Source organism: Neopsephotus bourkii, unplaced genomic scaffold (assembly GCF_033783945.1).
Source record: "Neopsephotus bourkii isolate Nb327-2 ecotype Australia unplaced genomic scaffold, CSIRO-AGI_Nbou_v1 NB_1624, whole genome shotgun sequence".
Lineage (NCBI taxonomy): Eukaryota > Metazoa > Chordata > Aves > Psittaciformes > Psittacidae > Neopsephotus > Neopsephotus bourkii.
Genome location: NW_026902099.1, coordinates 5039098 through 5111186, shown reverse-complemented (window position 1 = coordinate 5111186; position 72089 = coordinate 5039098). Strand labels below are relative to the sequence as shown.

Here is a 72089-nt window from a genome sequence, read left to right as displayed (position 1 = left end):
GGTCAAAGGGAGAGCTCTTAGAAAGGGAGTAGGTGGAGCAAAGTTCACTATATTCCTGAAGATAGTGTAATATTTATGTATTTTATAACAATGTGAAATTTAAAACTCTCCCAAATTTGGCAATGTAGGATATATCAAGTAAGTAAAGAAGTCATAATTGGAAAATGCTTAGACTCTGGGTCAGAGTGTTTTTTGTTTTCCTGAAATGGGAAAATTATCTGCACCCCCTAAAAAAAAATCTACCATTATTTAATAGTGAGGATATAGTATAGTAATCTCCACTTCCTATTAATAAAACTTACAGAAAAGAGAGGGAGGTGTTTGTAGACTTACTTTGGTTTTAGTCCCCGTCTGCAGCAGCACTTCCAAAGAGTCACATGTAGCCATCTGGTTACCATCTGGGTCTTATCAAACAGTGTGGGACATTTCCAAGTAGTTATGCAGCCAAAAACTGAGCATCCACAGCTTGTGTGTAAGAGTACCTGAAAGAAATATTCATACTCTATCATCATGGGGACCATGCATACTGAGCATACGATTCTCTCCGGCCCTTCATCTAATACTTTCTTTGAATATCTAAGGCCACATTCATTTTGATGACAGTAACTACTCTGACTTACCGCAGACTGAGTCTGGCCTTTTCTTTCTGAGCTCCAACCGTGCTAGCTGAAATTCTGCCTTCTGGTATCAGTGAGAGAAAACTGTACTTCTGTGACACTTAATAATCACAGAGAACTTACACATCAGTTGAAGGCAGCTGTAGAGACTGAGCATGGCTTCATGGATCTTCTGCTGAAGGAACTTTGCTACTCTGACATGTTTTTAGTCTGCTTCACTGGAGCTGTAGGTTACCTGGAGCAATGGGGTACTTCTAAAATTAATTTCCTAGCCATATGCCAAATTTCAACATATAAATATAACAGGAGTGCAGTAAGCCCAGCATGAACATTTGAGCTTAGAGCCAAATGAATAATTGCATCCCTTTGCTGCTGCCATGCTTGGACAATGGGCCATCTCTTCAGATGAAAAGGAAAATAGAAATCTACAGCACCTTTTTGTAACATGCCTTGGTTGCGGTTGGTGGTCATTCTGCCCTTCCATTCTTAATCTCTTGTTGGAAGTACAGTTAAAGGGCCCTGAAGATAGAAATATAACACTAATTCTCTAATCCCCTAACTGGTTCTGCTGAGACTGAAAATAAAACCCAAATCAAACTGAAACAATAGAGAACAAACAAACAAACGAACTAATCAAAAGATCTATTAATGAAATAGATCAGATGCTGTGGCTTTGGTAACTTCTGTCCTTTCTCCACGTATTTTGGGAATTGCTTGAAAGGCACTCCAGCGCTATTAAGCTACTATTTGAGAGAATATAATGGACTGCTTCTTCCAGTTTCATAAGCTGGTGTAGTTTCATTTAAGTTAATGATTCTGCAAGTTGCATCCAGTTGAGTCTCTAGCTCAAGGCCTACTATGACTTCCAGAAGTTTTCCTGACAGAACAGTATGGTAGCATCCCTTCCTGAGACCAAGCTGAAAGTGCCTGTAGAAATGGCCCTGTTCATCAATTTGGTTTGGCTGTTCATCTTCCTTCATGACATTTGTTGCAGTTATATTACTCCCTTGAGGGATTTCACAATCCTATGTTTGTATTTGTCTTGAGCTCCAGGAACCATAACTCTTGGGAGGAAGTTGAAAGAAATATTTCTATCCTTACAAGCAAAACATCAACGAGTTGTCTGGGCTAGGCTTAGACAAGCTGATACTTATGGAAAAAACCAAGCTACCAATATCATTTTATGTTTAGCTGAAGATAAAAAGTTGAATATATGCCAGAACATTTCAGGATGGTTCTGAAAGGAACAGAGAATTTCTCTGTCCTCCTAATTATCAGTTTGGATTAAATACAAAAATTCCCCTGTTTCAAGGAAGGATATCCATCCACATATGATAATTAAGGTCCAAACTGAAGATAATTAATGCCTTCCCATATAAGAGGAAAATAGGAGACAAGCTGATGGAACAGCCCTCAAAAAAGCAGAGAAGAGTTCTGCTCTGGAAAAAATATCTAATCTGAAGTAAGTGTGTGGGGATTTGTTTCCTCTTCCCTTGATAAACGAAACACAGGTTGTGGGGACATTATAAATGAGGGGATTAGGGAATTGGGGCATAAGAGGAAATAGTATAATGGAACTGGTCCAAGTAATTGCTCTGCAAGAGAACACCCAATGCTCTTCTGATATCCATCATGACCGAAAAATGGTAAAGTAATGAGATCTCTGGAATTTGGCAATAGGATAGGTGACACTGGCCAATAGGGTAGGTGACACTGGCACGCAAAGTAGTTCTGCCTTTACAGAAAAGTAATTGCATGTTTGTTTAAGACAAACAATAATCATTACAATCTAACCAAAGCTTCAGTTTCCAACTAAAAAGCCATCAAACTACCATGAAAAAAAAATTGTGTGGAAACTGGGACTTTACATTTACTAGCTTAAAGAAAAGAAAAAAATCTTTATACAAACCAACCTTGTGCCAAAAAAGCATAGTCAAACACACTCAAGTTGTCTCATTGATTTATGAAAGATTATTCAATTTCAGTAAATCCCTCTTCCCGGTTTTAGAAATGTTATGTTTGAGTCAGTAGAACATTCTAGAGTATTTTGCTTTGTATTCACTCACTGGCTTTTGTCCCTTTCGGGTAACATGCTTAAAGCTCGCAGTTCTGTTTTCTTGGAATGTTCCCAGCTTCTCAAATCACAACTTTTTCTTTCATGAATAGGATTGAGGCATTGCAGCTAATGGTGTTAAAAGAGCTTCCTGCTTTTGACTGATCACAGCTGAAAAAGAGCTAACTGCGAAGTCTCGCTGAACTGACAGCATCGACCCAGACAAAAGCTCATAAATATATACAGTCAGAACTATGGAGGCTAACCCAGGAGAATTTTCTGTACTTCTTTAAATCTGGGAACTTGTAAAGAAAGACAGAAATGGTGGCTAAGCCTTCAGTGAGTAAAGTCTTAAGATTTGCTGAGACCATCAGGATTACTGGATGCAGAAGTTTCAGGGTCTTCCTTGTCCTTGAGTGGAAACTTCACAGAATCTATTCATGAATGAAGTATCAATAGAAAATACTCATGAGATAAGACCTGAGTGGTAAAAACACAGGCAGTGATCAACACAGAATGTGGGAGCTTGAGTATTTGTGGGAAAAATGACAGAAGCATGAACAACTCTAGATTTTCAAACACACATTGGGCAGAACCTGAAGAACAGACATAAATGTAGGGGGTAACGTAAAGACAGAGGGACATGAGGCCAGGGCAAGAGAGACTGGGGCACTGACTTGCCACATTAGAAAATTAATAAGAAAAATAAAACGGCAGTAAAGAAATTAGAAACTGTTTTCACTAAAGGATCATAAAAAGGGCCAGGACTGAGAGGCCAAGGGAAATATGAATGATTTTCAAGATGTTGAGAAGAAGAAGGAAACATGACTCTCAGGCAGAAGTGAGTGGACTGAAGACTCTTAAAAGCATAGTGAAGAGGCAGATTTTTATTACCCAAAATATGTCTCTGAGCAGATCCAGTATGTTGCTTGTCAGGATGCATTTAGTAAGGATATGAATTAGATGAGACTGTGAGGTTAAAGAAACTTCTGATAAGAGCCAGAAGAATGAACTGATTATCTTTCATGTTGGGACAAGTGACACAGGTGTCCCATTAGGTGGGTCTCCTGATTGAAGAATATATTAAATTGCTTAAAAGCTTATAGTAATCACTGAAGTTTTTCAAGTCCTTACGAAAGAAAAAAAAAAAAAGGGAAAGCATGGCAAGATCAGGAAGTAAAAGGTAGCAGGTCCTATGGAAAAGCTTAGGAGGAAGAAAAGTCCACAGGGAATGCATGAGTGTAGTGACAGAAGGAAGGGAATGAGGGTAAAATGTCTGCAAACACAGGAAATGTAGAGATAAAATGAAAATGAAGCTGAGTAAGGCCTGGCAGAGATTAAGAAGGTACAGAAAACAGTCTTTTTTGAGCCATATACATGAAAATTAGAGGGAGGGAAGGGAGAAGGAGAAAAAGAGAGATGCCATTAAGCAATGACAATCTCAGTTTCTCTGAAAACTGCATGAAGTAACCTCTCCCATTTTCACTAATCACAGCAGCTCAGAAAGCAAAGTGAAAGGCATAATGGCTAACAGGAGTTCAAGAAAAGAAAAGCATAGGGGCCTTTATCTGAGAACTTAAGTGATGCAAAATTGGAAAGTACTTGTAATACAGAGAAGCATCATGCTATGATGCACTGTCAAATGACCCTGAAGACAGTCATAACAGTAATAATATAGCAGTTAATGCTTCAAAATGCTGCAGATACAGAGCGATAACAAAAGATCTCTAGTATAAATGCAAGGAAGTAGCTGGTCAGCTGAGGGCTCTGAATTGTTAACACAGAGAAGGCTAAGAACCTAAGACAGAACAGGAAGTATTTCCAAGGCCATCATATAAACTTCATGACTTTGGGTGCTGTGTACAGTACTGATCAACTGTGTTTCAGAACAATAAGCTCACAGTGTAAGAGAAATTCTACCAAGTTGCTGCAGAGATTAGAAATAGAGCTATGAGAAGGGACTTGTACTAGGCAGTATATATATGTGCACATATGCGTTGGGCAGCCAACTTTGACTAGCGAGGAACAAAATAAATCATACCTGGTTTTACATAACATTTGAATTGAACTGTATTATGTAGCTATCCAAAAGTACTAGAGTAAAAGTAACCTCTCAAATTCACTTCTGCTTTTTGCTTCTAACAAAATGTGAGTTAGTTTTAAGTGGATTATAATGGCATTTACACAACTGGCACTGCATCTTTACAGTTAAGTTAGTGGATTTTCAAAGTGTGAAAGTATTCTGATGCTTTCGATTTGTACTCCATAAAGGAGGCAAAGCAACAGTGCAGGTAAAAACCAAATAAACAGAACTCTAAAGTAAGTTTATTATACAACCACTGTAAACTAAGCTCATTTGACACAAATACTTACTTGCTCTGTCATTCATCACTGCAATGTGGTTTTCTTTCTGCTGAGTCCATTTAGTTGTTCTACACTGGACCTTAAAGATTCATTTAAATTCACATATCTTATCTACCAACCTCACTCCAAGAATTTTGAGCTCTCTTGATATCTTTAGACAGCTTTTTATCTGATATTAAGAGCATGACTATATAGGGAAGTGGGCTCTATTGACGATAGATCTAAGGCTGAAAGTCCTCATGCAAGGAATGCTAAGAAACAACTCAATATTCCTGCCGGATGAACATGTAAAACAGATTCCTTTTGCTTAGCTTTATGACCACAAATAGGTGAAAAACCTGTGCAAGTTTAAAAATCAGACCACTGATTGTGATCAGATCACTGTTGTGTTAATATTTTTAAGGCATGTGGATACAGCTGTGAAAATGTGAAATCATTACAATTTTAAATTACATCTTAGTGCTGTAAGAACCTCAGCCTGTTTAATACTATAAAAGCCTCGATCTATTTTTGCATAGGTCCCAGTCTTCAAATCCCCACATACTGTCATCAGTCAAAACACTTCACTTATTAAAGGTTTCAATAATTGTCTTATTTTTAATAATATATTAAATTCTGATGAAGTTGATAGGCTTCAATACACATTTAAAAGTTTCCATTCAGAAAGAAAAAGATGTTAAATTTCTCAAAGCTAAGATGTTCCTTGGCTGTATGGTTTTCCTCTACTTATTGCCCTCTTCTTCATTAAAACCACCACTCTGACACTGTTATGTTTTTGTTGCTATGCTCTCTCTTGCTGTTTGTACTACAAAGATGACATCTCTCCAAGCTATGGATCAGAATGGTACTTTAGAGGAGAGCTCAGAGCTATAACCTTGGGATTTTTTTGGAGTGCTTGCTGTAGAACTTTTCTGTTTCTCACCTTTCCAGTCTGACCTTCATTTTGAATTTGGAGATGTGTAATGATGAACCCCTGCGCAGGATGAAAGAAAGGCTGCTTACTGTTGTTAGCATTTGCTTGACTGGTGACAGATGTTCATGACAGTGATAATTTTTTTTTAAGTCTTTGCTGCTCTGATATACAAGGGAAGGAGATTATTAATATTCTGATCAGGTACCATTCTTTCCATGAATCCATTTTTCTCACTGTTCATGGCAATAAGTCTTCACACATTTTCACAACATGTTATCAATTTAACAGTAGCTTCCATTCAAATAATTTCAAAATCAAGAATAATCCAAGGGAGCATTACTAGAGTCAACATCCGATCTCTTTTAATTCTCTCTCTATGGTCTGTGTCAGTTCAAGTGTTATACTCTATTCAGCAACAAAAACCAGAAAAGCAACTTGTGATTTTTCACTCTCAAGGACGCAGCAGTTCCACTGAGAGTGATCTTCCTCTCTCACCCCTGTAGAAATCTCTGCACCTGTGCTTGAAGTCTTTGAGGTCTCAGCTAATGAAGTAGGAGCTATTTATAACTCTCCAAATCTCCAACAGTTTTTGATGAAAAACACTCAGTCCTGAAAGCATCTGTGCCACGCAAATAGTTCCTCACACTGGAACTTTAGACCAGCTCAGCTCAGAGAAGACAATCTGTGCTTTCTGCCTTCTCCTTCTTTATGTCAGATGTTGTCCACCAAGAGACAGTTTCATGTTTACACTTAAAAAGGAAGGAATCTGAGCCATCATGTCAACTGAAAACTCAGTAATAATCTCATCAAGTTACTCCGATTGAGTTTCTGTGGCCTAACATCTTCTGCTTAGCTGGCACAAAGAGATGGTCAGCCTACGCTGAGGAAGCTTTAGGTGAAGTCATACAGATTTAGTTCAATTCACACAGTTACAACAGCTCAGTTCACCACAGTAAGCTGTTGAAACACAGCAATTTGACTGGAAGCTGAGTCGTAAACTTTCATACTTCAGTTTTCCTCCTATTTGGGGGACTGTAACAAGCAACAAGTTTTTAGGAGACACAGGCTGAATACTGCAAGTACAAATGTGTAATGCCTTGGCCCGTATTCTCTGTCAAAGAAGTAGATCATCATGGTTGTGAATTTTCCTATGTGGGCATACTCATCTCTTTTTCCTTTTTCAGTCATCAATAATTTCAGTCACATAAATTGACTTAAAGACTCTACAATCAAAAGTAGTATCTTCTAGCTTCAGGCCCAGTCTTAATTGACTTATCAATGACCTGCACGAAGGGCTAGAGTGTACCCTCAGCAAGTTTGCTGAGGATATGAAGCTGAAGGGCTGTGCTGCCATTCACTGGGACATTGGTAGGCTGGCGAATTGGGTGGAGAGAAACCTAATGAGGTTCAACAAGGGCAAGTGTAGGGTTCTGCACCTGGGAAGGAATAACCCAAAGTACCAGTACATGCTGGTGGCTGACCAACTAGAGAGCAGTTCAGCTGAGAAGGACCTTGCAGTATTGGTAGATGACAAGTTGACTATGAGCCAGCAGTGTGTCCTTGTGGTGAGGAGTGCCAACAGTATCTTGGGATGCACTGGGAGGAGTGTGGTCAGCAGGTCGAAGGAGGTGATTCTCCCCCTCTACTCAACCCTGGTGAGGCCACATCTAGAGTGCTGTGTCCAGTTCTGGGCTTCTCAGGACAAAAAACCAAGGAGCTACTGGAGAGTGTACCGTGAAAGGCAACAAAGATGATAAGGGGTCTGGAGCACCACTCCTGTAAGGAGAGATTGCAGGAGCTGGACCTGTTTAGTCTGGAGAAGACTGAAAGGGGATCTCATTAATGCATATAAATATCTCAAAAGTGGGTGCCAGGAGAATGGTGCCAGACTCTTTAGAGTGGTGCCCAGTGACAGGATGAGGAGCAGTGGCCATAAACTAAAACACAAGAAGTTTCACCTCAACGTGAGGAAGAACTTCTTTATGTTGAGGGTGGCAGAGAACTGGAACAGGCTGCCCAGGGAGGTTGTGGAGTCTCCATCTCTGAAGACATTCAAAACCTGCCAAGACACATTCCCATGTGACCTGTTTTAGGTGGCTCTGCCTTGGCAGGGGGCTTGGACAAGATGATCTCTGGAAGTTCCTTCCAACTCTAATGATTCTGCTATTCTATGACTGATAGCGGGGAAGAAGTTAGATTGTTGCTATCAAAATTCTCTGAGGAAGCCAAATCCAGGCACACTAGACCTTACCAATTTTCCTGTGGACATACTTGCTCTGCATGAGGGAGGGGAGAGAGAATTGAAACAATGAGCAAGAGCTAGCTTCCAGAACAGAGCTTCCCTCCTGGTTAGTTATCCAACAGCTAGCAGGACTCTAGTGTGTCTCTTAAAGCAATGTTACTGGGAACTCTTATCTTGTTTTGTAAAACGGAGAGTTGGAGCTCCCATTCTCTCCAAAATAGGAAAAGAATATTGGATCATTTCCCAAGCCCCCATTTAGAACATTACTAAGGAATTTTCCTCAAGTTAACTGGAAACAAAAAAAAAAAAAAAGGATCTTTTCAATTTCTTTGGCTGTATGCACAGTTCTATAGAAACATGCTGTTGTCTCATTCTTTCTTCCAAGTAATATACTCCATGTATTCACCTCAACAGCTCTGCTCATAGCACACTGTGGCACCAGCCAGTTACAGCACTGTGGAAGGACTGAAAGAGTCTATTCTAAAGGGCATAAACTTCCAGACTCAGTCCTACTGTGACTGATTCTTTGATTTCAAGTGAGGGAGAAAGGACTACTGTGTGGGCATGAAAATGGACAGCCAGAAGCAGCCACCTGCTAGCGAAAGAGAGAGAATATACTCATCACGCATGATGCAGTAGCAGCTATGTTACTATGCCTCACATACAGTACCAATGGGTAGTCTATGACCCCTGAAATAAATCCGTCCCATATTCCCTGATTGAAGGGAGGACAGAAGGCTGAGAAGTAAGAAGCTTATTTTAGCTGACTGGGTTACTGGAACACAGACATAATTGGCAGTTTTGCTGATACAGCAAATTTAAACTTATTTGGCTTATGCAACCAGAAAAACAACAGTGAGCAACAAAAAATGAGAGGTAGCCAGGCAGACTATCTCAAGAGAAGCCTAAATGACTCGTGCTAATTCATATGATGGTTCCAGTGTTCTGCATTAAGTAAATACTTTGTTCTGTAGCTCTATTACCAGTTAAGCCTGTAAAACCTTTCTGTCACAGAAGCAGGGTCTGGGATCATCCCAGATCACGCAGCCTAGAAAGTGTTAATAGAAGGCATCCTGATGGCTCTGCACAGGACCAAACCTACTCAAACTATTCACTTGGTACTTGTGTATTCCACTCTCCAGTGCTACTGATTTAGGGAATGCTTCTTAGCTCAGAGCACCACATCAGGTTTGCTCTAAGTACTGTCATGGTACTCAGTTCACTCTCAAAAGCTCTCTCAAAATCTGAGGCTATAAGGTTTTGCAAAACCAAGTTTGATCCAGTAGTGTCAGCTCTGAATGGGAGTTAAGAAGCTAAATTTGGCCCAAGCCACTCCGATGAGAACTGATACTCCACAGAATGTAGCCGGAATAACAGACACCCACATCATATCTGCATGTAGCTAGGTCAGGTTTACACAAGTTATTGGTGTGGGGTCTGCACCACATGAAAGCTGATGGAATGCATCAACTGCACCTGAGTTAATCCAAGCCAAAAAAAAACCATCTGTGCAGACAGCTAGCTCCATTGTCTTGCATCCATAACATAGTTAATCTTCAACCTGAATAAACAGCTCTTGGATAACTGAGAGTGAAGTGGACAATATACCAGCATTCTCTCAGCACATTCAAGCACTGACACATCATTTATTTCCCATGCACTGTGCGTACAAATCTGACAACAGAATGTGTGACTTTCATAGAGAAACTGAGGAAGTTTTTCCATTTTTATGACAAAATCTTCATAACATTTTGCCTGTGCATACCAAAACAGTTAATTGTCTTTTTTTAGGGAGAACCCCTGTGTATTGTAGAACTGATTTTGAGTCCATGTCACTACTAACCTTAGCTCAGAATATAGCATGAGCAAGAGGACAAATAAATTATGAGGGTTTGTGTAGTTAACTAAAACCTGGAAAAAACTTAACATTAGTTTCTAGGCTCAAGATGTAAGGATTCCACATGTATACTGCAAGAACTTTGAAGACAGACACCCATATATGATTTGCAACAGCCATAGAACTACTAGCTTCAGCTTCTTTCTCAAGCCTTCACTAACTCAGCTTACATTGAGTCACTTTTATTTGAAGTTGAGCTATCATAACTTCCCACACCAAAACTATCTTTTACCATTAACATCTAAACCCTCTCTACAGATTTCCAATTCTGAGAGCCTTCTTACTGGGATTGTTGATTCAGCTCAGCTGTGCCCTAAAACCCATTTGCCCCTGACACTTTTGATCCAGTTCTCCTTCAGCTGATCATGTTAATCCAGTGCTTTCTGAGAAGAGATAGGTAATTGAGTTCCCTTATAATCAATCTCTGCCTTGGGGATAAAAGGGTTTTTGGAGCTCATAAGTCTAAATTCTAAGTTCTTGTGCCCAACATTTCATATTGCTTGATTCTTTGTGTAGCTCTCAGTATCTTATGTAGGTGCTCTGAAATATTCCTGTACTGACAAAATATTAGGGTATAGGTAGAATTTATGCTGTTTAAATATATCCTAAAGTGCCAGATGCATGAGGATATTTCAGGACCTAACCTCCCACTGATTTCAGCAGATCCGGTATCCGCTTCCTACTTAGAAAATTAGTCACCTATGTATTATGCAGATAGATTTTAAAGGTCGTGTCTTTCCTCTGCCCTCAGCAGATTGCCACACCTGCAGACAAGTCAAAAACATGAGCCAGCCATGCCACCACAGTCTTCTTTTATACTTGATGTGGCTTCCATTTTGGACTGTCTACCTTCTTTTAAAATAGGAAGAATTAATTTGCTAGTTCTAGTAGCACCAGATGCCCAATTTTTGGAATCCATCGCAAGTCTCTCAAAAGTTAGGAACGCTTGACCAGGCTGTGGCCTGGTTTATTTGATCTGTCACCTATTACATCTTGGGGCATAATCAGCTTTACTTGTTCCAGTTGTGGCTAGTTAACATACTTGCTAGTGCAAACAAGCCAAGTTAAGCACTTTTTCTCCCTTGTTGTGGAAGATGGAGAAGGTATCACTGACTTATTTTCAGACATCGCTGTTTACAGCCTCAGAAAAACCTCACATGAATGTCTGCAGCCACTGACTTCTATCAGAGATGTGTATGCAACATATTCATAATATAGTAACAGCTAATCTTACTGAAAGAAGAGAGTACATTCCTTCAGCTTTACCTGTCTGCTCCTTTTTCTGCAAATCCCAAACACCTTTTGTATCATCATCAAGAGCTGCAAGAATTCTAAATCTTATTTTTAGAATAAATACAATACCTGCATTAGGCAAGCTGTGGTTCATGGGTGATGCATCCATTTTGCATTAGCCCATCAGACTGAAAATAATAGGGATTAGAGATTACAGGTTGAAATGCAACTGTTGTACTTATTTACAGTCTTTAATATGTCCAATCTACTATGTCTGGAAAAACAGCACGACCATGCATCGTTACTTATCCAGGTATCTTATCTTCTAGTGTGAAGCTACATCTGTCTACAAATAGAATAGTAGTGTAGCATGAGTATTTGCTATATAAAATGAGCAGAATGTTTTCTTGGACAATAAAAACAAACTTATTTTTCTTCAGAGGTCATTTTTTTCTCTACTATCAAGACATTTGATTTACTTAGTTTGTATATTTGCTATACAAGACAGACATCTTCAAATTTCTCAGAAATTCTGTTGCTTTCTCAGAAAGTGGGTGTTGGTCTCTTCTCCAAACAGTAACAAGCAACAGGAGAAGAGGAAATAGCCTCAAGTTGTGCCAGGGGAGGTTTAGACTGGATATTAGGAAAATATTATTCACTGGAAGGGTTGTCAAGCGTTGGAACAGGCTGCCAAGGGAAGCTGTTGCATCATCATCCCTGAAGGTATTTAAAAGACATGTAGATGTAGCTCTTAGGGACACGGTTTAGTTGTGGGTTTGACAGTGCTGGGTTAATGGTTGGACTTGATGATCTTCAAGGACTTTTCCAACCTGAACTGTTCTGTAATTCTATAAATGTGTTAAGTCCTCAGTACTCACAATCTTCTTCAATTTCATTAATTTCTGTATGATCTGTTTGAAAACACATTTCTTGTACTTCAGTTTTATATGGAGGATAATACTGTCTGTTTTTCTATAAGGGGTCAGAGCTAACCTCCTTTGCCTGAGTTAATCAGGAATCATTAAAGACATAAAGGGTATTAATGGCTGCTATTACCAGAGAAAAGACAACCTTACATTTGTATTTTTCCCACTGTACTGGAATTTATTGCATGGAGATGAAGATGGAAGCTAAGGTAAATCTCTTACATTTTTTTCCAGAGATCTTCCACTAGTAATAAAGGTAGCCTGTCAAAAGGTCCGTTTGTTTTCAATTTCAGTAAAAATGTTTTTATCTCCTTGAACCATGACAATAGTAAAGAAAATAAATTCTTTTTCCATTTCAAAAATTCTGTAATTGACCACATTTTCCATTGCAACAACTGAAGGCAGAACATTTCAATCTGGCTTGTGGCTAGCCCTTGTTGAAAAAGTATCCTTGAGCATTTCTGTAAATACTGGCATTATATCTCATGAAGTTACGAGCTTCAAATGATAATGCTTTATTAAGTCAATTGACAGTTTGGTGCAGATTTGTTAGCTCGCTATGAAATGGTGTGCAGATATATACAGTGAACCCAGCCACATTGTGACATATGGAGCTAAAATGTAAAGGAAATGGGTCACAGGAGCAGTATCAATAAACTAGTATTTTTTTCTTTTATTTTTCTCTCCCAGGGTCCTGTTCTGCAAACACATTAAATTCCTAACTGCCTGACAGAGGATGGTATCAATCTGTGTGGTAGTGCTTATTGATTAGGTTCGCTAGGATATATGCTGCCAGCTCCAATAAGCAAGAACATTTTGAGCGAAATTGATCACATCAGTCCTGAAAGTTGAAACATTTTTGTGGGAAGTCCTCATGCAACCATCTGATTTAAAACTTTTTAGGTTTGAAATCAATATGCTCAGAGCACAGCTGGAAGAGATTGTTTCTAATGGATTTTTTTTTCATGTTGTTGGTTACTAAGTACCAATATTGACATGGTATAAGTGAATTTGAGGCCATGTTGGCCATACTTATTTTGTTATTGTTTTACAAAACCGAAGATTTATCTACATTACCAAATAATTTAGCATTATATAAGCAGATTAGTAGATCAAAACACTTAATGCAGTGGCCACAACATCTGCATGTTGCAAGGCCTTCGGTACTGCAGGCTAGATTTGGGCTGGTCCCCACAACCAAATGTTCCAAACACATGAAATTCAAGGCTGTTCAAAAACCCATTCATCAGTTTCAATCTTTGTGCTCCTGTTAAAGTGTAGACTACATGGGATGAAGATCTCAACTACACTTTCTTGTTTAGTTTTCTCCAAAAGTGATATAGTTGACAAACTAGCAATGCTCTGCAAACTAAACCAATGCACACAGTGAGTGAGGAGGATCAGGGGTTTTGCTTCAGAACTGTTTTACAACTGCAAACCAAAACATTAATGCCTTTATTCCTTTTCTCAGTATTTTAATGCCATAAGCATAAAAAGAACAGAGGAAGTAAGGTACATATACTAGCTTACTAAGGGGAGGAATCTGAAAAGTACTGTCAATGAGACTTTTCTTTTACAAGGAGTGAAAAATCCCTATCTTCCCCCATCAGAATCACACAAAGAATCTAAATGCTCACCCAGAGTTATCAAGCTGTCACCATACACCTACAAAACATGAAGCAGTTCTCACTCAATACCACATACCACTGCATCATGAATAGTAAGCATTGTTTTGGTATTGGTGCCTGTATTACAAATACACAAAAAGGAAAAGAGAGGATGGAAGCTGCTGTATGATTAAATATAGGAAAATTAGTTTGGGAAAACATTTGATGAGAGAGCATGCTATCAATGGAGGAGGAACTAAAGTCTGAATGCTCTATCAGTAAATGGTAAGACAAGGCAGCAGCACACAGCAAACCAGAAACCAAATAATGAAAATATGTAACTATGCCAGGTTACAAGTCTTCGATAGCATTACAGATTTCAAAATGAAATAGGAAACAAGAAAGGCTAATTAAAATTATATAATGGCACCATCACGTTGATATTGCAAACTGTAAGCAGAATCATAAACTCAGTCCAAGGTTCTGGAGCCATTCAATGGACTCTGGGAAAATACAGTGAACTTCTTCTGTTCCTCTTTGCAAAGGGGTGTACCATTCAGTTGGTAGTTATTTGAGTTATGGCCTAAGGTTCATCACAGTGTAAGTAAGGTGAGTCTGGTTTTTCATAGAGGTACAAATATGTCCCATAGATTGTCTGAATATGGTTGTATGTCAGCCAGAATAGTCCAGGCAAGTGGAAACTGGCAGTTTTGGTGGTACCACCAACAGGATTTCCTTGTTTGGAGCATCACAGACCTCTGCTGCACTGATTGGAGCCCTTTGAAACAGCCTACTCCAAGGAGACAGTTCCAGGAAAAAGGTAGTACAGAAAGCCCTACTGAAACAAATGAATTAATGAACATATTGACACTATGTAGGGAATAAGCAATTCATACAGTAGACTCGTAAAGAAAACAAAAAATATATCCTGGCAATATATTGCAGCATTCTCATAGCAAGTTCTGTGCAAAGGTTGGGACATCTTCTGGATATATTTTACCTGGAAATAGGTAAAAACAATTCACCAAGCACACTGCTGTCTCATACCTTCAGTTCTATTATGAGAAAGAAGATACAGGAATAATAAAGTGAGTGAGAAAAGGAGGTATGGCTGCGAAACTGAGCTAAACTGCACTTAGCCAAACTGCTTATTTACACATACTAAAGCATTGTTCTCACAGGCCTTCAATTAAGTTAAAAATGAACTTTCTCTGTGCTGTTGTTGCTAAAGTCAGGAATTACAGGAGAAGTGAATGGGTAGTTTCCTTTATCTTGCACAGCACTGAGTAGTTCTAAACATTTGGGAGCATAATCTCAGATCAATTTACAAAGGCAAAATATCAGTTTTACCAGTAACAGAGACTGCTAGGATGCATGGAAATCCAAACAGATGTACAGCATTCCAGTGTATTAGCATGGAGACAGCTTTGAGGAATCTGCGACAGATAGCTATGACAGCCAATGTTATGATCAGCAACACCAGGGAAATAAATAGCAGTTTCCCCAGCAGACTTGCAATTGACTGCAGTTATTGGGACACTTGGGAAGAGATTCAGTTTATCTAACTTCAGGCATTTCTAGAATGCATACACTTGACCTATTTTGGATATCTATATTAGGATGAGATGAATCACACATTGGAAGTGTCTGTTTCCCACCACTGACTTTAAAAGAGCCTAGATGAGTGGCTCAGAGGATTAGGTTAGATGAAACCTATTCTACTGCCCTTCCAGGCACTCTGACATGATGCAAAGAGTAAAAGCAACATAGCAGGTGCTTGTGCTTGCAAAAACACAGGAAGACCTAAGCAGCCATACATATTCCAGCTTCAGCAATAAACCAAATTATGCAAGAAAAATTAATGAGTGCCTGTAGCTATGATTTTTTTCAGAGGCCAGAGAATAAATGTTTTCATCCTTCCAGGAGCATAGACATAATAGTTATCCAGTGTGTCCCAAAAAGCAGTTTCGGATAACAGATCCCAGATACATGTGTAAGATTTATCATGAAACAGAAATTCTACCACACTGTCACTGCATCACAGTCACTTAAATGGCAAAAGCAACCCAATTACTGAAATTGCTAAGGCTGAATTAAAGAGTGCTGCAAAGAAGGAAAAGAATGGGAAGCTGTGTCTGTGAGGAAAACATCTGAATTCTCATGCTGGTCTCCTGGTGATCCAGTCAGCACAGATGCATGTTTGATGTCTTTTTATGTTAAGACATGCATACACCCACTTCACTGCCTGCTGTATCAGCTGTTCAAATTAATGTTCAACTAGCTCACCTGTTTTCTTTGAATAAATTGTGTGCTCAGGAGGAAGCCAAGTGTTTCAAACAATGGTGGAACTCAGCAAGGTAGATGGGTATGCACAAAAGCTTCAGACACTTTCATTCACTAGGAACACAGGTCATAAACATCTATGAGGAGTTGGATGAATCTTTCATTCCACTAAAATTTGATCAGCAGAAGGCAAAAGGAACCGTGAATACTGAGTGGCTGACACTGAATGGAACCTGGTATTAAACTGCCTGCAAAGTATATGCAAAACTTACTTTATAATAGAAAGCCTATAAAAAACCTCTCCCCAGACCGGAGGAAAGTGCCTTACAGTTTTGATTCATTTTCCTTGTCACGTTTAACTGCAATAGGCTAGAGAGGTGACCTCCCCCACAGCTGGAGCAGTAACTTCTTCAGCTGCCACAGCACAATACACCAGGGATCATGAATCAGATGTTTTAACTGCTGCAGTTCACAGCCAGTGAATTAACTTAAACTGCCATTGATTTTTAGGTTATGTAACTAAATCAGAAGTGAATTGTAGTAGCTAATGAGAAAGCTACCCATTTTCATCATTGCTACATAGCACCCATTCTGCCCCTTTGGCAAACTGTAAAGGAAAGGGATGGACATCCAGGTAAATAGCCTCTTCAAACACTGCATCTAAAATTTAGGGAGGATTGTGAATTAGAGCTCCTGAGCTGCCAAACAACTTAATAAAATAAGAAAGATACTGTAATGTCTGAGGTGGTATTGTTTTTAAGAGGTGTAATAGAATATTAAGTAAGAAGTTTACGATATTCCTGCTTAATTTTGTTATCACCAGAAGCACAACAAAAGACACATTACCCCTGGCAGCTTCTCAAGGCATGGTTATGTAATTCCTCTGCAAGATGCTTCTAAACAGCAAAGAGGATTACTTACCAAGCGTAGGGATTGTTCAAAAGTTAGGCAAAACTGGCTCCAATTCTCACATGCAGATCTGGAAAACAGGGTATCATGGTCTACTGACTGTTGAACTATATCTAACCTCTGACAAGCACTTGATCCAAAGTGTTAAGCCCCATAGCTTTATCCATAGGAAAAGGAACTAGCTTGGAAGGGCGAAGTAATAAATCAAGAGTCAATGAGTCTAGAGGGCCTAATGTGGAAAACGGGGTAACACAGTTGTGTGGCTGTAATTGAAACACAGTTGTGTGGCTGTAATTGTGCCACATTACTCAGGCTTCCTGTGCTGTATAAATCAGTGTTCATGGAGAGCTACAGTGCTCTTAAGATTCACCTGACCTTCTTTCTGGCCTGTGGCTTGATACCTCCAAGGCATACTGCCAGTAACATGACCTAGCCTCTCACCAGTGGTTGTATACAGATGAGCAACTGTCACAATCCCTTTCCCACTGCTCCCCACAAGGCAGCCTAAGAAGATTCCAAATGGGAGTTGGACCCTAAAAAAACCATTCACACCAGAGGAGTTCATACACCAGATGAAGTGAATGACAGGCCTGGTACCAGGCAGGGAAGTCCTCACCTCTCTGATTTAAGCTGTTGTTGGGCAGTCTCATTTGTTTGCTACTTCTCCTGCCCTTTGACTCTTCTTGGCATCACCCCGGTACTGCCCACCCTTGCCACTACATTTGCTGCCCACCACCTGAAGCTTGTAAATCTTTATGGCATGAAAGTATAAAGAAGATTATGGTGTTTCTTTGCACAGCAATTTACTCTTTTATGTTATGTACCTGCCAAATTATCTTTCCCTCTGTATTTTCCATAATAACATAGTTACAAGCACACATTTTACACTCCCTGACCTGGAGACCTTATGCAAACTTTAGTTGCCAGTACCTTGAGTCTAATAGAAAGTATTCTGAACTTCATTCAAGGCATTGCTTTATTCAGTGCAACCATTCATGTGAAGGGGTTCTTGCCAATTGGGTGCTCTGACACAGTTTGCTCATCCTGTTTCTTCAGTTTACAGCATCTTAGGGATCTCTCTCCTCTGTTCATCAGGACCTTTTGAAGATTTTCAGGTCATTCTTTTTCCCATCCACTGCAGATGTTAACAGCACACTCCCTGCTTTTTAAGGGCATTTCTTGCAAAATGAGTAACTTAAGGTTCCTCAAAGAATCACCATCAAAAGTATTGTCAAGAGACCAAAGACACAAAAGTGTAAGGGAGACTCTCCCTTTGAGTCATGAGATTCAGAGTGAACACCTTTGCTTTCTAAATTCTTGATGGAGCTTTAGGTGCAGCTAGGTTCAATCTGATTCTAAGAAAGACTTGGACAACAATTTATGTCTAATAGAAGAAGCACAGGGAATAAGGAAATTCTCCTGTTGAGTCACACAAGGTTCAGAATAGACTCCCTTGCTTTCTGAACTCCTGGTGGAGCCAAGGTGTGGCTAAGTCTGGTCTGAGTCCCAGACTTGGTCAAGTTTATATCTAAAGGGTTACAAGTGCACCAATTCGCCACAGGCTTTTGCCTAGCAGCAGTCTGCAGTTTTAAGATGTATCTTAACATTTACAGAATGAGTCAGTAGGATTTACTACACCTGCTATATCAATTTGCACACACACAAGCACACACAGACATAAAGACATATAAAGGTATGTCCTGGGTTCAGCAGTAGCAGTCATTTTTTTCTCTTTCTTGGTAGCTGGTGCAGTGCTGGGTTTTGACTTTCAGCTGGGAACAGAGCTGATAAAAATTATGTTTTGGTTTGGCCAAGGACTTTGTGAGCCTCATGCTCTGCCAGGGAGGAGGGGAAGCCGGGAGGAAGCAGAGACAGGACACCTGACCCAAACTGACCAAAGAGGTATTCCATACCACAGCACGTCATGCCCAGGGTGTAACTGGGAGTTACCTGGAAGGGCTAGAGGACCTGCAGGGTTGGAGGAGGTATCAGTCAGTGCTTGGTCAGGCTGGGGTGCGAGTTCTCGTTCGGCTGGTGATGAGGTGTTGTATTCTCTTCCCTTGTTATTTCCTTTATCATTACTATTATTGGTGGTAGCAGTAGTGATTTGTGTTATACCTTAGTTACTAAACTGTTCTTATCTCAACCCGTGGCAGTTGCATTCTTTCTGATTCTCCTCTCCATCCCTCCAGGAGTAGGGGGAGGGCAAGAAGGGGGGGGAGTGAGTGAACAAGCTGTCTGGCGGGGGTTAAACCACAACTGTTAAAAATTCCCCAAGTTCAATGAAATATTCACATCGAATGTCTGGGTATTTATCAATGGGCAAAGGTGGAGTCTTGAGGAGTGGGGAGTCTTCAGCCCAGGTGTTATCTTCAGCTTTCAGTAACAGTGGTACTATTACTGCAGACTTGAGGGTTTGTGAGCTCCGAGATGCATCCCACTCAGAGGGAGATGCTGGTCACAGTCCACTGCACATCAGGACTGCTCAAAAGGCCTCACTTAGGACCTGTAATTGTGGCCCACAGCATGACTGGCTTTAGCCATTAGAAAATTTCCATCCTGGCCACAACCCAAGTCGTTAACCACTAGAAAATTTTCAAAGCTCCACTAACAATGGTACCATTCCAGTTGGGCTGCAATCAAGGGAAGGAATGTTCTGAGGCTGTCACAGGATGACTGATTATCTCCATTATTGCTTCCCACCTTAGCCAGGGAACAGGAGTCCCTGGTACAGTCAGTCCCTCCCTTCTTAACCATGCAAGAGTTCCTGGTACAGTTCAAGGAACACTTTACCTCCCAACTCACTGCACAGATGCCAAGGCCTGACAGCAATTCCTGAGATTGTAGAGTAACTGAGATCAGAGGGGTGTGGAGAATGCAACCCTACAGCATCAAGTCACTGACCTTAGAGTTCATGTACAGGAATTAATTCCATTCAAATGAACCAACTGGGTATTGTTGTAAGTACTGTATATTAGAGAAAAGAATGAAGACCAAACACCCTAGGAGGGACTTATTTACATACACACTGAACATTGTGTAAATTTCCTCTTTTTGCATACAGACTGAACATTGGAGTGAAGGATTACCCTAAAGCTGATCATGTTCACCAATGACACTTTTAATGGTCAACATGTTAGAAGAAATCTTATTACTCATGTTATATTGTGATAGATCATGCTATACTCAATACTTCTTTGAAGTCTTTACTTTCACTGGTTTGAACACAGCATTCTTCATGACTAAAGAAGTTTATTGAAGATAAAAGTGTCCCCTTTATGATCTCAGGCTTCATACCTGACAAAGCATGGGGATTGTAACTATAGCCACCTTATTCACCAATGAATTATCTCAGAGGGAAATTCAGATCATAAACATACTCTATGGCCTTCTGAATGTCCCTATCTTTCTCCACTAAGTAGGTATGGTACAAAGAAATCTTGTTTACTTACTAAGCCCTAAGCCAGGAAGGATGAATCGAAGCCAAAACCAAGATAAATTCCAAACTACTGCCCTGGAGTCCCTTACAAAACATGTTTGCATTACTATATCTCCTTCACCCACCCAACTGCAACTACAAACTTTCCTGACAGTGTAGGCTACACAACAAAAAGCTTTAAAAAAGTTTCATAAATAATATTAGTTTATTAAAGTACATACCAACAGCCATGTAATATATGTCACAAACATGGAACAGTCACCCTTCTCACTTTTCTACCCCAAGATTCACATGGGTTGGTCATACAAGTGAGACCCAGACATCCCAGTATGTCAATTTCAACAGTTCTTTTAACTTGCTTCCCCTCTGAGACAGAGATGGGGATTACACAAGTACAGCCCTTGGTCATGAAATGCATCCCCAGTTTGGAAATCATACTGGGGCTCTTTGTGAGTCACATGTGGCCCAGGAGTCATTGTAGCCATGTGCTATTCTGTAAATGCAACAGCTGTAATGGACATAGAGAAGTTAAGTAAAAACACATTTACTATACTTTCTAGGCTTTTCTTTTCCCAACTGAGATGGAAGCATCATTGGCTGCAGCCCAACAGCAGTAAAACTATTCAACTTCCAACCTCACTAAAAAGAACTGTCAAAACGGTATTAAGTAAATAGTGAATGCCCGACCCTGTGAGAGGAAACAAAAAGTAGTTCACAGATATATGACTGACTTTATTGACAACTGTGGGATTCGCAATACCCTGACTTCAGGGTCTCAAGAGTGATAAATAGGCAGTCAGAGTGCACTGTTTGGGTATGAAAGAATAAAGAATATGCTGGGGGGGGAGGGAACAATTTCATTTCAATGAAAGAAGAGTCAACTGACCTGCATAAGCATGCAAGTGTTATATCACTGGGAATCAGAAACTGGAACCCAAAATGGGAACAAAAAATGAGGCTGGATCTCTAAAGAGAGCCAATAGTTCAAGAGACATTTAAGATTTGGCCCTATATAATTCTTTAAAAAGTAAATGAGCTGCACTGTGTCCAAATGAACTGTCAAACCCTATGCTGAACAACGTCACCTACAAATATTCCTTTACCAAATGTCTTTCAGATTTAAGCCATGACCTTCACCCCAGTATTATCACCTTGATCTCCAATACCTTTGTGCAACTTTTAAGAATCCCAGCCCCTCATTTCCTTCTCTTCCCCAGCCTTTCCTTCTCTTCCTCAACCCCATGCACCTTATTCTCCCAGTTCTGTCTTGCCCCACGCATTTATCTGGGATACCAGCCACATGGTACCTAGACCATGTCAGCTTTCCACTGCTCAGGGTATCACCCATCAGTGGATGGATGGTGCTGGATGGGCAGGGCAGCAAGGGCCTGCAGGAGACAGATGAAGAATTCATTCCTCACTGGCCAGAGCAAGAAAGTGTATCAAAAATCTCCCTGGAGGAGTAGGGACAAGAACAAAACCACAAGAAAGATGGAGGCCATAAAGAGGCACTCCAGTCCTCCTACGGCAAAACCTTTCCAAGGAAGCACCGACATTTACAAGGAACTGCTGATGGATATTACATGGATGTAGGAAGACTGATGTTTGTCTGTGTTACAGAAGAGAGTCCTTGGGGATAAAACCATTTTTCCTTTCTTCCAGAATTTTACATCTTTAGCTAACACCACTAGAAACTGAATAATCAAGAACAAATCCATTTTATTAGCCAGATGTGCAACTTTCATTCTTGGCAGCTGGCAGCTGAGAACTTGTAAATGTGCATTCACCTACTTCATTTCTAAGCAACATCATTGCCAACTAGCAAATTTGCCCTGACACTCAGTAATTTCTTTTGTCCATCTTCCCACATCTCTACCTCAACAATCATTGCAATTTGTTAATTGTTTTTGTTTTGTTTTTCTTTTCTATTCTTTTAACCATCAGGAAGCTGCTTTCAGAAAGCCATCTGCACTTACTCACTGCCAACACTCAATATGATTTTAATAAGCCTTGTGTGGTTTTGACTTTAACACTTGTTTCCCTGTGCATAAAAGCCTATTTCCTTAGCTGTCACATAGTTTGTCACTTCAATAAAGTTTCCCAGTTGCCTTCTAAGCAGGCCAATTTTTACCCTTTTTTTCTTAAACAACAAGTTAAATCTGAGGATAACAACACTGATAATAATCCAAACCAGCCACTATCCATTTCTTTGAGCATGAGTTTCCCCAAACTAGAATGCTTCAGAATAGGTGCAGATACCTATAGAAATACTTACATTTTGAAAAACTACAGCAATAGTACCTCAGGGTTCAATAGCTGCATGTCTGAATGACTTCAGGATGAAATAGGCTCCTTTCACAAAGTGTTTTAATGAACTTCCATCTCTACAAAACTCACCTGGGACTGGAAATAAAGCCTAGTTCTTTTCTTGCTCTCATACCATCACTAGCAGTGATAATTCTCAAGAGAGGGATTTCTCTAAAGCTGATGATAGATGTCAGGAGGGACATCTGGGTGTTCTCTTTGCTCTCCTGAGCAATCGCAATCACCATTAATAACAGCAATAACAGAGAAGTAAAAGTTAATTAATGCCATAATTTTGGTGCTGTTTGACAAGGAAGATGGAGCTGCTCTAACAGCTTTTCATTGTTGGTTTTTCTAGGCTCTTCTGCTCTTCCACACATCTCTTGTACCAAGGCTGATGTTTCCCTACCCCCTCAGTGAGACAGCTTACTCACCCTCCTGGCTAGAAGGCAATCTGTGGAGAATAAAGATCTGCCATCTTGGCAAGCTGCACTGCCTTACAGGTAAGTGAGATGACCCCAAGGGAATGAGAGAGACTGTGCTACTGGAAAACAGGAGGTGAGAAGGAGATGGGAAAAGGAAAAGAATAAGAAATTATAGGAAACAACACGAAGACACTTTAAGCAAATTGCTAGGTAATGCATCTCAGTGCAGCCTTAGTTCTTTCCCCCAGCCTCCGGGTTTTGCTTTCATACTGTGCTTATTGTAAACTGCTTTGGTCAAGGACTATATGTTGTTAGATATACTCAGAAGATAATATTTTCCAGTGAGTAAGTCCTAGAGCTGGAGGCAGGAGACCTGTTTGTTACTCCTACTTTGGACCTTCTGCCCCCCTTGCAAGACACAAAACAAATCATTCAATTTTCTCATGCTTCTGTTTTCCCCATGTTTATGTTGATTATTTAAACCTGAGGTCTCCCAGGCAGATACTGGAACAATGAAAACCTGATCCTTGATTGTTAGCACGGAACCAAGGTGCTAATAAGTACACGGTACTTGCAAGTAGTACAAACAAACAACAGCAATTCAGAGGACAGAACAAGCCCTGCATTTAACAATGAATTCATAATTTTAACAATACAGGAATAAAAAAAAAAATCAAATTACTTTTCTGTACCTGCGAAAGCTTTGCAGCAGAAACAGGGAGAAGGCTATGGTTAAAATTCTTAATCCCCAGAGCAAACATCAAACAGGTACCATATTTCATATTTTCATATATACTTTTCAACCCAGAGCGCAACTTTAATCAGAAAGATTTTATAGTCCAGAGCTTCCTGCAAACCTCTGCTTAATGTAAATTTTAATACCTTTGGCATATTTTGGCTTCTAGCCTATTATTCACTTGATGCACCTCAAGCAGGTTTTAAATCATGTTGTTAAAAGAAACCCAAAAAACTATTTCAGATGTAGTAGAGAGTAAAATGATTTTGTAAAACAACATTGCAGGAGCCTGCAGTTACTATTGATATTATTTGGTTCTAAGATGTGTTCAGTTTATAGGTAGAATGGTGGCTGGTTAAAATGATGGCTGGTTGCTTTTACTAGGGCGACTTTGGTCTTGCTCATCACAGACCTGGAGAATCAGGAAGTACTTACGTATTATTTTTACAGCAGGTCTGCAATAAGGAAGGGGCGTAAATGACGCTTTTAAGCTGAATCTTTCCAGAAGACTGTTTTACAGGGAATTCATGTGAAAAAGAGACAAACTGGCCCAACTGGTGGGGCACTGACTCTTACCATAAGAAAAGGGAGACAAAACTGGGGGAAAACAGAAGAAAGAAACCTCTTAAAATTGTTTGTCACCAAGATAAGATGCATCCCCAGTCAAAACTTGTTCTTCCTCTGCTTTAGGCTCAGACCCTGGCCTTTCTCTCATAAATAATTATATATTGGGCATTGAATCTCTGATACTGAAAGGCAATACTTTTAATGTGTGAGAATGGAAACAAAGTACTGAATAATGAGGATTTTCTGGTGTTTCTCTAGTTTTGCAATTAGATTGCTACTGCATGCACCTTGTCATAGGTTTAATTTAGAAACAAGATGAGTAAATCTGCTAATAAGTAGCTAAAGGGAATGAGCTCCTGTATCTCCCCCACAATACAGATTGTAAATGAAGAAACACAAGGGACATTCTGCTGTGTGTTGGCTTTGCAATGCGCCACGTATCACAGATCAGCTGATGGATGGTGCTGGATGGGCAGGGCAGGAATGGCTGTCAGTGGGCAGGCAAACAATATTTACCTTGCTTGCCTAAGCAAAAGTCTCCCTGAAGGAGGAGGAACAAAAACCACACAAGAAAGCTGAAGGCCACTAACTGGGCATTTTAATCCTCTTATGGCAAAAGGAAGCACTGAAATTTACGTTGAGTTGCTCACAAGTATCTCTCATGCTACACACATGTGGGAGGATTCATGTTGGTCTGCTTTAACAGAACAAAATAATTAGGGATAAGAACTTTTTCCCATTTTTTCAGATGTTTTACATGCATAGCTATCACTGTTAGAAAAATACAAATAATGTATTTATTTTAAACCAGACCAGCTACTTGGCCCTAGGGATATGGTGGTCAGTTGGATAACCACTTAGGTAACTGGTGTAGATTCCCAAATCCATTCATGTTGAGCTAAATAAACCCCTGCCTTGTTTGATGGGCTAATCTACCCCATTTTCAATTTGTAAAGGTTATATCTAAATCCCCATGTAGGATTAAGATCACAGTTATGGTTTCATGACACAGAACAGTTCTGTAGCATCATGATTAAGACAGTTGTAGCCTCACAGGCCTTGTCACATGCACTGCGTTGTTCTATGGGACCATGCTGTAACTGAACAAAAACCAAGGCTAGCATTAAAAGAAAAACCAAAACAAAACAGACCAAACAAATAAACAAAACCCTGCAAAAAAAGGGGGGTTTGTTGCACTTTTTTAGTTCTTGGTTTAGTGAACATTCAAATTTATGTTTATTAAATTAGTCACCTCAAGATCCTTTAACAGCCTATACAAAGAAACTGGCATTTCTAGGATGCACGTCATCTCTTTGTAATGTAGATGTAACCTAAAATAAAGCAGACGAATCAGGCGCTGAAAGTGCATATTTCTCTCCATTGGCTATAACAGGAGCACCGGCTGCGTAGCTCAGATGGAGACGCCTACGCTCTGCATGTCTAAAGATAGGTGAGATAAATCCTGCCATACATCTGTTGCTGTTCCTCATATGGAGTTCCCCTCTTTGTTGGTCTTATGTGTGAGGTTTCAGTATAACCTGAAATGTTTGTGACTGTGTAGGTGAGACATACAAATATACATGCAGTTTCTCTTGATCTCCGTCTGCAAAAACAGGGGCTTGGGGCATAGGGACACTTTCTCTAGCGGCATAGTCAGTTTCTGAAGTCTGCATCTCTTGTGCTGAATGCAGACGTTTGTCAGTCAAACTATTTTGAAGTAGTGTTGTAGTGCTGAAAAACTCACTTCCGAGTAGGATGGTGGGTGAAGTGTTTTGGGGATGTCAGGAGAGCACTCCCGCTATTGTCAGACACAGAGCTTGTTCTGCTGTGACTGCTGCCTGGCAATTCAAGCTGTGAGTAGATGATATATTCCTGCCTTTTTGAATCATGTTCCTCCAGCTGCCCAGACCAGGGCCTGGGGAAGGATATCCCTGCAGCTCCTCTGCCACACACAGATGGCTAACAGCATCATCATTGCCCCAACATGGAGCAGGGATGTGGCTCAGGCCTGGGGAGCTGAGAGTTCCCAAATCTCTAATGATTCCCTTTTACAGGGAACTTTACCAGACTTGTTTCTTGATTCACGGAAAAATGCTGAGACCTTCCTCTCTACCACTTCCCAGAAAATGAGTGTTAGTGGCCTCCTTCAATGCCTCAAATGTTGTTAGCATTGCTTAATACAAGCATAGCTTTCTCTTTCCTTCCTATCTTTGTGTAAGCATCAGTGTGGTAGGAACATGCTACTTTCCAGGAAATCCGGAATATGTTCAAAATTAATTAGAAATAGGGAAGGGAAAGAAGGGAATTTGAAACCACAGAAACCAATGGCTTTTATTAGAATCTGAAATGTGGCAACACATTAGAGCACGTCTCAGCTTTGTACTTCAAAAAATGCACCGTCTCTACCAGGAATGCAGCTTTCTTGTAGTTTTTGCTATCGATCTTCTAATACTAGCAGACTTCCAAAATCTCCTGCTGTTACTTGAAAATCTGAGGCTGTAAAGCACTGCACTCTATTCTCCCTCTCTTCTCAATTTCATATCCTGGCTCTGTCCCCAGACTGATCAAGAGTTAAGCATCCAGCGCTCAGTCTCTTTTAGTTACATTGCTGTAGCTGTGGTTCATGGCTTGTTAGCTGGTGCTGGCAGCAAAACAAGGTAGCCCTAACAGGTTTTCGTACGTCTTTCTCTTCCCCACAAAACTGGAAAGTTTCCCTGTATTTCTTCATCAGGTTCATGCCTGTGATCAGTGCCCAACTTTCTATTAATACCTCTCAGTTTCTCTTACAAAGCTTTGGTAGTGGCTCACACACATTGAAAAGGGGCATTTTTGTCTTTGTGGAATACCCTACAGATCAATATTAACTCCTGCTGTTTGTTTTGGTTTTTTTTGCAGACTAATGAATACTTTTTCCACGAGTAACGTGGGAGCATTTCCATAGTCCCGACATAACATATTTTTATTCCAAGTCTGTAGTAGCTCACCCCACAGGGACAATGTTTCTTCAGGTTACTAGAAATCTTTCTACAGAATGTTAATGTTGATTGAATTGTTTCCTTTTTTAATTTGCTCTTACATTTTCTAGCTACTCACTTCCGATACTCAATTAACTGCATGGCCTTCACTGGTCAGTGTTAACCTTTTTTTAGGTAATAACATATATTTTTTTCCATATTTTCTGCTGATTTCTATTCTTCCTGCACTGCTGTTTACTGCAACCAGGACATGAGTTTGTTAACATAAATGATAACTTAATAAGGTAATACAGTATTTCCCACTATTGTGACAGACACCATTTGGCTATTCTGGGTAAACAGCTTGAAGTTGTCATTCGGTGTTTACTAAAGCATATGTAAAAGCCAAGAAAGCCTGAACAAAACTGCTATTTTCCAGGCTACCAAAGAGGTGAATAGCTGGGAGTGGCAGCTGCCCTCATGGCTAGTATGTTATTTGGTCTGCTTGCCCATTAAGAGGCCATTTCTGACCCACAAAGAGTCCTGCAAGGTTCTGAATTCTCTCTGGGAAAAAAAATGAATTAAGAATTTATTACAAAAATAACACAATTGCATGTTTTCTAGGGAACCTTCTCCTTTCTCCTTGCAAAAGCTAGGTATATCTTGAAGCATAAAGTCGCTCACTAAGTGGATGTTTTCATCTCACATACTCAGCTGTGTATATGCTTAAATCATATGTAACCTGTTATTTACATGTTATATCAAGCTCTTTGCTCTCTGGGGCAAGCAAAGCAAAAGATGATGTTTTAGAAGACATTACAATACATGTAGCTGCCACATACATGCCATCCAGAGTGACTCAGACAAGCTCATGGGGTGGGTCCATGAGAACCTTATGAGGTTTCAACAAGGCCAAGTGCAAGGTCGTGCATCTCGACTGGGGCAACCCCCAGCATCAGTGCAGGCTGGGGAATGAAGGGATTGAGAGTACCTCAGAGAAGAAGGAGTTTGGGATGCTGGATGAAAGCTTGGACATGAGCTGTCAATGTGCGCTTGCAGCCCACAAGGACAATCGTATCTTGGGCTGTATCAGTGCATCAAGCTCTGGAGTCCTCAGTACCGGAAAGATATGGACCTGTTGGAGAGGGTCCAGAGGAGGTCCACAGAAGTGATCACAGGGATGGAGCTCCTATCCTGTGAGGAACAACTGAGAGAGATGCTGTTGTTCAGCCTGAAGAAGAGAAGATTCTGGGGAGCCCTTATTACAGCCTTTCGGTTCTTTAAAAGAAAGATGTGGAAAGACTTAGCAGGTCCTGTTGTGACAGGATGAGGGGTGATGGTTTTAAACTAAAAGAGGGGAGATTCAGGCTGGATGTGTGGAAGAAATTTCTTACAGTAAGAGTGGTGAAGCGCTGGAGCAGGTTGCCCAGAGAGGTGGTAGATGCACCATCCCTGGAGACATTCAAGGCCAGGCTGGATGTGGTTCTAGGCAACCTGATCTAGTTGAAGATGTCCCTGCCTCATTGCAGGGGAGTTGGACTAGGTGGCCTTTGAGGGCCCCTTCCAACCCAAACCATTCTATGATTCTATGGTTCTATGTCTTTGTAATATTTGATCCTTGCTGTAGCCTCACTTCAGTAACCTAGGACATCAGCTAGTACCCATCTTTACTTCTATCCTACCTATAGCTAATGCGATCCTGACTTCATGACTGCACTGTAGATGAATTCTGACTTTGTACGTATAACCATGGTTGGAGAGGTGGTGTTGCAAGTGTTAATTGCCTGGTTGCTTCATGGAAATTATTTGTTTACATTGAGCCTCAGGAGGCTTTGGGAAGGTAAACTGTCTCTTCTAATCTAAAATGACCTTACCAGAAGTTACCTATTTTCAAAGCTTTTAGTCTTCATGCTTTTTTTCAGACTGTTACCTTACCACTTTCCCCCGGCAAATATCTTCTCTCATAGACGTCAGTGAAAGAAAATAAGACTGCATTTCTTGTTCAAATACGTGTTCTATATATAATATATACATATATGCACACACACATACAGAGTTACATAAATCAGAACAAATAAATTAAGGACATTCTTTTATGTTTATTGATACTAAAATGAAATGCCTTGCAGATCAAATGCAGAGGCATTTCTGACTTCTTTTTATCTCTTTGCAGAGAGATATAATGTGTAATTGTTAAACTTGAAATGGTTTAAGTTGTACTAGATATTGATTTATGGTTCTTATAGTGCAGATAATCAGTGTAACTGAACCACATGAAAAAATATTCTGCTTTGGTGCTATAAAGTATTACAGCTGACTTCTTCCACTAGGTCATAAACCAGAATGAGTTATATGGCTGTTAGTAGCATCTTTCTATTTACAGAAAGAAAACAGAAAAATATAGCAGAGGCAACAGTCAAATAGTGAGACCGCAGACCTTACTTCACTAGTTTAGAAAAAACTTCATACTCTGGATCTGATCCCTTGTGCAGCACTTTAACATTTTGCTTTAGTTTCTTTGTTTTTTATCAAACTTGTAGTGCATTGGTACACATTTTGACGTGATGGATATGATATCCCATGGAGCCTTCCAAATGAGACACAAGAGCCTGTGTTTGCAGAAGAGTTTATATGATGGCCCAGGTGACATATGAGAGTCTATCAACCTTACTTAGGTCTAGAGGAGCACATGGTCCTGCTTCATAAAGAAATTATATACAGATATTAGGACACAGCCCTGACACCCAAGTTCAAGCTTCTGCATTTAAATAGGCTTCCAAGTCAGAAGAAGGGGAGACAGTTAACTTCTGACTTTATAAGGAAGGATGAGGACTTGAGACTGAAAAGCTGATCTGTGTGAAAGAGGGTTTCATTTATTTATTGTTTTGAAATTAAAAAAAGTCTAAGAGGTGCTTCTAGTGGAGCTGTTGCAATACTTCATTCTGGCAGGAAGCAAGACCAGCCTATGAAAGGTTCTCTGAACAGAATGCTGAGTGAATGCACTGATTTGGATAGATGCTTCCTGGAAAGCATCACTGGAAAAACTGAAGAGTACAATAGTACTGGCATGCTGAAGGGTACATAATCTACTTACAAATCACATTTCCAATGTTATCTTTTGTTCCTGCCATATCTAGTGTTAACTACTGCTGTAAGCAATACCTGAAGTTACTGTTACAGGCAAGAATTTAAAAAGTGCTCTTTTATTTAATTATTTTGCCTGTTACGCTATGCATTTTGGTAGATTTTTATTTTGCTTCCTGCCTCCAGTGTTAGTTGGAACACTTCTGTCATGCACTGCTCCAGGGACAAATACAGGGATTTCTTCAGCCCACACAGCTGTGAAGATGTGGCAACCCTGAGTCCAGCAGGAGAAACATGACCTAGTATTTAAAGCACTAAGCCTAGCTTCAAACACCTACCCTGGTAGAAACTCCCTGCAGGCCCATGGAGAAGTTACTCAGCTTCTCTGCAGTTCAGTTCTCCTTCAGTAAAATAACAATAGCAGTGAGTCCCTGTCCCTCAGATGTAATCTTAGGGAAATAGTATCACAGGTTAAAGGATACTTAGGCATGGAGGTTGAAACTGCCAGCTTTCTTAGGTAGATGTAAGGCAAGGGACTGCAGTTTCCATCACATTTTAAAGCCCACATAAGCTTTAAAAGGAGAAGTCTAAAGATAGCTGTAGTTTTATCCACTGCCAAGTCTTTTACTGCCTTTTGCTTATAACATCTTCCTTGTTTTCAGACACCTCTACCAATTTGCAAGGACCAGATCTTGCATTAATAAAGTTTTGCCACCAGTTAGTGTTGAATCAGATTTTGTCTGTGTGCGTCAGTATCATATTTAGCTGTTTATGCACACAAGAAGAAAAGCAACATTTCACCTGAAAAAATCTAATTCAACATCTACAGACACCTTTCTGTAGAATATTGCAAAGTAGGTCAGTAAATCAAATCACCAATAGCACGTTGTTTTTTCTATGGGTTGTTGAAAGCAGGCAAGAAAAACCTCAATAATATATTTGTACTTTTATTTCCTGTTGATGAAGTCTGTTATTGACAATCTAATTGCATTTCTTGCTGAATCCTACTTAGTCATCTATGTCTACCAAAGGAAAATCATACAGTGGGAGAAGCTGTGTCTTGACAAAGCAGTAGACTTGGTTCTCTGCACCCTTAAAAGCATGGGGAGAGAGGGTGGATGGTTTGGCTATTATCATTATTATTATTATTTTCTTGTAGAAATGACCAGCATGGTACACAGCTGAAAAGTTTTGATATTAAAAAAAACAAACAAACAAAAAAAAATCTTGCAAAATCACCAAGTACACTGTTCTGTCTTCATTACCCATCTTGCCATCTTTGGAGGTTCTGCCAGAGTGAAAACCAGACACAAGCTCACAGCTGAGGTGCGAAGTGACAGCTATGGAAGTCAGAAGTCTTAGCAGTAAAATTCAAGCCTGGAAAGCAAAGGTTGCACCATGTGTTATTGAAGTCTTCTTTTCATTCACCTCTTGTAGTAGCAACTTAAAATTTTAGAAGCAATTTGTAGGAACAGGTTAGCTTAAAAGAAGCTCTGGCTCTTGTAAAAAGCTTGCAGTATTAGAGTCTAAGTTGAGCATTTCATAAGCTAGATATTAGTTGGAAATAATCTTACTCTTTAGTTCAAATTATTATGTCTCCTTGGGGTGAAAAAATAAATATTTTTTTTTCTTTTCCTATAACTGCCTTCACCAGAATAACAAAGTATGGGGCATAATTCAGTGGAGAATTCCCTGAAACAATTTGTTCTTCTATTTTTAATCTTACTGGGAAAATAACATTTCTAAAAAACGTTTCATGTTGCTTTGGTCAGAACCAAGCAAAAATCCTACCTCTGGAAACTCATTTTTAAGACTTTCAGAAACTATTACATTTAGATGAGTTGTTCAAATAAAGTATGCAACTCACCTTGCTTGCACATCTCTGCCTTCTTTTTCTACGTTGCTTTGTTTTCCTGAATTACTACCTCGTCTTACAGCCTCATCCACTGTAATCTTGTACCTTTGTATTTGCCGTTTGTTTGTGCCAAAGAAGTTATTCACTTAGGACCATTGGAAATACAATATTTTTGCTTGAGAAGTAAGCAGGTGTGATGTAAGAAGGAAGGGACTGAGTTTTGTTTAAGGTATCTTATGAATGTTAGAAGATTATATGGAACAACAAATAGCTTTTGTGAGTGATTTAATGCCAAAACATAACATTTTATGTGTCTCCAATGTAGTTTGTCCTTTGTGCTAAAAAATAGGAGATAAATAAAGAATTCATAAACAAACCCGGAAATAAATAAGAAGCTAAAATTGTTAATTTGTTTGCTCCTGTATGCTTTTTTTTTTTTTCCCAGTATGATTAGAGGAGTGATAAAACTTAACAGTGCATAAGCTAGCAAAAGCATGATGGCAGATTGGAGGCCTGCAACATCTGAAATGATACACAGTCCTGGGAAAGGCAGAGCAGTCAGTAACAGAGAAAAGGGGTAGACAGGAAAATCTGGGGAATATGCACATCACCCCAGCTGAAACTGGCAAAGGCAGGACAGCACAGAATTAACAAGGTGTGAGGAGATAAGGAGGAAGGTGAGAAACAAAGAGATGGAGGAAGTGAGTAGCTAACCATTCTAATTAGAGAAAGGCAGCAAGTTTCCAGCTGGTTCAAAGCATCTACCTGCCTCTTCAGATTATCAGCCTGTGATGGCTGTTGTCTTGGTCCCATAGCTTTTGCTTACAAATCCTCCCTCCCACTGTTGCTGGTGATCAATCTGTGAAGTTCTTTGGTGAAGGATGTGCCATCTGGGAAAACTCCTCACTCTGTGATAGAAGACAACCCCCCGTGACTTGGATATGACTGTTCACAGTTTGTACTGAGGGGTGCATGTACTCTGTGTACCGTACAATTTAGCTAATGCAAACAATAAACAACCAATTAAGTATGTCAAACACTGCATGCTCAACAGAGAATTTCATAACAGTACAGTTTGTTGCCTGTTTTCTTTCTATATGAAGCAACAGGCTTTCTTTGAGGGGAGGACTGGCACTGTAGGGTCCACCAAGAAGGTAATGCCAATGAAGAAAAATAGTTTTAATGACAATTCTCACTGTGGTGTTTCAGTTTAATCATTACTTCAGTTTGAGATTAGTCTTCCAAGAAATATGTAGGCAGGGTCTTGATAAGTGTCTGGAATTCTTTGAAGTCATGAGTGGAAAGAAATTGTTAGGCTCTGCAGGTTGTTCAGACCTGATCCATTTCCTTCAACTGAATGTCTAGTAGATTTGCTTTTGATTCCTCTATTCTGTAATCACAAAACCATTTATAGCAAGAAAAGCCAAAGAGCAAGGATGATATTCATATATTATTCTACATTACTCAAAAAGAAGTCACAGTATAAGAGGTGGTGTGTGTTAGTTAGAAAGTATGATACTTTTACTTTTATTTGCGTGTGATTTGTTGTTACTTGAAAGTTAGTGTTAGTTCCTCAATTTTTACTCCAGTGGTGTTTGGCAGTACATGCTAGGGCATGCTAATCTCTTCCACATTATTCATGTGTTATGTATTGCACGAATTTGAGGAGGTTCTTAGTAGCTTATGTGAAGTAAAGGAGTAGTCTCAAGCCATTTACTCAACAGGTATCCATATTTAAACAAAAACCAAAACCAATACTTGGTTTTGTTACAAATATAAATTTTACAAATACCAATTGTTACAAAACCAATACTCCATATACTTGGCAGCTGGAGTTTAGTCATTAAAGCTTCTTGGGAGAATGAATTTGAACTGCCTTTCAGGTCAGGGTCTGTATACTTTGGTATCTCAAAACACAGAAAAGTATTTTTGTGCTATTCGTGCTCAGAGATAATGAAAAGCTTAATTTTTAGAACCAGACCTGCATCTTTCATAAGCACTAACACCTTGAGATCAACATACTCTTGCAAGGCTTTTATTAACTGGGACATAGAATACATTGGAATGATTAAAATATCCAGCCAATTACTACTGAAAAAAAAAAAAAAAGAAAGAAAAAATGTATGTAATAAGAACAGATTTGTAAAGTGATTTAGAAAAATTAGGTGGCAGATGCCTGTGCAGTCTTGATGCTATCATGTTTTAATATGATCGTGAACAATGTTAAGAACAATAAGGGAGGTTAAATCAGCATCAGCCTGCATGGCACTGAACTGCAGTGGTTGTTGGCTGTCTTCAGCACAGTTATGCAATATTTCCTCCCCCACTCCTGATACTTTGCTAACCACTATTCAACAAAGAAGTAAAAACATCAGAAAATGTTTCTGAATTAACAATAGCTTGAATAAATGATGACTTCTGAGTTTTTACCAGCCTTTCTTTGTGAAGAAGCTTTGTGTGCTAATGCTTTCTTTGACACTATTTTCAAGACAGCACAAGGAACAGAAAGTCAGTGTTCTTGCATTCCCTATTAGACCCAAATTTTACCTCAAAAGTTGTCAAAACAAACTCTCAGCTTAATCCATTTTCCTTTTGAGTCACTGTTTGCACTCAGTTTCAAGTAGTCCTGACTTTCATTTCCTCCAAATTCAGTTTCAACACATCACATGAGTAACGAGGAAGACAGCAAAATCACATGCCCAGGGTTTTAAAGCTCTTTAGCTGTATTGTAGTTTATTTTATCTCCAGGACAAATATTACGAATAACTCAAGTTCTGCCTCAATTTTTATGTTATAGAAAACTATATAGTAATAAAAATACTGTTTAATGACAGAAGGTAATTCGGAGTGCATATGTGTTCTTTCTGAGAACCTTCCAGATCAGAGGTTAGAGTGGGAGAGATACCGTTGCACAGCTGGCTGATTGAGCTTTTATGAGTGTGGTTAACAAAGAGTGGGAATGCTGCACCACAAAGGATTTGCCTGGGGGAAAAAAAGATACCATAGGCAGAATATAGATGATTTGCCCAAAAATATGTGGTGATGGAAGGCATAGAACTGTTATAGTCACATTCAGTACATCTACTTAAGGACATAATGAAATTGCAAAACGATCTAGACATGGTTGGATTTTAAACCCTGCAGCACTGAAAGTGCCCTTGCCATCCAACCGCTATAAAAAAGCATGTGATCTACAAGGAACAATATAGTGCTGAGAACCATGTGGCCTGCTTCAGCTTTTCCTGTGCCAAATAATATCTTGCAATTAGGTATACTTTGGAAACAAATTAATGGCAGGATGACCAGAATAGCTTCCCATGTAGGTAACTGAAGTAGCAGAAAGTGGTGTTTTCTCTCCATGTGTCCCTCTTACTGCATTGGGTTGCAGTGTGAAAGTCAGCCTGAGAAGAAAGCAAATCACACACATATGCTCTAAAAGTGCCTTTTTCACAGACACCTCTCCTGTGTGAAATGAAGCTGCTTTTCACAAAAGCACAGGAGTGGGACCAGGTAGTACGAAGTCCACCTCATTTTTCTTCCCTTGAGACAAATACCTTAGAGGTAAGGATAAACCCCAAACCAATTTCCCTCTTACCAGTTCTGGCTTCATGAGGACTATTCATGGATTTACTTTAATTATCAGACTTCTGATGAGTAAGTTGGAAGGCCATTCTCCATATGTGGACAGAGATGGGCTACTCTAAGGGGTGATGTAGATACCTCCCGCATGACATCAGGCACTTAATTGAATCACCCTGATCAAGGGGAGAATTAGGTATCTAATCTCCAGAAGGCAACTCAGATGGCAAGGGACAAAAGCTTTATTTCACAAGTGTTTTTCTCTCCCTCCAACACCGCCCCCCACCCTGACCTCTCTGCTTCTGTCTCACTCTCTCTCCCAGCCCTGCTTTGATTACTTAAGGGAAATAGGACAGCTCTGCTTTCTGATTTACCCAGCTTGCTCAAACACCTAAGTCAGATGAGATAAAATTGGGTCTAGGCCCCTAACTTAGAGATCTAAAGGTACATGCTGAAAGGAAACAGTGTAAATACCTGCCATTCTAGTGTGTGATAAACATGAGCTCCTCGTGTATTAAGAAAAAATATCATTTTCTTATTGTCTTTGGCCATCTGCACAAACAAATCTCCATAAATATTCTCAATTAATGTATTTATCCCCCAGCTAAATTAGCAGCACTTTTATAACTGGAATGTTTCAACCAACAGCTGAGCTCTTTGTACTGTGTGTTCCTTTGTAACAGAGAGTCTATTGCTATCTTACTGAGTTGAGCAAATTGGAGACTCAGTTGTGCTGTAAATATAAACAGAATTAATACCAGCAACACGGATCTCGAAAAGCTTTAAAACCAGACAGGGTGGTTAGACATTGTCATGCAGCCCAAGAAGATGGTGGAATATATGGCAATGTAAGTTAGGGCTCAACTCTGTGAAGCCCAGCCTAACCACAGCCAATACTTCATGAGCTACTGTGGTCACCACTTGGACAGCAAATGCAAACAATGTAGTTTCTTTAAATAATAGAATTGGGCTTCTGAATCTTGGTAGTCAAATTTAGAACTTAGAAGCACAATGCTTCTAATCATCTGTGAAGCCAGGTTCCAGCCAGTGACAGGCTTTCAGAGGATACCACAGTGCCAAAACCAGAAACCTAACCTAATAGCTCATTGAAAATTTAAAAAGCAGAAGTACTTGGTTGGAGGCAATGCAAGAAAGAATGACAATGTGTTGAACTGAGTGACAAATTCATAACATGCTTTATCCTTAATGAAAACATAAATACTTTGTGAAATAGTAGGGAAAATGAAGGAATGCAAGGGGAAAAGGTTATATGTCTATTTTTTTGTGTGTGAAAGTATGTGTGGTATGTTCTCAGGGTGACTGCAAGAATTTAAGTGCTTTTTTAGCTGTGTGACTGCAGCATCACAAGTTTGTTCTGCTTCACAAAAGTTATAAAACTGCTCCATCTACTCAGGAATGTTTCTGACTCATTTACATAGAGCCCATGGCTACAATTTATGCTTCTCTCTAGGTCATTCAAAAAGAAAAAAAAATCCCATCACTGTGTAGGTAGCATCGGGAAGAGCTCCTGTGCTGTTCCTGACTGAAGTAAAGCATGACGAAGAGCACTTGACTGTCTCCTGAGAGCTCCTGAGCCTGTCTCCTGAGAGATCTGTGACTGAGAACAGCATCAGTGAAGGTCCGATCTTTGAAGAAGAAACAGCCTTCTAGCTTGGTAAGTTCTGCAACAAATACTGAGATTTTGGATAAGCATTTGACTTTTGTCACAAAACCTGAATTATGCTGAGTATAGTGTCAACCGCTTCAGCTTTAGAGTTTCAGAGGGGTTTTGAAGCACAGCCAAAAGCTGAGACTGAGAGGTTACTGGGTTTGCCTCTCTACACATTCTTCACTCTTTCATATTTTCCCATTAGTTAACCCATCTTGTATTACCACTTCCACGTGTCATGACACTTACTGCAAAATTAGCCCTAGCACATCCTTTGCAGCAGACCAGTAATTGAGGTCAGCTCTGAGCAAATCAATCCTTTGTCACTTCTGACCTGCCTCACTACAAATATATATACACATGTATGTTGGCTCATCTGATGCACTGCTAATGCTGTCTCACTCTCTTCCATAAACCAAAACTAATGGACAAATTAACAGACAACAGAATTTGGGAGTTTCAAAACTCACGTGAAGCATACTGGTGTGAAAATTATGAAGAAAACTTCAATGTGAACACAAGACCTTGCTTTCACATCACTGTTTCACAACTGAAATATTGCTTTGGATTGCTGAATCACAGTTAATAATGAGGGCTAAACTAGTTAACTAACACAGTTAAGTAAACTACCCTTATGGCAGTTTATTCTTCCTAGTGATTTACACACAGACCTGATGAGCAATGCAAAAGTTCTAAGCAAGGAGACTGTCTAAAAAGAGAAGCTCACAGCCACCGTACAGTAAGTTGCCATGGGAAAATGCTTTGTTGAAATAAAAAATACTATGGCAATCCTATTTTGAAAATGAAATAATTGCTAAAATTATAAATACTTCCACAAGGCAGAGTCACTTCAGACGAATGCTCACACAGTTGTCCTTGCCACAGTAATGAATTTGAGTCTGCACAGGCAGGGCCATTTTGGAGTCACAGATGAGAATCCAGTGAGCACCAAACAGAAGCTGAAAGAATGTGAGATACTCCAGCCAACCCGATCATCATTTCCAAGGTAATGGAGGGTAAAAATTAAGAGAGCAAGTGGTGGTAATGCCCCACTCAATTGTTCCTTCTTGATGAAAAAAAAACAAGGGGAAGGAGAGCTTAAATAACTCACAGTATAGCTACTAAATGTATGCCACAACAACACAGATTTTCTGACTCCCATCTTGCACTTTCACCATCAAATAAGCTTCTTTGTTTAAAAACTTCGAAAACATGTTAGTTCAAGTATGTTTATTGGTAGGCAAGCTTCTATTTCACTCTGGTCAAATTCCAAACTGAATAATTACAGCCTGTCTGCTGAAAACTCCCACCGTAATTTCATTTGGCTCTGCTGTTCTAAATTACCGTGCAGAATGGCTGCATGCTAAACAGCTTCCCTTGTAGAAATGGGCAAAGCAATTACATATGCCAGCAAAAAGGCTCCCCTGATCTATTTTAAAGTTTGAGAAGAACTTCAGATTTTACCTGAGTGGAAGAGGAAGTCATCAACAAAAGAGGTGATGTACATTGAAGCGTGTGTGCATACATACACAAACATATCCTGAACTTAACTAAATACGCTTACAATGCATGGTCTACATGAAAGCAATGTGTTAGAAAAAAATACCACAATAAATTATTTGAATTTGAATAGAGAGGAAAAAAATCAGGAAAACACATGCTTTTCATTATTTCCTTATTGTATTTTCTACAAAGATTCACGGACTATGGTCTCTCTAAAAAGCCACTATTCCACCCATACCCCCTCTGTATATACCAGCTGTGAATCACAAACTCATCACACGCCTTCCCAAGAAATTGCCTGCACTAACCTTTGTTGATAGGTGTCACAATATTTCACAGTGAAAAGCCACAGCATGTGTTGTAAATAGCAATAAGACTCAGTTTTGAAGATATTTTTCTTTTTATACTAGACTGGGAATTCTATCAAATGAAATGGTCTGAAGTTCACTGCTTCTGTATGGTTTATCAAGTGAACCGGATATAAATACCTCTGCTGCATTTATCAAAACACGAAATTGAGCAATAAAGTGAATTTTAGTGATGAGAAGGCACACCACTGATGGCCTTTCAGTACAGTGCCAGCTTCTCAATTACTCATCACTGCTCATCCTCAGGAACCCAAACAGGAAATTTCACTCTCAGATTTTACCTGCTCCCTTGACAATATCTGTGCAGTCTGTCCACACAATGCAGTCATTCTCTTCCAGCTGATGAACTCTGGGTATATCTATGTCAAACAGCAAAGTATTTTGATTGCAACACAGGCCTTTGAACTAAAGCTCCAGAGGAATGTTGGCACAGGACTAACAATACCGAGCAATTAGTTTAAGTGCTCTCCCACTGAAACGTAATCACCCTCCCAAATAAACCAGCTCCTACTCAAGAGAGCAAAGAGAAGGTGATTTTGGCCAGAAGTCACTTGGCAGGGGTCCTCCTCACCAGGAGGACTAAAGAGGTGCCACATTTGCCCTCTGGTGACTAGGTGTGAATGACCCCTCCTCGCCTCACAGGCAGTGGCCAACTGCATCAGGGAGTCTCCTGGCTTCTTGGTAGGGGTGTGGAACCTCTCATGGCTTCCCCTCTGAGTAAAAACAGGAGGCCTAGAAAACTGCAAAACTTGTTTGCTCTTGCATTCTGCAAGTCTCCTGAGCCTGTGAGCATGGCAGCTCTGAGAGTCTCTCCTAAGGGAGCCTGAGACTGGAAGCTAGATCAGGGCCCAGAACAGGGGGCTCAAAGCACCTTGGGCATCTGTATCTGAGTTACAGGCTGGTGAGTAGTCAACTGGAGGATCCTTCACTGCATTTTGTTGCACTGCTACCTTTCTCATACACTCAAAAAGCTCTGTTAACCTGAGGCTACACTAAACACCAGCAAGGGCAGAATATTATTACATCCTACCAGATGTTGGAAATGTACTGATATCTTTCTGTACAGTCAGATGAAGTCTTTGGTGAGAAAAAGCTGTTGTAAGGGTTTTAGTGAGACAAGCTGACAAGTGAAGAGCAGGATTTCAGGTTACACTGTGGCAATAGTGCTTATGTCAGAAGCTGCCACATACAAGGATCTTTTTCTATGCTGCCCAAAGGTGGGGGTTGTTGAGCCCCACAAAAGAGAAGTAAATAGCAAACATTCCCAAGTAACACCATTAATAAAAACCTCTTATTTCAGTTCTGGAATATTTTCCCTGGTGATACATCTGAAAGCATGACATTAGATGCAGAGAAGGGCAGGGTGAAAGGATGAAAGTGAGCCCTCCTTCAACTGCCTTTGCTTTAGAGAAAATGGCAGTCAGCACCATGCCCTTGGCAGATGTGCACAAAGGCTGGCAGAGCATGTGCCAGCTGGTCCTCACAAATAAGAAATGGGTAATGATGAACTGGACCTAGGAGAGCAACAGCAATGCAAAGAACTTGATGAAAGGCAAGGGCCAAATGCCTAAAAATGTTTTGCCAGTTCACTTTGGAGAAGCTAAATTGGAGCCTATGTACTGCATAACACTGCCTCTCTAGCTTCTGTGAAGAGGCACGTCCACGTGATTCAGACATTCATCACACCCCGGGCGCGCCTGTCTCCAGTCCATTCCCTTACACTAAAACAGGATTAACAGTAATTTGAACATTCATGACAGATGCCTCTTTAATACCTTAACAACAGCAATTTTACACCCTTCCCATAACCCGCTCTGGTCTACACTACACTTACAGCAAATAAGACAACAAATAGCAAAACCAGTCCCTGCTACATAACTGAGTTTTTCTGACACAAATGAGATGCACTACTGCTTGCCCTGTACTCAGCAAAAATGGAAAAACATCTAATTGCTATTTTGTTTTGTAGAATGATCTCCTGGTATCAATATATCACAATCTACTCTCTTCAGTACCAGAAAGCAGCTCTCTCAGAATTACAGCTGAGGCTGTTTTTCTAAGCCCTTGTAATTCCTCTCTGAACTTTCTTCATTTATTCTCATTTTAAATGTAGGACCCAAGCTGCACGTTCCCTCAGACGTGGCTTTCTGATGTCCAATAATAAAACACGACAGCATTAATTAAGCTTGCAATTACCCTCTAGTCAATTCTGCTGCCTTTTGCTGTCATGTGTTTGTGAATTAACTTTCACTCTCTAAGCATACCATTGTGTACTTCTCTTCATTGAACTGCCTTTTACCATTTTAAACCATTTGTTTGTTTACCAAAGTCATCTTGAATTTTGATCTTGTCTTCCACAGGGTATGTAATCCTTACCGTCATGTTTACGTCTATATAGATTTCCTCTCTCCCTCATCATTCACCGCTGATTAAAGTAGTGGAGGACTAGAACCATTCTTAACTCCCACTTTGAGAAGAAACCATTGGTAACTTCTCTGAATGCAGCCTTTTAACCTTCGGTGTAAATCCTCCTTAATCCTGTTTCTCTGGGTTTTCAGTCACATGATTTTGTAAAAATCTTACTCTAAAATCAAGATATAATATCCTACTTCTACGGCTTCCCTTTATCCTCTAAGTTGGTTAGACTGTCAAGAAAGGAAGTCTGATTGATTTAACATTATGTGAGGGTTGATAAATGGATGTTGGTTGTTTCTTACAAATCTAGAGGCCTGGAATTATTAATAATTTGCTTTGATATCTTTCTTTTAACTTTATAAATGTATTTTTAATCCATTCTTTCCCTCTTCACTATCTCCAGCTTTTCTTTTATTCATAGTCAATAATTCATGGTCACAGTTATGGGGTTTTTCTAACAGTGGAGACAAAGAAAAGCACTGAATGTTTCTGTCTTCCTCCTATTTTGTCCATTAGTTGCTTACTTCCCCATAAATAATGGAACTACATCTTCTCTAATCCTTCCCTTACTTCCATCATAAGGCTATTGATTAATAAAGCTGTGGCTGCATAACAACCTTTTCATGACGATAAATGTTCTGTGTTTCTCGGCATTCTATAAAACTTTAAATTGCTCTCAGCAGAATTTTTCAGCCATTGTGTATTCTCCTTGTAGTTCAGATGAACTTACCACATTTCTCAAGTTTGCTTATGAGAATGTCATGTGAGGCTGTCTGAAAAGCTACAACAAAATCCAGTGTACAGCTTCAACTGCACCTTCTTTAAAGGATTTTTTTCCATCCTCATCCACAATGAAAAACAACAGTGGTCTACTGTTGGTGTACACCTGAAATTAAGTGCTCCAAAACCAGAAGGCTTTTTAAATGATCCTAATGAGGCCAGCAAGGACCCCTAAATGACAGTGCTACCCTATAGCTTCCACCTCTTACTCAAAATGCAACAGGGGTGCTCAGAGCCTTTGCATTCCTCAATGCTTACGCAAGTACAATTCTGGTTTTTAAGTTGGGTGTCATTAGTGGTAAGCAACTCCCATCAAATTAAAGACAGATTATTAGAGAGAGGTGCAGCAAAGCTGGGTTGCAACTTTGGTACTTGTGACTGTTAATAAAACTGCCTGCCAGCAACTATGCTGTGCAGAACCAGGACTGCAGTATATTGGACTGTACATCAGAATATGTCCCATCTGGTTCTTGTGTGGCGTCTGATTACGTAAGTCTCAGGCATGAATGTGTCTGTTTACATGGTTATTTGGCCCCCTCCAACGTAGCGTTTTCCACAATGACAGTGGGCTAAGGAAGCAGCTGGAGAGCTGAGGCACAAGGGAAAAAAGTGTGCAGCCACACTGGCTGAGGCTGAGTGGGCAAGCACTGCAGTCTGGCCTCATAGTGCAGTCAGCCAGCATCTCCCCAAATGGCCCAGTTTCAGTACTTACTCCCTTCCGTTATTCATGTCCAGTGGTTAAGTTTGAAAGGTTACTGATGCCAAGACCAACTCATTAATTCCATGAGGTCAGTGTTCACATCTGTCCTGCACAGCCTAAGTACCAAGTTCTGTTGCATGAAATGGTCTTTAAAATGAAATGCATTTGAAACTACCCACATCTGTTTTTATTTTCCATTCCTCGTGATTCCTCTGTTCTGCTTACTCTTTCTGCTTTGTTGTTTGGCTTTACTGTTTTGTCTATTTGGCTCCCTGCAAGTGGATAATTATTCTGTCCTCATCCTCCAGGTTGTCTTCAAAATCCCTTAAAAATCTTCTCTCTCTAAACAACAGATTCTCTTTTCTCCTCTCTCCTGTGCTGCTGTCCTCTGCTTTACCTTCTGTTTATCTGCTTTGGCTTCTTTTCTTTTTACATGTCAAGCTCTTCATGCAAGGACAATGCTTGCATGTGTAAAACACATCATAATTCTATGATGTTGCATGAGAAACAGGAATATAAAGAGAAGGTTGTTCTTAGAATCAAGCTAAGCACATTTCTTAACTGTGCTGCTAGAAAGGAGAAACAAACAGATGATATGGCAAGACCCTGTGCCAGCACCTGATCAGTTCATGTTTTGCTTTCCCCAGCTGAGCAGGCAGTGAACAGCCATTGGAACTGCTTTTTTTTCCAGAGGCAGAGTGAAGGCAATGCCTTTGGGAGAGAGAGATCCATGCTCACTGACACATAACTTGTCTGAAAACCAAGCCAAGAAATACGCTGGTTTGGATTATGTTATTTCACTTTACTCTTATCAATGCTGAAATTTGGAGGAGCAAAGAAACAGCTGCTGCTTGCTCCACTTTGCCCAGCCATTCACCATAAGCCCCTCTTAGCTCGTCTTCTAGGCACATACCCCGCAGTACCTCCATATCTGACACTTTACTGTGAGAAGTTACTTTAAATACAAAAAGTGTATTAACCACAAGTACGTGGTTGGGGATGACAGATTGATTTTGAAGCTGGTTGTCTTTTGAGAGTGACATTTATTGATATTAATCCATGGGACATTTCTCCCAATATGCAGTTTTAAGCATCAAAACCAAACACAGCTGTCTTCTTACCAATAAATCTATGTCAGTAGAATGAAGAAGACTTGAAATTCTGGTAAGTGAAAACTTTCTGGCTGACTGGCCACCTGCGTATCTTCAATTCTAGTGAATCTCAAATTCCTGCACAAACAAATCACAATTACTTTCCCTGTAGATTAATCTATTTTTTTAAGTATTAGTATTACTCAGCTGTGCTTCAACATGTCTTAATTCAATGTAGATGATCCTTAATTTAGTTTCTAGGAGATAGTCCTTGAAATAGTGGTTGTCTGAAGTGGTAGAATTATCACATACTTTAAATGTCAGCTCTGCTGAGATAGTGCAATTAGGTCACGACTGATGTGGTTTTCTAAAATTCAAACCTAAAATTTAACCCTAAAAGGGGCTCTGTCCAAAAAATTCATCTCACTCCTTCCATACTAATGAAGAACACTGTGGCAGGAGGAATCATTTGTTGCATAATGCACAGATCTCTGAACACTACAAAACTAACTTTAAAGGAACATAAGAAATACAGTTTGGAGTTGCAGTAAGTTTTGTTCGAAATTTTGGTGTATGGGCTGATCATTGGTTAAGCAAACGAAGATGTCTCCAGGCAGAAAATTCAAGTTCAAGTCCCTGATATTAACAATAATCAGATGAAACAAAATATTAATGGCAGAATTGCAAATCTTCCTGGGAAATGCGCAGGATTTCAGAACTCTGTTTGCCTGAAGAAATAGTAAGTGAAAAAGCAGCTGCAAGTCACACTACTAAACAACTGGAGCCACAATCATGTGCTGTTTAAGTGCTTGTTTGGGATCCTTGTTCACTCACAAAACCAGTTTCGGGCATCCTAAGTGCTAAGTCAAAAACACTGAAGCAACAGAATGCAAATGTCTGGATCAGAGTACAGTTATTCAGCAGGCTCAAACTGACTTGGAAAAAAACAGTGGCTTTTTACCAGTAGATATTGCAAACCAGATATTATCTGTGCATACTGCAGTCTGGCTTTCCCACTGCTGCCTGTAGGCATTTTCTCCAGTTTTTCCGACCCTTCCTTCTTTCTTCAGCAAAAGGTCATTTTCCACATCTGATTATTGTTAAAATGCAAATTCAGGATCTGTTTTCTCTGTCTCTTTTGATCTTTATTAGAACCGGAACCCTCATCTTAAATATCATGTATCATATCACTCTTCCAGATTTTGATTTTGCTAGAAACTCCAGCACCTGATGGGACCATTAGTCACAGCCACAGGCTTTTGCTCTGCTATCAGCTATGAGCTTGCTGTTGCATACTGCTTCTACCCATCACAGTCCAATTTGGACTCAGATGGCGTTATTCATTCTTCCAGGTTTCTAGGGAAGAAGCCACTACAGCAATGCACAATGGCAGAAGTCCTGCAGCCCATGCAGGTGAGCATGACTGAAGACAAGTGAGCCAAGAACATTTCCATCCTTCCTTGCTGTGACAGCCTTGACTGAATCCAAGCAGGACAAAGACTAATTGTATTTTCTATCATTTTCCATGTTACTGATGGTGTCATTCGCAGAGCATCTTTGCTTCCCCTTAGCTCAAAGGCAGCGTGCTACCACCAGGAAAGAAGGGGCATCAGGAGCAAATGCTGATGTACTGCGGGAGAGCAGGTACCAATGGAGAAGTGTCATTTCAGTACAACACCTTTACACTTCAGCGGCACATCTAAGTTGATTCCACAAGCAAGAGCCAAAGCAGTCTGGCAACAATCCTGCTAAGAAGTTCACACTATGTGTCCTTTACACAGTTTTTTTTCTCTTTGTTGGGTCTTGAGTACTTTGCCAAAGGGCTGTCTCCTGTTAACAGCCATCCTCCTCCTGAGGCTAGCCGGGCAGCCTGCACAGTACATCTCAGACCCTAGTCCATCTGAGCTCCCTCTCCAGCTATACAAGACTGTGCAAGAGCAGAGAAGGGGGAGACTGTATACATGTGTACTGAATTGCCATAATCATGTCTGAACTATTAAGTAGGGCTTAATGTTTGTGCACAGCAAAGGGATGTTACTCTGGGTACATGAAATATTGTAGGTTATGATTGATTTCTAAACCTAGAGTGTTGGGTGTGTTTTTTTTTTTGTGAAATCACATCTATAAAATGAAAAGTACTGAAGCAGCAAACTATTTTGGTCCATGCATGTTTTACATTTCTACAGTACTGTGCTGGGATTAGCAAATTTGGGGATAGCTACAGTTGGAAGTATATGCAAAATGTTGCAGCTACCACAGTCATGTTAACTCAGCCACACTGTACAAATACAGCTCCCGCCACCACAAACGTGTGCAACAAAGGGAGGCTTAATTTCATTTCCACAGGCTGGGTGCCTAACTTGGCTGATCACAGCGCAACGGGTGAAGCACCAAGGCCCCTGGAGCAGTCCTGGATTGACTGCTACTTTCTCAACAGGGCATACAAAGACTGAAACAATGCACTTTGGCAACTGTTTTAAAAATGCAGTTGCTAATGGTGATCTAAGGCAGCACAGGAATCTGTGGCACAGTTTGGACCTGCAACTTAGCCTGTTGAGCATTCTGTATGGCCAGATCACTGTTCAGTACAAACTGGACTAACATGTGCACCATCAAAGACTTTTTTTTATTATTATTATATCCCCAGTTCTTAGCATTTTGATTCACGATATTTATATGGTAATATTGCAGTACTTGGAGCTTTGATAGTTTGATAACAAACTAATCACTGCCTTTTTCTATTTATCGTGCTGTTATCACAAATAAAATCCTAGCTGAACAAATAATCTCTCACACATTAAAGTAAACATAACAGAAGCAGAAGGAAGCACATTGGTACTAGTGTGCAAGCTCCATTTTCACTGGAGATAGTAATGTTTATAATGAGTAGATTTTCTTTAGAAAGCACTAAAAAATATTTCAAGGATTGCTCAGAGTCATTTGAAATGGTCTAAAATGACAAAGACTCCACACAAACAAGCAACACTAGAAGCCCACTATTAAAAAAAAAAAGAAAAAAAAAAAAAAAAAAGCAAATGTAAAGCTTCCCAACAAATCTAATAGCAAGGAGACCTTCTTGTTGACCTGAGTTGCACAGATTTTTCCTCTTCCTGCCATTGTGTAATGCTTTCTTTGGGGAAAAAAAAGAACAAAAAACAAACAAAACAAAAAAGAATGATGGTAAGAAGGAGAAAGGGGGGGAAGCTTTAATGAAAAGACTGCGACTGTTTCTTGGGCCTGGTACTTGTGTATCCACGTTGAAGTGATTTTGTCCTATGAATTACAAGATCACTCTGAAAAGGTCTGCTATTCACTAACTGACAATACTCAGACAACTAACAGCACAGCTATACTGTTTTATGTTAGAAGAACTCCCCATGATCTGAATTCTCTTTCTTGGATTGATTTTGTCTTTTAATCTATAGAATCATAGAACAGTTTAGGTTGGAAAAGACCTTGAAGATCATCAAGTCCAACCATCAACCCAGCACTGCCAAGTTCACAACTAAACCGCGTCCCTAAGAGCTACATCTACATGTCTTTTAAATACCTTCAGGGATGATGGTGCAACAACTTCCCTGGGTAGCCTGTTCCAACACTTGACAACCCTTTCAGTGAATAATTTTTCCCTAATATCCAGTCTAAACCTCCCCTGGCACAACTTAAGGCTATTTCCTCTTCTCCTATTGCTTGTTACTGTTTGGAGAAGAGACCAACATCCACTTAGCTACAACCTCCTTTCAGGTAGTTGTAGAGAGAGATAAGGTCTCCTCTGTGTCTCCTTCAGGCTAAACAGCCCCAGTTCCCTCAGCTGCTCCTCACAGGACTTGTGCTCTAGACCCTACGTAGTGTTGTGTGAGAGGGTGTAGGAATGATACTTTATGTATCATTTCTGTAGCTAATCAAAAATTAACAGGAATGATACTTTATGTATCATTTCTGTAGCTAATCAGAAATTAACTGGAATCTGGCTGCCTTGGACAACTGGTTATAGATTTCTTTGCTGCTTTCAGTAGCTTAAATTAAACCCAGAAGTTAGGAAGTCATCCAAATGCCACTAAATATGAACCCTTTCCAAACCTAGAGAAGGCATCATGGTTTAGATTCAAACCAAGAACAGTTCCAGTCCAGCTTCCCCTATATCCAGAGGCCACCTGCACACTCCGTGAGGTTGTTCACATAAAGTATTGATTAAGGATCACTTCTGCTAATGATTGAAAGTGATGACTACCCTCCAAGAGTAACCATATGGGTCTGTGAACAGATTTCATCCTAGCTCCTAACGGGCAGATAGCAAAGTCATAGAAGAGGACATTCAAATATCCTCTCAGCCCCTTGGGCAATTCTTGCTTGATAAAATAGAGACTGAAAGGACAAGGGGAGTCAAAGTAGTTCAAAATGCTGTTATACCACTTCAAACAGTAGGTTAAAAACCTTCCCTTCCAAGGCTTCAATTTCATCTTCTTCTTGTCACTTCAAATCTGTTTTGCAAGACAGTGACTGGGTGATAATGAATGCTATCCATTTACTGCTCCTGCTGAATATATTGATTCATTGTGCACAACACTTTGAAGATAAAGCACTATGTTGTTAATAAACACAGTCTAATGATTCTCTCGTGTTTTTTAGCACTCCTCTTACTTTGTCCAAGGTGTAAATACCTCAATGCAGCTATGGGCAGCCAAGCTGGCCAGCTGTATGGGCCACATGCTGATTTCAGCTGAAGGCTTTCACATCAATTGTTCAGTGGCTGTTCCCCTCCATTGCCAACACATCATGCTATCTCCTGCTCTTGTCTCCTTGCTTGCTTGTTCAGGACCAGGATAAGGGAATTTCAATGATTTCTGGTGAAAAGGGCCCTTCCTTTACAGCAGGCTGTCACTTCCCACTGCCTAATACACAAAGAAGGCAACCAACAGGAGCACAACCGCTTTCATTGGCTGCTAACAGCCTTTGAGTGGAACAGAATGAGGAAAAAAGAAGAAACACTAATTTCCTCTTCACTCTCCTCACCGTGCCTCGGAGAAACTTTAGGGGGGCAATTTTCTCCGAGGAAAGAAAGAACCTTCTTTTTCCTGGCCACAGGAGTGTGACAGAAGAGGCTGCTGAAATCAGCTGTTAGCACAGATTGATACGTTTTTCACACGTAAAAAGACCTTTCATTTAGTTTTCTCTCTCAGACTTCTGCAACACGTTTTGGAAAGACAATGAATAGTGAACTCCCATGTTATTGCAGGCATGCACCAGTTTAAAAGTATTCAGAACCCAGTAAAGCACCATGTGAAAACAAAGAAACAATGGGAAAATTTGGCTGCTGACATGAGCTGTCAGTGAGAATTAAACCTTCTGCAAGGCACCCACATCAACCTCACCTGAATTAAGAGAGCTGCTCTGCTAGCTGATAGAAATATCAAGCTCTTGGGAACTGACCCTGCCAGCACTTCAGCATGTGCTTTGTTTTAAACCTGTAAAAATACTCCCATTTGGGCTATCAATATGCAGAGTTAACAACATGCTGCAAATATTGGTGAGATCAAGACCTGAGTCCACTCCTCTACCAACCACCCCAGGAGACCAAACCTGCAGAAGTTTTCATCAGACATTCAGAGGAAAACAAGATTGTGGTTGTGAGCTCTTGCTGTTGTGAATAATACCCAAAGCAACTGAAAATGAAACAAAATGTCTCTTTCATTCTGGGTAATACACACAACAGTCACTTTCCTGCTCATAGGGATATATCACACAGAAAGAAAGATAATGAAATTATCAAAATCAGTAAGATGATCCTATGGGTCTTTTTCAGTCTCTAAAACTTCTACAGCAAGCGTTTGAACCCTTTCCCATGTCTGAAACACACCTAAATCTTTGCTCTGTTTTAATCCTTTGAGGCTTAACAACCTCACTAAGATCACATTTTTCCTTTATGAGGACACTGATTTGGCTACTTCTACCTCTATATTTTTATAAAATCTCCAGGATTTGAATATACATGAAACCTGAAATTAGGTTGTGGTTCCAAATTTATCATGGGGCAACAGATAAAAACCCAAACCATCACTGCATAAGCCTTATTTCCTTAGGAAAACATGATAAAAATAAGAACGTATGTCAAACCACAAAAACTGCTAAAGGATTCAGGAGCAGCTGCACTACATGAAGTTATTTTTCTTCCTACCCTTCCTTACCAAACTAGATTTAAATGGGCTGTATAGCAGTACTTACCATAAGGCTGTAATACAGCACTGTGATCCACAGTAGTAACCATTTTGAATACGATGCTATTAACACAGAGAAGTCATCTGTCTGTTGAAATTCCATCAAACTATTTTATTCTGAGGTCAAAAATGTTTTTTCCTTCTCCATCTGCTACAGTTTTGGAGATATATTGACTAAAGAAAAAAGTTCTAAACACCAGGCAAACCTATTTTAACAAGTATATCTATCACAAACCTAATGTGTTGGGTAACTGATAATGTTCATGTGTGCACTGCACTTGCCAAAAAATATCAACATTTCCAAATAGTTACCACATTTACAATTAAAATAATGTATTTGCCAAATGTTTTATTGTTTTTCTTTATTCAAATGATGATTTCTCTTCTGGTCAAAGTGCAGAGCAAAATTTCCTGAGTATCAGAAGTAAAACATTAGGGAGAGATTCTAATGTCTGATAGAGCCTCATTCAGCTCTCAGCCATATAATATTGCTTAGATAATATCAGGCTTGTCACTGTTGTAGGAGGCCTAACAGCATCCTAACAGGGAAAACCTGAAACGAAACTTAAAAATTTGCCTCTTACAAGTGTCCTGCTTCTCAGTTGCAATTCTCCCACTATTTCTCATGTTGCCTGATTTCTGGCTTCTGCTGACCCTCCTACTGCCTTCATCCTTATACAAGTGATGGAGGCAGGAGAGGCGGCTGGCAGCAGGAGTTTGCCCACACAGCTCACATGCCCCATGATAACTGGTGTGCAGAAAGCTTAATATGTGAATGTTCCTACTGCATTATTTTCTTCTGCTCTGGGACTGGCTGGGGCAGAGATGGGGGGGATCTTAAAGATAAATAGAAAAATAGATGATAAACAAAGGATCAAAACTGCATTGCCTTTTAGTAACATTTCCTTCTCAAGCCTCCCACTTACTTCCAGCACAGACAGCTACAACTTCAGAGTAATGTAGGTGCTGATTTCAGAAGAGAAAACACCTGCTGATTGCTTCCCATGACTTTTCTGCTCTAACTGCAAGAAGGGATGCTGAGGGTGATTCAGTGGTTGATCTAGTGTTTTGCTGTCTCCATGTCCCACTCCCTCAGCCTATTCCAACCCATGTGCTGCTGCTGGCACCATCCTGATCTTCTGGTAAACTAGCTCTGGGCTCAAATATCATCAGGCATTCTGGAAGAAGAAAATAATAACCACCTCTTCTTGTTGATTTCTGGTGGTTGGCTCCCAAAGGAGGCTCATTACGGTATCAGATATGTACAGAAGCTGGACTAAGAGATGCTGGAGGATTACATGGTCAGAAGGGGATGGGGATCATCAAGCATGGAATAGAACCTTAGGCCTCCCCTCCTGAAGAAATTAATTATCAAGGATATGCTGGAAAGAGAAAGACAGTGTAACAGAGGGACAAGGTGTACATTAATCATCATTTGCTACTCCCAGTCTTCATGCTTATTTCCATGTAGGACCATGCTAAGAGTACAATTTGGGAGAAGCAACAAAGGTAGTGATAATGCAGTTTACAGGGAAGATTTGGAAGATGGGAGTTACCAGATACAAGCTCCAGTTGCTGCTTTAGTATGTCTGCAGATGAACTCGACTTTAGACTCAATCTCCCTGCTCAGGTTTCAAGCTGTTAGACGATGCCTGCCCCAGGGGTCACATCACTGGGATAGTTGCACTGACAGGGTATTTTAGTTTAGACATTGGGCAACTAAGCAGGAGCTGGCTTAATTCCATCATATAAAAGGAATATCTTTGTCTGGTTAGACCTCTGCATGTATGTTTGGCTACTTTCTCTAATGGCAATTTATCCTCCTGGACACTTATTTTGCTAGTTAATTTAAGTTCTATTTTATTAGTTTTATATACTTTTCCTCCTCACTCAGCGAAAAAAAAAAAAAAAAAGGTTAAATGCAAAGCAAACAATTCCAGCCAGACTAAATAATATCTTCAGGGGACTATAATATTGGCATTGATCATTTAATCATAGTAGGTTTTACCTTCACTAGAAGCATTGCCATACTTCAAGAAGCAAAACCACTTACTGGAAGGCCCTACTCTTCCCTTTTCATCATTTCCCCATCACCCTTTTAGCTCAGTCCTCCAAATTTCATAAAACAGCAGTGCAACTTGCAGAGCACCTGAGGTGATTTCCACTGTATTAACTGCTGGTAAGGGCTCAGCTGAAGGATCATGTTAAAACCTGCATTTCAAGGATGAAACTGTCCACTTGCACATATCCAGCAGATAATCAGAGACCTAGAACATTCAACCTACATGAGAAATTTGAATGAATGGGGGAGAAGGACTGTAAAGAAATAAAAGCTTATAGAAGGTAAAATCAGGGTTTTCAAATCCATAAAGGGCTTCTGTGAAGGGGCAGGAACAAACTACCTGCTTTCAGCATCACAGAATCACAGAATCCCAAGGGTTGGAAGGGACCTCAAAAGATCATCTAGTCCAACCCCCCCACAAGAGCAGGGTAACCTATAATACATCACACAGGAACTTGTCCAGGTGGGCCTTGAATATCTCCAATGTAGGAGATTCCAAAACCCCCCTGGGCAACCTGTTCCAGTGCTCTGTCACTCTCACAGTAAAAAAACCTTTCCTGATATTCACATGGAACCTCCTATGCTCCAGTTTACACCCATTGCCCCTTCTCCTGTCACTGGACATCACTGAAAAAAACCTAGCTCCATCATCCTGACACTCACCCTTTACATATTTGTAAACATTGATGAGGTCACCCCTCAGTCTCCTCTTCTCCAAGCTGAAGAGACCCAGCTCCTTCAGCCTCTCCTCATAAGGGAGATGTTCCACTCCCTTCATCATCTTGTGGCTCTGCGCTGGACTCTTTCAAGCAATTCCCTGTCCTTCTTGAACTGAGGGGCCCAGAACTGGATGCAATATTCCAGATACGGCCTCACCAAGGCAGAACAGAGGGGGGGGGAATGATAACCTCTCTTGACCTACTAACCACACCCTTTCTAATGCACCCTAGGATGCCATTGGCCTTCTTGGCCACAAAGGAACATTGCTGGCTCATGGTCATCCTCCTATCCACCAGGACCCCCAGGTCCCTTTCCCCTTCGCTACTTTCCAGCAGGTCAACTCCCAACCTGTACTGGTACATGGGGTTGTTCTTTCCCAGATGCAAGACTCTACACTTGCCCTTGTTGCATTTCATCAAATTTCTCCCTGCCCAACTCTCCAGCCTATCCAGGTCTCACTGAATGGCAGCACAGCCTTCTGGTGTGTCAGCCACTCCTCCCAGTTTAGTGTCATCAGCAAACTTGCTGAGGGTACACTCAGTTCCCTCATCCAGGTCGTTGATGAAAATATTAAACAGCACTGGTCCCAGCACCGACCCCTGAGGCACTCCACTAGTCACAGACCTCCAGCTAGATTCTGCCCATTGACCACAACTCTCTGCCTTCTTCCCTTCAACCAGCTCTTGATCCACCTCACTACCTGATCATCAAGCCCACACTTCCTTAGCTTATCTATGAGGATGCTGTGGGAGACAGTATCAAATGCCCTACTGAAATCAAGAAAAAACACATCTACTGCTCTACCATCATCCATCCACCTAGTTACTTCCTCACAGAAGGCTATAAGGTTAGCATAAAGAGCAAACTTATTTCATCTGCAGCAAGCAAGATGCAGACAGGATATAAGGATTACCATAACACTTAAGTATTAGATGGATGGTCTACAGAATGTTCAAACCTCCATCAATGGAGATTTTTAGAAGACATATCAAAATTTACCTATAGATGTAGATGATATTGCTCTATGTCAAGGGTATGTACTAGATGCCCCAGAGGTCCTTTCCAGCCCTCTGGGTCTGTGACCCTCTGCACATGAGGTTGCAGAACAGAAATGACAACAGCAGAAAGACCCACATGTCACAGAGGGCTGTTGGTACTGGACTTCTGCACCCAAAGGTGCCCCTTTGTGTGGCTGTGGCTGAGTATTGCAACATTTTCTCCTTTTTAAAAGAATTTATGTATTTATGCTGTAAAAGTTTTCTTGAAGGGAAGAAACACACAGAACTATCTAAAGGATGATCAAATTCCCAGTTTTCCTCAGCCACCACATGACATTTCTGTAGTTGATTTGATGTGACTGAATTTTGTTCAGCTTTCACTAATTTTACACTGGGTTTTGTGTCCTGCCTTGTCTCAGAGGAGCACAGTCTCTGCAAGAATTATTAGAGTGAAATACAGCTGAAGCCTCAACTATTAATCATCTATAGTGAAGACCCAGGTTTTGTTACACTGCATCCAGGGAAGGAATACAAGCACAGTTTCAATGAATATACATGTATATATATGTAACATATATATATGTATATATATATAAAAAAGCAACAGAGAAATCATAAAACTGAGCATCTGCATTTTGTACTTGCAGAAACCTACACAAACCCTCACAATTCACTTCAGATTGCATGAGTTCCAGTTATCTGATATGCCTGTGAGAAACATAGGGGTTATTACAACCTGAGTCATTGTCCAGAAGAAAATAACTTAATCTTCTTATAAACTAAGACATAAAAAAACCCTAAAATAGGCATTTTTGAGACTAATGCATAGATGACATTGAGATTTTGCAATATCCTGATGAATAAGGTCTGTTCACTGCGGACAAAAGACAGCGACTGCACTTTGCTTAGGCCTTTGTAGCATCTCTCTGAGGACAAACACAGCTTTATTCTGGCCTTGGTCCAAGTGAACCCACTGCCTTCATCAAGAGCATTTCTTTAGGTACTCTGACACAGTGGCAAAGGCACTGCAAATGTGATTAATGGCAATGGGAGAGCATAATAAAGGTTAATGCTTGTTCAGCTGTATGCCACTGCTCTTAAACCAGAGGTTTGGATGTATACTGACCAGGTATTTCACCTATTCATGCAGGGCAGTTTTCAGTATATCAGATTGAGATTTTGCTGGAGTTCTGGTAGGAAAAAGTAACAGAGATGGGCATGGTAAGTGAAACTCTATTAGTCCATCTTTGTGCTGTTATCTAACCAAAATCATGTGAGTTGGATATCCGGGGCCTCAATACATACCTCATAATTTATGTATGCCAAGAGCTGCTTTCAAAAGTACTCATCCTTTTACCATCTCCCATGAGCATCAACATGTCCAGTGTTTCTAGCAGGATGCCATGTATTTATTTTTTACGTTGCTAGTGAGGAAAAGCTGCTTTAATAAACCCACATGGGGTGGCAAGCAGTGTTAAGTAACAGGAGTTCCCTGTTGATTACCCCATTCCTTCTCCTCCCTGTGGCAGAAACAGATAAGATGTGATTTTTCTACCTATTTCATTGACATGAAAATAACCACTTTTAAAATCAGGGCTAACGAGCTGGAAATGTACAACCAAAAATTGCTGAAAACCTGTAAATACGGACACTGAAATGCAGCTATTTGACATGCCGAGCCACAACAATGACACATGATTTATTGATTAGTTGCCATCATGTGATGGATGCTCAGCTAGTCATTTAAAATATTATCTTGGAAATCTTCCTGTGAATAAAAAGGTAAAATACAGGCTTTATGTTAGTTGTCAATACTTTATTTTTCTATCTTAAATGATGTGTCATTGATGAATTCTGGTTGGTCTCAGTCTTTAAAAATGATAAATGCTTCTCTAACCCTGTTGTGCTATATTAAACTCCTACCATTTTAGCTGTTATGTTTAACCACTATAGTCCAGATATACTTAAATAGTATAAACACAAAATTTCTATATTATATGTTCAGAAATTATTTATTGTAAGTTATCTGAGGTTACTGATGTAAAAAGATTTGTTATTTCCAGCATAAAATAGTTTAATCTGATTTTCCACTCCTGAACAGAACACTGTAATCATGCGCTCTCACTTGTAATTGTCTTCCCACAGCCAAGCTCTCTGTAATGAAAGTAGTTCAAATATTAGTAGATAATGAGAGTCTATTATTTTTTTCTACAATATAGATATATTTATAACAGCATGCATGGCAGTCAGCTAACTCTAACAGCCAGTTCTCCAACTGGTTGCAGAATAAACAATACCATCAAGTATATTGTCTGTGGGTAAAATGAATGGTTACTTGGTGATAGCAGAGCAGTGGCTTTGGAACTTAGCTAGGGAGCTGCCTTAATTACAGTTGGAAATGCTGGTTTGTCTGGTCTGCATACATAAAGGTGTGTGTGTGTGTTTGTGAAAGGTCTCTTTAAACAAAAAAGGAGGAGGAAGAAACAGGGCAGAGACAAATATTGTCAACAGTTTACATTCATTTTAGCTATGTTTTGAAACACCATGAAACTTTCTGTTGAAATTTCTTATAATATTTTGATTATTTTTTTCAATTAAATTACCCAGAAAATTTATGGTAGCATTAAAAAATACAAGCGTGGCCTGTGTGAACATCTCCATTACCCAAGGATCTCTTAACCAGGCTCACATGCAGTCGGGTACAACCAGGGCAACGTCAAAGCATCAAGTCTTAACTGTCAGGGCTTCGCCTTGTTATAGTTGTACTCATGCATATAGATATCACACGCATCCATATAAGGCTTTCTGTGGATTCCACATGGAAACTGTATCCAGAGCATGCTGGTTTTCTCTTACCTTGGTGCAACTATTTATATCTGTAGCAAAGTACATGCAAAACATCTGCTAAACTAAATAAAAGCAATGTTTGGGTAACATTTTGCACACAGGTAAACAAATGTACCATTTGAGGGTCAAAAAATACCAAAACCCCAAGTATTTTCCAGCATCAAAGGGAAATAATGAAGGAAATTGTGCAATTAACCTTAGGTTATTTTACCTTTTTCTGGATTGTTGGAAAATGGGCACTGAGAGATCCGTCAACCAAAATACCCTGCCCCGCAGATATATACAAACTGATCTGCCGTGTGAGTTTGGTGCAAAGGGCATGAAAGTCAGGATGTGCACAGTGACATTTCACAAATCTAATAATAACACCTTGGATTTATCTGGCACTTTTCATCCAGAAAAAAAGTAGATCCCAGGGTGATTTATGGACTGTAAAAATATAAATATGTATATCCAGGTCATTTCAGTCCCCGGTGGAAGATGATGCAGAGTCCTATCAGAACCAAAGGCATCAGATGGAGGGTGAAAAAGTCTGCAGAGCCCTTGTTTATGCCTTAATCAAGAGACTAAAGCCATTCATGTAGTGTCCTCCTTGCACTCCTGTTACTGATATACATTTCTTACAAAGTAGGCAGCAGCGGCGGTGCTAGGGCAGACTGAATCTCAACTACAGCTGTTGTCTGGTACAGCAGACACATTGCTGCTTACGTGAGGAAGAATCCTTTTCCCTTTCTTCCCCCTCCCCATCCTTCAGAAGAGAGCTGAGATGGGGACATCCTCAGGCAGGATATAAGGAGGTTGCTCAGCCATTTAAGCACACAATCAAAATTTCCTGCACACAGAAAGTGCAGTTTTAATGATTTTAAAGTATTTGAGTTTCTTTTTCAGCTGTTTGGGCTGCTCTCAGGTTATCTCCATGACCACAGGGCAACAACCTTCCTTCCTAAAGGCTGATAATCAATCATCTGGCTGTTCATCTGCCCATCAGTCCCTCATAAAAATGTCAGAACACATTGTCTAGTTGCAAACAAATGAATAAGAGGTAGAAGCCTCAAACATAATTAAGTTCCCAGGGGTTTTGTGAGCATCAGAGACTAGAGACTCAAATTAGTTTTCCAACAGAGAGAGATGCAGGAGGAACTGGGCTGTTGAGGGCTGTGCTTGGCAGCAGCCAGTCACCCCGGCAGTGCAGGCAGCATGCACACTGCTCTGGATCTGCAGCAGTGACTGCTGCCCCTCGCCACTGAAAAGAGGTGTCACATCAGACATGAAAGAGAAATGGGAGATGAGGTTATAGCAGCGAGTGAGTCAGAGTCGAAGCCGAAGGAAATCCGGCTTCATTAGTTCTGTTCCTCATGAAATGAGGTGGTTTTAATAATGACAGCTGGAAATTTGGCTCTTTTTTACAGACCTTGAAGGTCTCTGTGGTAGGAAGGATACTGTATATTGGTGCCTTAGAATTGAGAATTGACAGCACTGGGAAGTAAGCAGGAGAGAGGCACCGGCGTTACATCAGTGTAAAAGATAATAACGGGCAGAGAATAAAACACAAGGATGCACATAACAACATATGGGCGATAACAAGGTGAGGAGAGAAAGAGGGAGTGCAGAGGGAGGAAATAAATAGGAAATTGAAAGCTGGACTAGACACCTATTCACATGCAGCCCCATTATCTGTATCCTTACACAGGAGATGGAGAGAGCAAGGCTTCCTCCTTACACTGGGCATGTGTGAGCACACGCCGGCAGTGCAGATCCCCAGGAGCCTGGGAAGCTGTTATTCATTCAGTCCTTTACTTGTTGCTGTTTTCTAAGATTTTTTTCATTTAGGATTTGATTTGACCTCTTCTTTTTTATCTTTTTTGTGGGTGGTGATAAGGGAGGGGAATGATCCTTGAGCTGCAAATAGCAGGTTTTGATGTGGAACTGTTTATCTGTGTTCTTTGGAAAGGTATCTCCCTGTATCACATACTTCTCCAAGGGGGAGAAGGACGATTTGCTGGCTGCAGTATAAGACAGGGTGAGTGGGAGGCAGAAAACCATCTTAGGAACACTTTGCACCTCTGCAAGCGGGCCAAGTGCTGAATTCAGCACTGAATTCAGTAACAAAAGTGCTGTGGCACCCATTTGTGCCCCATCTGGCAGGAGCACAGGCTGGTATGCCCTGCTGCTGCTTTAGCACATCCACATGTGCCTGGCAGAACAGCACCTTATGGAGGCTTAGCAGAGAAGACAGCTGTCCTGGGATGGGATGCTGCGTGGCCACCTCGAGCTCTAGTTCAGCTTCATAATCCCTGTCACACTCTGCAAGGTCAAATGCACAGCAGGTAATAGTTACAGACTGGAGGAGGATTCAGCACAGCTTCAGTTCACCAGCTCCTCTTTTGAATTAAATAAACTGTCACCATTGCTCTGGCTCTGTGTGTGTTCGTGGGCAAGCTTCTCAGGAAAAAAATCCAAACTGCTATGGGGCCAGAGCAACAGGACCTGAGGAGCTGGAGGAAATTGTTCCAGCCAGAGGGAGCTGTGTGATGTGCCAGGACTGGGCTAAGGCTTAGATTTAGCCTGGGGACAGACATCACGAGACAGCATGAATATGGCAAAGAGAGCCCTGGCCAGTGGCCACTGGATGGAGCAGGTGAGAGCTTCCCCCCTCAGTGGGCTGAGCAGACCGCTAGGTTTGGAGCAGGCAGGGCTGGGGGACAAATAAGAGTCTCCAGCAAAAGCTCCTGGGGCAGAGCGTGCTGGGAGGCAAGGATTCACAGGCCAGGGCAGAGGGAGAGCAGCCTGGCCGGTAATTCCAGGGCATTCTGCCAGAAGTTTGGGCACCACCTGGCCATAAGCCCAGACATTGAAAAGCAGCCTGGAAAGTGAGGTCTTACCAAGCCCATTAGCAACCTGTGAGTTTCTCCATCCCAGACCTCTCCCAAGGCTTGCAGAATGCCTATCCCAGTGTTTTCCTAGGGGGTTCCTATCTCTCTCCTCTTCAGCTTCACCTTCACTCTTCCAGCAAGCGAAGGGGTACAGAGTGGGGATCCAGGTCTTCTGAAACACTCCACAGTTATGACATTCTTTCTCATCTTAGAGTGACTCAGCCCAGTCAGGTGAAGAACCGGAAGGAGGCAAACAAACAAGAACAAGGACCTTCTGGTGAAGGTTAGTACAAAAGCTGGGCCAGACTGGTGAGCCCCAGTCAGCACAACCTGCCTCCCGAGCACAACTCCAGTGGGAAAACCCCACAAGTCACCATGTTCTGTTTGAACAGTCCCAAACCACCGCTAGGAGTGCGGTGGCACTCTGCACAGCCAAGGTCTGAAAGCCAGTTTTAACATCTCCAAGTCTCTCACTTCCTACTCTTGCCCAGGCTTTGGAGCTGAATTTTATCTATTTGGTACTGTTGCCATTCTGAGATGCAGGGGCAATTTTTCCACAACTTACAGGGTTTTGTTTGAGAAGTGAGGCTTTCGGAGCAGCTCTCTCCTGTTGTTTCTGTGGGAAGCCCAACGCACAGAACATTTAATGGAGCTGCACTTCAAGTGCCAACAGCAGCTAATTAATTACTCCCTGCAACATTGCTGGTCCGCGTTTGACTGATGGGAAGCTACTTACAAAGTCTCAACAAGTTGCCCAAAGCTTACCTGAGCCATTCTTCTAAGACACCCCTCTTTTTTAATAGTTATCTCTACATTATTTACAGTTGAGACAAATTTGACATCTGAATGTGAAGATAAACGCTAAAGAAAGGCGATGTTGTGTGTCCACATCGGCAGGAAGCGGGCTGTGCATTGCATTATCTCCTGGACGAAGATGGGAGCAATTTGCACACAGGAAAAGGAATAAAGGTTTTCTTAAATTATGATGACGGAGAGTTTACCTGATAAGGATAAACCCTGGAGTTGTTCGAGTTCGCTAAAAATGTTGCCAGGGGCATATTTCGGGCCGCACAAGGACAGGGCAGGGTGTGCAAGAAGTGAGGCAACCTCTGGGAGTCCAGGAGTCTCCGCTCAGGGGATGGGGAGCTCAGGAAACAGAAATTTCGCTGTTCCCTCTATACCAAGGAGTGCCCCAAGACACCACTGGAATACGACGGGTACCCCAAAGGCCTCTGGCTACGGAACGACAGGGGCTGAGGCTGGCAGAGGCTGGCAGAGGCTGCCCGCGGCGCCGGCCAGCGCCGCGCCGCCAGTGCAGGGCAGTGCAGTCCTGCCGCCGCCGCTCCGCACCCTGGGGACCAGCGGGGCTGCGCTCCCTCCCTGCGGCGGAGCACCGGCGGGCGCTGGGGCTGGAGCTGGAGCAGCCGCCCCGACCAGATCCAGACCCGGCTCCCAGAGCGTCCAGGGGCTCCCCGGGAGCGCTCGGCTCGCGGTGGCCCCGCTCCGCCGCGCCGTCTCTGCCTGGCGGCCGGGCAAAACAAAGCGGAGAGAAGGAAGGGAGAAGGGGGAGAAAGTGCGGCTCCTGCCTCCTCCCGGCCCTCCGCCTGGATCTCGCTGAATGAGACAGCGCTGCAAGCGGATCCTGACCGGGGGCAGGGGGTGGAGAGAGGAGGAGGAGGAGGACGGAGAGAGAGGGAGGGAGGGAAGGAGGGACGAACGGGAGCCTCTCTCCTTCCCTGGGCTGTTTTTTCAGTTTCCTGTCTCTCATTGTGCTCACAGCGGATATGTGCTGCGCCTACAGGTGTGTCCCCTCCTCGCAGCTTTTCCCCGGCTCCCCAGCGTAGGCTCCGCTGTCGGGGGGCGGCGGCGGATCGCGACCGTCATGTGATGATTAATTTCTCTCGGGGTGGTTTCTCTCTCCTCTCCTCTCTCTGTGTGCTTTCTCCTCCCTCGCTCCCCGCTGCTCTCCTGCTTCCTCTCGGAGGTGGCTGTAGCCGCTGCCGCCTTCGCTCTGACTCTCCGGCTGCTGTGGCGGCGGCGGGGCCCTCCGGGAGCATGGGCGGCCGCCGGGGGCTGCCGTAGCGCCTCTGCCCAGCCCCACGCCGCCCACCCCGGGCTCCGGGCCGCCGCCGCTCCCGCTCCGCCAACTCGGACGGTCCGTGCCCGCGGGGCTGCCTCCCGCCGGCGCTTGCACCTGTTGAAGGTAACGCACCCCCCAGCCCTGCGCGGCGCGCCTCGGGATGCGGCTGGGGGGCGGATTTCGCGGCGGGGTCCCCTCCGCGTTTCCCTCGCTGAATCGCGGGCAGAGCAACTTCCCCCGCATCGGCTGCGGGCCACGGGGCCGGGTGGCTGCGGGCAGGGCGGTGGGGCCGGGGCGGAGAGAGGGGGGGCTTCCGCCGCGCTGCCCGGCCCCAGATGGTTTTGGTTAAGGGGCTCTCGAGCGGTGGCTCCGGACCCGCAGCGCCTTCCCCAAGCCGCCGCGTGGGGCCGGGACCGGTTCGGGGCGGCGGCTCCTCCCGCCCGGGAGCGCCCGTTCCCGGCGGAGCGTCCGGGGCTCCCTCCGCTCCTCGCTGCCGGAGCGCGGCCCCGCTCGGCGGGGCTCGATCGCTCTTCCCGGGAGTTTCGCAATCCCGGCGGGCGGGCGGCCTGGGTCAGCAGCCCTGGTGCCGCGCTCCGCCCGCATACCGCCGGCTCGGAGCCTCCTTCAGGCTTTCCTGGAAGCGCGTTTTGTCTCCTGGCGGAGGCAGCTTTAAACTTTCTTTCTAAACTGTTAATTAGCTATGCCGTGCTTTGCGCGTGTTTCGTGCAGGCGAATGAAAGTGCGAGGCTGGAGAGGCTTATGACTCAAGGCATAGTTATTCGGGAGCTGCAGAGCACCTCTGGTTTCCTTGTCTAGCTGGGCTGTACCTGTGACTTGTGGCTTTGCCGTCTCCGAGACTGCGCCAGTCTCGGTGACACCTCGAGAGACAAGGGATGGATAACGATGGGTCCTTTCTGGGTTAATAAGACACTTGGGTGAATACACAAAGACGGAAGTGTAAGTTTATCAAATCTCATGGAAAATAGCATTGCCTTTGTTGTCTGTGAATTACAGCTCTACGGTCCCGTCCCTCTCACTGAGCTCCTCATCGAATGATAACTTGCTTATGTGGGAACTTGATGCTTTTGTAACTAACGCTGTTACCTTGTATGTGATGGTTAGCTTATTGAACACCAGAGGGAACTCTGAATAGGTAATTCATTCGAGGGAGATACATGCTTATTTTACTGTTTATGTTCCCATTACAATGGAATCTAGAAGGAAGCAAAGGCTGGTAAGCAATAGGCTGCTGGTATGTACCTAGGATTGGCTTCAGCTTGCTTCACAGTTCTGAAGGCATCAACCCCAAAGCTGGGCTGAAAACCTTTTTTTCTCCCTCCAGACCTTGAAATATATAACTGGCCTTGCAGGAGCAGGGTTGTGTACCATACTGTAGGCTGGGTGAGCCATTCCTTGCAAGGTAGGGAGTGAGGTTATACACAACCTTACTGCCCAGCCTGCCTCTTGGGCTGCAAGACAGATCCAGTGCAGTTTTGGGTACAGGGGCTACTGCCTGCAAAATCCAGAGCAGAGCATGCTTCCAGCCAAAACAAAAGGGAGGAAGTCTGCTTCCGAGCCTGGTGAGGCTTGTTCTCCTTGCCTTGAATACTTGTGGGTCTGAAGCCCTGGTGGGAACCTAGTTTGATTGCACGTGAAGTAGAAAATTATCTTTTTTTTAGAACATATTAATTAAACCAATGCAGAAAGTGATTGGTGATGGTGTTTGGGAAAGGAGCTTAAGTAGGGGCTTCCACCACCAAAAGCATTCTATATGATCTGACATAACTGTAGGAAGCTAGGGTCAACCCACCAAAATGGGATGCTGCATTTTGTAGTAAAATGAATGCCCAAAACATCTGAAGCTTTGGATGCTTGTGATAGTCTGTGACAGTGTTGGTAATCAGACTTTCTTGATGCTTCTGTATTGTCGATGACATGGGAAGGACGGCACAACAAACGTGCTTCTGACTCTGACTTATGCTTCAGGGTCTGAGGCATCCAGCTGTTCATCCTGTCCCTTTGCCAGAGGTTACTCTGCCATTCAGCCTTGTTTCCTATTGGACTTTGAATCTGCCAGACTTTACAGCTTGGCATCTGAATGTAAACTGCGTTTTATGGCTGTTCATGTTAATGTGTAATGCTGTGAAGTCCAGCAGCATGAGCCTCCTGCTCATCTCTGTCCTGGCAGAGGGATGAGGCAAACAGCTGGGGTCATCTCAATGGAGCTGCACTTGTAGACCAGAGCCTGTAGGCACCTACGTTCTTTTGAAATGGCAAATATGACTTCAGAGAACTACCTCGTGCTGTGTCTTTGTGAGAAGTGGTATCAGGGCAGCAGCTCTGCACAAGAAGAGACTGTGGTCCATCACAGCATGTGGGGTTCTGGGTTTCAGAAGGACATAACAGATGGTGCACCCAAAAAGCTCTCCTTTTCCTTTCCTCCTTCATCCATTCTGTGAACTAGCAAGTGAACGGAGGGTTTTTTCTTTTAGCCAAATCTCACTTTGTCAATCCAACTTAAAAACCTATTATATAAAACATTCTCACTAAGGGCACAGCCCTCTTCTGCCTCAATTTAAGTGGGATAAAGGCTTTATATAGCTTTACAAAACTGGGAGCTCTTTGCCTTACATGCAGAAGCTCCCTAAGAACAAATGACATTTTGAAGGAAGATCTCTTAGTGAATGCCTGTTAAGAACAAAAAAATTCCAGTGACTTACTGCTAATGGGTTTGGATTCTGGCTTGGTTTTGAGAAAATGGTTTGCACATTTATTTATTTTTATGAAGATATAATGCTAAGCATCTGTATCTCTGTAACTGCTGTAATTTGGAACTTTTAAATTATTTATTGTATGAAGCACTGAATGAAGATATTTATTACACTGGTGTCACATTCTGAATATTGAATTGTAATTGTAAAATTAAGGTAACAACCTTAAATTGGGGTTTGCAACTTTAAGCTCTTGCCAGCAAGCAGTTAATGGCAACATTAACTGCTAGTAAAGTAATTGCTACCGTTCTTTTGCTGTCATTTTGTTCTCACTCTCCTCCAGTCAGACTGTTCTGCAGAGATATAATGAATATTCACCAAAATAGCTTGGCATTGTCACTTATGCAATTCCTCATCAGATCCAATGTGTTGATGAGCTAATGTGCACTTGATTAAACGTACTTGATTTATGCAAACAAAAACCGTAGGTCCTTCTTGAAGTAAAGTTAGCACCTGCACAGCTGTTAGTGAGATGAGAGTCTAAATAATTAAGATGGAATTAAGTAAACAAACAACCCCAATGTGGTGTTCCTCCTACTAGTTCACCTTTATCTTTTAGTTCAACTCAGTAGCTGTTGTGAAGCTCAGCTTATAGTGTGGGGTGTTCTATTCTTATTAGAATAAGTAAAAAGAAAAAAGGCCATTATTAGCTATAATAAAGCCACGGATAACTAGAATTTTTGGAGTATTACTTTAAGAGTTTTATTTAAGTATGAAGCTGGCTTGAACTTGACATTGGTCTGTTAATCCATATTAAAAATGATACAAAACAACACAGTCCAGATAAATCTTTGAGGAGGTGTCTGTTTTACAAAAAGAACCCTGGTATTTGGGGACACTTCCAGGGATGGTGATTACACCACTGCCATGGGCAGCCTGTTCCAATGCCTGAGCACCCTCTCTGTGAAGAAATTGTTCCTAATATTCAGTCTAAACTTCCCCTGGCACAGCTTGATGCTGTTACCTCTTGTCCTATTTCTTGTTACTTGGGAGAAGAGACTACTTTCAGGTATCTGCAGAGAGCGATAAGGTCCCCCTTGAGCCTTCTTTTCTCCAGACTAAACAACCTCAGGTTCCTCAGCCATTCTTCCTCAGACTTGTACTCCAGACCCTTCACCAGCTTTGTTGTCCTTTCCTGGACCTGCTCCAGCACATGTAGACAAAGTGGAAACAAGGAACTGATGATAGCCATTTTATCTAACCATCAGTGGCTCCGTGGTACAAAAAGTTTTTTGTCTACAAAGCTGCTCAGATCTGACTGAGAAAAAGTGTGGAGCCTGCTCCTGGAGGCTCCAGAGGATGGATGGGGGAGGAAAAGGGCACATGCTTGCACAAGCCCTGAAGCAACAGGGAGGCTGACGAGCTGTTCAGGGGACCTTGTGGAGTTTGGACTTAATTTCTTTAGGCAGATAGTAATTTCAGGTTTTTGTCTCTGCTGTTAAGGCTCTGAAAATACACAGCTTTTGGATCTCTTTAGGTGTCCATCTCAGATGGCTGAGGGAAGGCTTACTTGTTGACATTACATCAAAAAGTGCTTAACAACATTAGTAAACATTATGAAAAAAAAATCTCAGAGCCAACCTGATGACCAGTCCCTGCTCAATTGCTCAGCTGGAGACAGCCGTAACGTGGGGCAGAGTTTGTCCCAGGAATGTGTCAGCAGAATTGAGGTCACCAGCCACACACTCATTGGGACACTCAGTTTCACTTTTGAATTTGTCTTCTGGGAGCTGGTGCCAGGGTGGATTGATGATTAGCTCTGTACTGAGCTTTCCAGGCATCTCAGCATTCATCGGTGCAGAGTCCACCTGGCACCTTCTGAGGCACTTCTGACCTTGCTCTATCTCTGTGGTTAGCTTACAAGTTTCTGTCTTTCTGGGTTCGTTTTAAACATGCCTTCTTCCACCACCTGCTCTCAGGCAAACAGCTTTGCCATCTAGGAAACCAGTGAAATCAGTAGTTTTGATTTATTCAATCGAAGTGTGTCATCTTCAAAAAGTTAGTTACCTAATTAAAACTTTATTTCTAGTGTTCTACTTGCTTTTCTTGTTGACTGGCATCATTAATTTAAGGCCACAGGTTAAAGCTGTGGCTAAAGGCCACAGGTTAAGGCCACTGGAATCAGTCAGTGTCAACTCTGTGCCTGGCAAGATCATGGAGCAGGTCCTCCTCGAAACTATGCTAAGGTACATGAAAAGTAAGGAGGTGAATGGTGAAACCAACAAGGCTTCATTAAGCCATTTTGTCATGCCTGACAAATTCGGCAACCTTCTATGACAGGGTTACAGCATTGGTGGAAAAGTTAAGAGCAACTGTTGTCATCTACCTGGGCTGTGCAGAGCATTTGACACTGTCCCACATGACATCCTTGCCTCTAAATTGGAGAGGAATGGATTTGATGGATGGACCACTCAGTTGATAAAGAATTGGCTGGATGTTTCTACACAAAAATTTGTGGTCAACAGAGTGATGTTCAAGTGGAAACCAGTGTTGAATGATGTTCCTTGGGGGTTGTTTTTGGGACTGGTGCTGTTTAACTTTTTTGTCAATGACTTGGACAGTGGGATTGAGTGCATCCCCAACAAGTTTGCTGATGACACCAAGCTGTGTGGTGCGGTTGACAAGCTGGAGGGAAGGGATGTCATCCAGAGAGACCCTGACATGCTTGAGAGGTAGGGATAGGGCAAGGGATAATGGCTTTAAACTGAAAGAAGGTAGTTCAGATATTAGGAATAAATTCTTTACCATGAGGGTGGTGAGACACTGGAACATGTTGCCCAGAGTTGTGGATGCCCCATCCCTAGAAGTGTTCAAGGCCAGGCTGTATGGGGCTTTTAGTAACCTGGTCTAGTGGAAGGTGGCCCTGCCCATGGCAGGAGGATTGGAACTGGATGATCTTTAAGGTCCCTTCCAACCCAAATCATTCTATGAATCTATGACTTTGGTAATTTGCAGTGGATAGATCTTGGATTACTTGACAGTCACAGTTTTCTTTATGTTGATAATATGTCATCTCTCTTGCTATTACTTGTTTGAAGCTTTCTCAGCCCTACAGCAAACCAGGAAGCTATGGAGACACTTTGCCCCAAAGGAAGTTCAGCTGTCCTGTGCTGGACCTGCACAGGTAGACCTGTTGGAAGCACTCTGCCAGGTTAAACACATAGGAATTGCCAGTGGTCAGCATGATTTTAAATAAAAATCCATGGGATTTTTAGCACTTGAACTAAATTTTACAGAATTTACCTTTTTGAGAGAAGGTACGTTCACAGCCCTCCTGTGGCTGAATAGATCTGGCTAACATATTTCTAGTTAAGCTGGGTTAGGTCTATGTGACGATCAATGTGGATTGAAGGAAGCTCTCATAAACCTGACACTAATCTTGCTACGTCTAGAGGGATCATTAGAGTGATAGCTCAGTCTCTTTGAGAAGTGATGCAGAAACCAAGACTTTTCACATTTGAAGTTTAACCTATCTATACTAATTGGCTGTGGTTTATATACATAGAAATTTCAGAAGTGAACTCCTCTCCATTTTCCTTATGATTTTGTCTGTCTTCTAGATAATTCAAGAAGACATCATATCTGTTCTGATGGATGTATGCAAGGGCTGTATATAGAGAAGATCTAGTTCTTGGATTATGAATTGCATCACTATTTAAAATTTATGAAGGACCAGTTCTTTAACTGGTGTTTGCTCAGTGGGAAAATAGTGACTAGTTAAATGTGTTCACCCATGGGCAGGAAAAATAAAACACATTGATTCGGTAAAAAGGGTGCAAATGAAGTACAAGGTGAGGTCTGTCCTGAAGGAGAAGCACAATTTAATAATCTTTTGCTTGGACATAGCCTAGACATATACAGCAAATAGAAGTTTCTCTCTTGAAGATACATGGTACTTTGAATGCTTAACAGTAGTAGGCTATGGTTTCCTTCAGCTTGTAATATTTAGTCCTTTCACTTTAGTTGATCTGGTTATGCTTATTGCAATTGGAAGTCCAAAATGTGCAGCTTCCTTCTTAAATACATTAGAAGACCCTTAATTTGCCCTTCCTTAATATGTTGCCACAGCATGTGTTGAACTCACATGCTATGTTCATTTAATCAGTATGAGACAAATTGGTAGAAACTTAATGTCAGGCCTGTTGAATTGTAAGGCAATGAAGGCAATAGTTTAAACTCTTCTATTTCCAGTCTTGTGGGATTATTAAGTAGTTAAAAAGCTTTAAAAAGGTTTGTGGGTTTTTATTTTTGAGTGGTTTTGGTTCACATCAGTAGCAGTTTGACCCTTTTCCCTCATGGACTGACTAACACCCCATGTAAACTCTGGTAAGACTGTGATGGATACACATCATCCTTACAGGTATTAGTTACAAACCTAAAGAAGCAACTGAAATTAGTGACTTTTGGGATATTTCTTTTTCCTCCCAAGTATGCTAAATGGAGGTGGGTTTGTCTGAAAGGCTTTTACTCAGGCAGAAGATGTCTTTATGAGTACTTTGAAGACACTTTTCAAGAATGAGTAACTCTACAACCAGAAAGCTGGCTTCGTAACCGTGAATATGTATCTGCCATGTGCTCCAGGTGTTGTCTCCTTCTGCTCACCCAAGCTGTTGAGATGAAAACCCAAAAGGCTTCACTTGTAGTGGCAATCCCATAGTACTAAATGGTGCTAGGAGTTTACTTATTAGTACATAGGATAAAATTCCAGAGAGATGATGTTTATGTTTATTAACAGGTGGCCTCTTTGTTTGACATTTAGCTGGGCGAAGATCTGCAAGCATTTCACAGTCCATTGTGCATTTAATACACTGTTCAGCAGCATTAGTGAAAATTCAGGGCAGTACCCTTTTGGGTTGGTTTGGTTTGGTTGGTTTGCTTTTTGTTTTGTTTTCCATCAAGTCCTGCAGCTCTTTGACCATCTCACTAGGCTATTGCTCATGGGTTGAAGAAATCTTTGGGCTAAAGCATCTCTTATCCTGAAAAAAATGAGAAAAAGAGAATCTGTCTATAAGAATGTTGTTCCTGTTCATTTCTTCCTCTTCAGTTTTATATTGTGTTTCTAACAGAAGCCTTCTATGCTTTTGATTTACATCTGTTGGTCTCTTTTTAAGTCTTCTTGTGGCTGCATTAAAGTGGTTTTTATTGCTGATGATCTTTTTCCCTTAAAGATGATGAAGTAAGCTGTCAGTTGTCTCTGTGGCTTATCAGAAGGGCTGAATCTTTAAATCTGATTATACCTAATGCTTTTTTCTCCTCTAGATGCTAATTGCTATTATCTCTCTTCTCTGCATGTTCTCTGATTTTCAACATATTTTTTTGAGCATCAGCCATGGAACTGGTTGCAGTATTTCAGTGCCACTGCTATTACATACCCCATCCTACCCCATTCAGTATTTCCATTCGTTCCTTTATCTTTGCCTCCATGGACCACGTTAGCCCTTTTAATGACAGCAGAAGCTTTGAATGTGATGCTTGAATGACACGCGAGGCTATGATGACCTCCACATGCCTTTTGGTTTCCTTGCTTTTTAAGGTCATGGTCCTCCCTTTTGTGAGCCTTACCTGCATTCCTTGTTCCTCAATGCTTATACCTATATTTAGATATCTTATGAGTGGTTGGAATGAGCCCAGTGTGACAAGTAATTCTGCTAAATTTGTGTGATTTTCTTTCTATTTTTATTTATCATGCTACTCAACCATGTAATCTGTTAATGGTACCATCAAGGACATGCTTATTTCCAGGTAGCTAGTAAAACACTTCGATAGCATACAGCATAATTCTAGTCATTGCGACCTGCAAAAGGATCACTGCAGTTGCATGCTGATATTACTCAGTAATGACACCTTTTTTGTGATCTTTCTGTTAACTGATTTTTAATATATTTGGCCTACATATTTTGATATTCTGGTTTTAAAGTCCTGTTGATTTGATGTTGTTTGACTGTTATGACACATCTCTAAGTCTTCAGTTGCTGTATTCAGTGCAAAATCAATAGATTTCACCTTACTTACTCTTCCCCCTTTTGCATTTATACAGATGAAAATGAAAAATTTTCTATGATGTCTTGATACAAACTCCAAAATGATTCCTTGCTTAGGATACCCATAAACCCACTGAGCAAGCTATTTCTCTTTGATGGTTCACATTGCCCAGACCTTTGTCTTATGTATTCTCTGAAGCATCTTTTCTGTGTCTCTCCCAGCAGGAACAAGTACACATCAAAAGGCACTTCATTCTGGAAGCTATTTGCACAGAAGCCGGAGCCCCAAGAAGTCCCTTTCACTAGTGGTGGTCGTGCTGCACAGGTGGGCTAAGAACTCATTTAGACTGAGGGTTTTTTTTAACCTCCCTTTCTTCCTCCAAAGTAGTATGCTGCTTGCTGGAGAAGGAGGAGGTCCTCTTGTAGAGCGCTGCAATGCAGTTGGCTTAGTGCATTGAGACAGGAGATGGCTGTGTAGGATTTATGTGCTTTGGGCTTAGGTTGAAATAGTACAGGCTCAAATTTAGTGGCATAGAAATGTAGTTACTGTGTAATTGTCCTGGATACAGTCTTATTTAATGGTGATTTTTATGCATATTTTTATGCCTCCTGGATCTGTAGTGCAAAATGACATTAATCAACTTGTGCATGTGAATCATCTCCAAGGTAACTTCGTTATCAAAACATAGTATCTCAATTGCTCAGAGTAACACTTTCCACTTCTCTAATTGCACTTTTGCAATCTGTGTTGCTTATACTGCTGCTGTTCAAATTATTGTATACAGGTGTACTTGTAAGGACTTTCCAATTTACTTCTCCCAGTTGTAGCAATTAGTTATTATCTTTTCATTTTGATCCCGAGGCCTGTGTAGTAAGTGAGTAAATGTAAACAGCATCCTTGAGACTGAACTCTTCATGGTATTTTCTCCTCCTGATAATTTGAAGAGGCAGACTGTGTTTTCTGTTGTCTGTGGCATAATTAATCCACTTGAATTCTACTTGAATGGGAACTCTGATATCAGAAGAGGG

General features: G+C 41.3%; 1 long non-coding RNA gene across 1 annotated transcript; it reads left to right on the top strand.

The window, feature by feature from the left end:
- The first annotated feature begins 23928 nt into the window (after positions 1-23928).
- LOC133222914 (uncharacterized) lies at positions 23929-46383 on the top strand. Its single transcript, XR_009728411.1, has 3 exons — positions 23929-23980; positions 37459-37662; positions 45866-46383. It is a non-coding gene; the product is annotated as an uncharacterized LOC133222914 (long non-coding RNA).
- The last annotated feature ends 25706 nt before the right edge of the window (positions 46384-72089 follow it).